This window comes from Gymnoscopelus microlampas, assembly GCF_963454915.1.
Source record: "Gymnoscopelus microlampas genome assembly, chromosome: 2".
Lineage (NCBI taxonomy): Eukaryota > Metazoa > Chordata > Actinopteri > Myctophiformes > Myctophidae > Gymnoscopelus > Gymnoscopelus microlampas.
The window spans coordinates 53,332,255-53,404,343 of NC_139939.1; the positions used below are offsets into that span (position 1 = coordinate 53,332,255).

At 40.5% G+C, this 72,089-nt stretch overlaps 3 protein-coding genes across 7 annotated transcripts; all 3 read right to left on the minus strand.

The window, feature by feature from the left end:
* Positions 1 to 20,198: 20,198 nt before the first annotated feature.
* On the minus strand, positions 20,199 to 41,643 carry aftpha (aftiphilin a). 4 transcript variants are annotated; one of them, XM_084085794.1, is made up of 9 exons: positions 41,488 to 41,643; positions 35,992 to 37,691; positions 34,114 to 34,286; positions 31,311 to 31,437; positions 29,287 to 29,343; positions 28,357 to 28,479; positions 26,628 to 26,688; positions 23,892 to 24,015; positions 20,199 to 21,968 (listed from the first exon to the last, which is right to left on the minus strand). In XM_084085794.1, exons 2-9 carry the CDS (start codon positions 37,651 to 37,653, stop codon positions 21,824 to 21,826), a joined length of 2,472 nt encoding a protein of 823 aa, XP_083941920.1. In that variant the 5' UTR covers positions 37,654 to 37,691; positions 41,488 to 41,643; the 3' UTR covers positions 20,199 to 21,823. The 4 variants fall into 4 exon arrangements, 3 of the variants coding, with proteins under 3 accessions (XP_083941920.1, XP_083941918.1, XP_083941919.1); XM_084085792.1 differs by having other exon boundaries at positions 26,628 to 26,691; XM_084085793.1 differs by lacking the exon at positions 41,488 to 41,643 and adding an exon at positions 39,683 to 39,939 and having other exon boundaries at positions 26,628 to 26,691.
* Positions 41,644 to 43,921: 2,278 nt separating this feature from the next.
* Positions 43,922 to 48,223, minus strand: LOC311057646 (galectin-related protein-like). The gene is made up of 5 exons (XM_084074651.1): positions 48,102 to 48,223; positions 46,502 to 46,606; positions 46,309 to 46,397; positions 45,329 to 45,512; positions 43,922 to 44,400 (listed from the first exon to the last, which is right to left on the minus strand). The coding sequence occupies exons 1-5, from the start codon at positions 48,129 to 48,131 to the stop codon at positions 44,257 to 44,259; spliced, it is 552 nt and encodes a 183-aa protein (XP_083930777.1). The 5' UTR covers positions 48,132 to 48,223; the 3' UTR covers positions 43,922 to 44,256.
* Positions 48,224 to 50,887: 2,664 nt separating this feature from the next.
* On the minus strand, positions 50,888 to 70,698 carry LOC311065477 (UTP--glucose-1-phosphate uridylyltransferase-like). Of its 2 annotated transcripts, none has more exons than XM_084085848.1 (10): positions 70,546 to 70,698; positions 67,742 to 67,857; positions 66,017 to 66,121; positions 58,082 to 58,267; positions 57,471 to 57,604; positions 55,128 to 55,425; positions 54,710 to 54,907; positions 54,015 to 54,257; positions 52,372 to 52,476; positions 50,888 to 52,064 (listed from the first exon to the last, which is right to left on the minus strand). In XM_084085848.1, the coding sequence occupies exons 2-10, from the start codon at positions 67,838 to 67,840 to the stop codon at positions 51,957 to 51,959; spliced, it is 1,476 nt and encodes a 491-aa protein (XP_083941974.1). In that variant the 5' UTR covers positions 67,841 to 67,857; positions 70,546 to 70,698; the 3' UTR covers positions 50,888 to 51,956. The 2 variants fall into 2 exon arrangements, with proteins under 2 accessions (XP_083941974.1, XP_083941973.1); XM_084085847.1 differs by lacking the exon at positions 70,546 to 70,698 and adding an exon at positions 68,914 to 69,268.
* Between the last annotated feature and the right edge of the window lie 1,391 nt (positions 70,699 to 72,089).

A 72,089-nucleotide genomic window follows, 5' to 3' on the forward strand; every position in this document is an offset into this window, starting at 1 on the left:
ACTACATACTTACGCCTAGTAACCCCATTCATACTTTAAAATGTTCATCTTACTGTGGACATGTTTGCCTGAAAAGTCATCTTTGAAATGTTTAATAGTTTTAGAATTGTACTCCTTTAAAAGTTCAGAGATTTAGAATGGAGGCGGATGGAAGGTTTTGGGACCTCAAAAAAACACTTTCACCTAGAAACTCCATTCACAGTTCAAAATTCCCCCTTGCTGTGGACATGCATCCTTGAGATGTTTTACTTTGAAATGATTTGTAGTTTTTGAAATATTTAACTTTAAGCGCCTAATGCATTGTCAATGGCAATGGATATTTAAAGGGAAAAGGGTACAAACTTTGCCAGGCTAAGTTAAAAGAACAAGTCAGAACCTCTGTGGTGCAGTGGTTTAGATATAGGACCTGCAACCAGAAGGTTACTGGTTCAAATCCAACCAGGACAGGTTTCCAACAAATGCCTGACTCTTGCACCTTTATCTGATCTTTCACTGAAGAGCGTGTAAGAGACCATAGAAAGTATGTACCATGGTGGAGCAGTGGTTAAGATTCAGGCCTTACACACTGAAGGTCCTGAGTTAAAATCTCGCAAGGTCATCTTTCTAACTTTTACCTGGGGCTTTTACCTTCATATAATCTTTCAGAAAATTCCACGCAAGTCAACAGAACATGTAAGGACCTCTGTGGTGTAGTGGTTTAGATACAGGACTTGCAACCAGAAGATTCCCGGTTCAAATCCAACTAGCACACTTTTTTTTTCTTTCCCAAGACTCAAGACCCAAAAGAGTCTTGAGTCGAACCAATTACTCCCGCGGAGACATCAAATTTCTCTTTTGGGCCTTGAGTCTTGGGACTCAAGGCCCAAAAGAGAAATTTGATGTCTCCGCGGGAGTAATTGGTTCGACTCAAGACCCAAAAGAAGGTGAACTGACTGTAATGATTCAAAATGTCATATATAGAATAGAAACCCCATTCGAACTTTAAAATGTTCATCTTACTGTGGACATGTTTGCCTGAAAGGGAATCTTTGAAATGTTTAATAGTTTTAGAATTGTACTCCTTTAAAAGTTCAGAGATTTAGAATGGAGGTCGATGGACGAATTTGGGACCTCAAAAAAACACTTTCACCTAGAAACTCCATTCACAGTTCAAAAATTCCACCTTACTGTGGACATGCATGCTTGAGATTTTTTCTTTTGAAATCATTTGTAGTTTTGGAGATATTTAACTTTAAGCGCCCCATTCATTGTCGATGCGGCAATGGACATTTAAAGGCAGGCTTACAACTACATACTTACGCCTAGTAACCTCATTCATACTTTAAAATGTTCATCTTACTCTGGACATGTTTGCCTGAAAAGGAATCTTTGAAATGTTGCATAGTTTTAGAATTGTACTCCTTTAAAAGTTCAGAGATTTAGAATGGAGGCGGATGGAAGGTTTTGGGACCTCAAAAAAACACTTTCACCTAGAAACTCCATTCACAGTTCAAAAATTCCACCTTACTGTGGACATGCATGCTTGAGATTTTTTCTTTTGAAATCATTTGTAGTTTTGGAGATATTTAACTTTAAGCGCCCCATTCATTGTCGATGCGGCAATGGACATTTAAAGGCAGGCTTACAACTACATACTTACGCCTAGTAACCTCATTCATACTTTAAAATGTTCATCTTACTCTGGACATGTTTGCCTGAAAAGGAATCTTTGAAATGTTGCATAGTTTTAGAATTGTACTCATTTAAAAGTTCAGAGATTTAGAATGGAGGCGGATGGAAGGTTAGGGTTAGGGTATAGGGACCTCAAAAAAACACGTTCACCTAGAAACTCCATTCACAGTTCAAAAATTCCACCTTACTGTGGACATGCATGCTTGAGATTTTTTCTTTTGAAATCATTTGTAGTTTTGGAGATATTTAACTTTAAGCGCCCCATTCATTGTCGATGCGGCAATGGACATTTAAAGGCAGGCTTACAACTACATACTTACGCCTAGTAACCCCATTCATACTTTAAAATGTTCATCTTACTGTGGACATGTTTGCCTGAAAAGTCATCTTTGAAATGTTTAATAGTTTTAGAATTGTACTCCTTTAAAAGTTCAGAGATTTAGAATGGAGGCGGATGGAAGGTTTTGGGACCTCAAAAAAACACTTTCACCTAGAAACTCCATTCACAGTTCAAAATTCCCCCTTGCTGTGGACATGCATCCTTGAGATGTTTTACTTTGAAATGATTTGTAGTTTTTGAAATATTTAACTTTAAGCGCCTAATGCATTGTCAATGGCAATGGATATTTAAAGGGAAAAGGGTACAAACTTTGCCAGGCTAAGTTAAAAGAACAAGTCAGAACCTCTGTGGTGCAGTGGTTTAGATATAGGACCTGCAACCAGAAGGTTACTGGTTCAAATCCAACCAGGACAGGTTTCCAACAAATGCCTGACTCTTGCACCTTTATCTGATCTTTCACTGAAGAGCGTGTAAGAGACCATAGAAAGTATGTACCATGGTGGAGCAGTGGTTAAGATTCAGGCCTTACACACTGAAGGTCCTGAGTTCAAATCTCGCAAGGTCATCTTTCTAACTTTTACCTGGGGCTTTTACCTTCATATAATCTTTCAGAAAATTCCACGCAAGTCAACAGAACATGTAAGGACCTCTGTGGTGTAGTGGTTTAGATACAGGACTTGCAACCAGAAGATTCCCGGTTCAAATCCAACTAGCACACTTTTTTTTTCTTTCCCAAGACTCAAGACCCAAAAGAGTCTTGAGTCGAACCAATTACTCCCGCGGAGACATCAAATTTCTCTTTTGGGCCTTGAGTCTTGGGACTCAAGGCCCAAAAGAGAAATTTGATGTCTCCGCGGGAGTAATTGGTTCGACTCAAGACCCAAAAGAAGGTGAACTGACTGTAATGATTCAAAATGTCATATATAGAATAGAAACCCCATTCGAACTTTAAAATGTTCATCTTACTGTGGACATGTTTGCCTGAAAGGGAATCTTTGAAATGTTTAATAGTTTTAGAATTGTACTCCTTTAAAAGTTCAGAGATTTAGAATGGAGGTCGATGGACGAATTTGGGACCTCAAAAAAACACTTTCACCTAGAAACTCCATTCACAGTTCAAAAATTCCACCTTACTGTGGACATGCATGCTTGAGATTTTTTCTTTTGAAATCATTTGTAGTTTTGGAGATATTTAACTTTAAGCGCCCCATTCATTGTCGATGCGGCAATGGACATTTAAAGGCAGGCTTACAACTACATACTTACGCCTAGTAACCTCATTCATACTTTAAAATGTTCATCTTACTCTGGACATGTTTGCCTGAAAAGGAATCTTTGAAATGTTGCATAGTTTTAGAATTGTACTCCTTTAAAAGTTCAGAGATTTAGAATGGAGGCGGATGGAAGGTTTTGGGACCTCAAAAAAACACTTTCACCTAGAAACTCCATTCACAGTTCAAAAATTCCACCTTACTGTGGACATGCATGCTTGAGATTTTTTCTTTTGAAATCATTTGTAGTTTTGGAGATATTTAACTTTAAGCGCCCCATTCATTGTCGATGCGGCAATGGACATTTAAAGGCAGGCTTACAACTACATACTTACGCCTAGTAACCTCATTCATACTTTAAAATGTTCATCTTACTCTGGACATGTTTGCCTGAAAAGGAATCTTTGAAATGTTGCATAGTTTTAGAATTGTACTCATTTAAAAGTTCAGAGATTTAGAATGGAGGCGGATGGAAGGTTAGGGTTAGGGTATAGGGACCTCAAAAAAACACGTTCACCTAGAAACTCCATTCACAGTTCAAAAATTCCACCTTACTGTGGACATGCATGCTTGAGATTTTTTCTTTTGAAATCATTTGTAGTTTTGGAGATATTTAACTTTAAGCGCCCCATTCATTGTCGATGCGGCAATGGACATTTAAAGGCAGGCTTACAACTACATACTTACGCCTAGTAACCCCATTCATACTTTAAAATGTTCATCTTACTGTGGACATGTTTGCCTGAAAAGTCATCTTTGAAATGTTTAATAGTTTTAGAATTGTACTCCTTTAAAAGTTCAGAGATTTAGAATGGAGGCGGATGGAAGGTTTTGGGACCTCAAAAAAACACTTTCACCTAGAAACTCCATTCACAGTTCAAAATTCCCCCTTGCTGTGGACATGCATCCTTGAGATGTTTTACTTTGAAATGATTTGTAGTTTTTGAAATATTTAACTTTAAGCGCCTAATGCATTGTCAATGGCAATGGATATTTAAAGGGAAAAGGGTACAAACTTTGCCAGGCTAAGTTAAAAGAACAAGTCAGAACCTCTGTGGTGCAGTGGTTTAGATATAGGACCTGCAACCAGAAGGTTACTGGTTCAAATCCAACCAGGACAGGTTTCCAACAAATGCCTGACTCTTGCACCTTTATCTGATCTTTCACTGAAGAGCGTGTAAGAGACCATAGAAAGTATGTACCATGGTGGAGCAGTGGTTAAGATTCAGGCCTTACACACTGAAGGTCCTGAGTTAAAATCTCGCAAGGTCATCTTTCTAACTTTTACCTGGGGCTTTTACCTTCATATAATCTTTCAGAAAATTCCACGCAAGTCAACAGAACATGTAAGGACCTCTGTGGTGTAGTGGTTTAGATACAGGACTTGCAACCAGAAGATTCCCGGTTCAAATCCAACTAGCACACTTTTTTTTTCTTTCCCAAGACTCAAGACCCAAAAGAGTCTTGAGTCGAACCAATTACTCCCGCGGAGACATCAAATTTCTCTTTTGGGCCTTGAGTCTTGGGACTCAAGGCCCAAAAGAGAAATTTGATGTCTCCGCGGGAGTAATTGGTTCGACTCAAGACCCAAAAGAAGGTGAACTGACTGTAATGATTCAAAATGTCATATATAGAATAGAAACCCCATTCGAACTTTAAAATGTTCATCTTACTGTGGACATGTTTGCCTGAAAGGGAATCTTTGAAATGTTTAATAGTTTTAGAATTGTACTCCTTTAAAAGTTCAGAGATTTAGAATGGAGGTCGATGGACGAATTTGGGACCTCAAAAAAACACTTTCACCTAGAAACTCCATTCACAGTTCAAAAATTCCACCTTACTGTGGACATGCATGCTTGAGATTTTTTCTTTTGAAATCATTTGTAGTTTTGGAGATATTTAACTTTAAGCGCCCCATTCATTGTCGATGCGGCAATGGACATTTAAAGGCAGGCTTACAACTACATACTTACGCCTAGTAACCTCATTCATACTTTAAAATGTTCATCTTACTCTGGACATGTTTGCCTGAAAAGGAATCTTTGAAATGTTGCATAGTTTTAGAATTGTACTCCTTTAAAAGTTCAGAGATTTAGAATGGAGGCGGATGGAAGGTTTTGGGACCTCAAAAAAACACTTTCACCTAGAAACTCCATTCACAGTTCAAAAATTCCACCTTACTGTGGACATGCATGCTTGAGATTTTTTCTTTTGAAATCATTTGTAGTTTTGGAGATATTTAACTTTAAGCGCCCCATTCATTGTCGATGCGGCAATGGACATTTAAAGGCAGGCTTACAACTACATACTTACGCCTAGTAACCTCATTCATACTTTAAAATGTTCATCTTACTCTGGACATGTTTGCCTGAAAAGGAATCTTTGAAATGTTGCATAGTTTTAGAATTGTACTCATTTAAAAGTTCAGAGATTTAGAATGGAGGCGGATGGAAGGTTAGGGTTAGGGTATAGGGACCTCAAAAAAACACGTTCACCTAGAAACTCCATTCACAGTTCAAAAATTCCACCTTACTGTGGACATGCATGCTTGAGATTTTTTCTTTTGAAATCATTTGTAGTTTTGGAGATATTTAACTTTAAGCGCCCCATTCATTGTCGATGCGGCAATGGACATTTAAAGGCAGGCTTACAACTACATACTTACGCCTAGTAACCCCATTCATACTTTAAAATGTTCATCTTACTGTGGACATGTTTGCCTGAAAAGTCATCTTTGAAATGTTTAATAGTTTTAGAATTGTACTCCTTTAAAAGTTCAGAGATTTAGAATGGAGGCGGATGGAAGGTTTTGGGACCTCAAAAAAACACTTTCACCTAGAAACTCCATTCACAGTTCAAAATTCCCCCTTGCTGTGGACATGCATCCTTGAGATGTTTTACTTTGAAATGATTTGTAGTTTTTGAAATATTTAACTTTAAGCGCCTAATGCATTGTCAATGGCAATGGATATTTAAAGGGAAAAGGGTACAAACTTTGCCAGGCTAAGTTAAAAGAACAAGTCAGAACCTCTGTGGTGCAGTGGTTTAGATATAGGACCTGCAACCAGAAGGTTACTGGTTCAAATCCAACCAGGACAGGTTTCCAACAAATGCCTGACTCTTGCACCTTTATCTGATCTTTCACTGAAGAGCGTGTAAGAGACCATAGAAAGTATGTACCATGGTGGAGCAGTGGTTAAGATTCAGGCCTTACACACTGAAGGTCCTGAGTTAAAATCTCGCAAGGTCATCTTTCTAACTTTTACCTGGGGCTTTTACCTTCATATAATCTTTCAGAAAATTCCACGCAAGTCAACAGAACATGTAAGGACCTCTGTGGTGTAGTGGTTTAGATACAGGACTTGCAACCAGAAGATTCCCGGTTCAAATCCAACTAGCACACTTTTTTTTTCTTTCCCAAGACTCAAGACCCAAAAGAGTCTTGAGTCGAACCAATTACTCCCGCGGAGACATCAAATTTCTCTTTTGGGCCTTGAGTCTTGGGACTCAAGGCCCAAAAGAGAAATTTGATGTCTCCGCGGGAGTAATTGGTTCGACTCAAGACCCAAAAGAAGGTGAACTGACTGTAATGATTCAAAATGTCATATATAGAATAGAAACCCCATTCGAACTTTAAAATGTTCATCTTACTGTGGACATGTTTGCCTGAAAGGGAATCTTTGAAATGTTTAATAGTTTTAGAATTGTACTCCTTTAAAAGTTCAGAGATTTAGAATGGAGGTCGATGGACGAATTTGGGACCTCAAAAAAACACTTTCACCTAGAAACTCCATTCACAGTTCAAAAATTCCACCTTACTGTGGACATGCATGCTTGAGATTTTTTCTTTTGAAATCATTTGTAGTTTTGGAGATATTTAACTTTAAGCGCCCCATTCATTGTCGATGCGGCAATGGACATTTAAAGGCAGGCTTACAACTACATACTTACGCCTAGTAACCTCATTCATACTTTAAAATGTTCATCTTACTCTGGACATGTTTGCCTGAAAAGGAATCTTTGAAATGTTGCATAGTTTTAGAATTGTACTCCTTTAAAAGTTCAGAGATTTAGAATGGAGGCGGATGGAAGGTTTTGGGACCTCAAAAAAACACTTTCACCTAGAAACTCCATTCACAGTTCAAAAATTCCACCTTACTGTGGACATGCATGCTTGAGATTTTTTCTTTTGAAATCATTTGTAGTTTTGGAGATATTTAACTTTAAGCGCCCCATTCATTGTCGATGCGGCAATGGACATTTAAAGGCAGGCTTACAACTACATACTTACGCCTAGTAACCTCATTCATACTTTAAAATGTTCATCTTACTCTGGACATGTTTGCCTGAAAAGGAATCTTTGAAATGTTGCATAGTTTTAGAATTGTACTCATTTAAAAGTTCAGAGATTTAGAATGGAGGCGGATGGAAGGTTAGGGTTAGGGTATAGGGACCTCAAAAAAACACGTTCACCTAGAAACTCCATTCACAGTTCAAAAATTCCACCTTACTGTGGACATGCATGCTTGAGATTTTTTCTTTTGAAATCATTTGTAGTTTTGGAGATATTTAACTTTAAGCGCCCCATTCATTGTCGATGCGGCAATGGACATTTAAAGGCAGGCTTACAACTACATACTTACGCCTAGTAACCCCATTCATACTTTAAAATGTTCATCTTACTGTGGACATGTTTGCCTGAAAAGTCATCTTTGAAATGTTTAATAGTTTTAGAATTGTACTCCTTTAAAAGTTCAGAGATTTAGAATGGAGGCGGATGGAAGGTTTTGGGACCTCAAAAAAACACTTTCACCTAGAAACTCCATTCACAGTTCAAAATTCCCCCTTGCTGTGGACATGCATCCTTGAGATGTTTTACTTTGAAATGATTTGTAGTTTTTGAAATATTTAACTTTAAGCGCCTAATGCATTGTCAATGGCAATGGATATTTAAAGGGAAAAGGGTACAAACTTTGCCAGGCTAAGTTAAAAGAACAAGTCAGAACCTCTGTGGTGCAGTGGTTTAGATATAGGACCTGCAACCAGAACGTTACTGGTTCAAATCCAACCAGGACAGGTTTCCAACAAATGCCTGACTCTTGCACCTTTATCTGATCTTTCACTGAAGAGCGTGTAAGAGACCATAGAAAGTATGTACCATGGTGGAGCAGTGGTTAAGATTCAGGCCTTACACACTGAAGGTCCTGAGTTAAAATCTCGCAAGGTCATCTTTCTAACTTTTACCTGGGGCTTTTACCTTCATATAATCTTTCAGAAAATTCCACGCAAGTCAACAGAACATGTAAGGACCTCTGTGGTGTAGTGGTTTAGATACAGGACTTGCAACCAGAAGATTCCCGGTTCAAATCCAACTAGCACACTTTTTTTTTCTTTCCCAAGACTCAAGACCCAAAAGAGTCTTGAGTCGAACCAATTACTCCCGCGGAGACATCAAATTTCTCTTTTGGGCCTTGAGTCTTGGGACTCAAGGCCCAAAAGAGAAATTTGATGTCTCCGCGGGAGTAATTGGTTCGACTCAAGACCCAAAAGAAGGTGAACTGACTGTAATGATTCAAAATGTCATATATAGAATAGAAACCCCATTCGAACTTTAAAATGTTCATCTTACTGTGGACATGTTTGCCTGAAAGGGAATCTTTGAAATGTTTAATAGTTTTAGAATTGTACTCCTTTAAAAGTTCAGAGATTTAGAATGGAGGTCGATGGACGAATTTGGGACCTCAAAAAAACACTTTCACCTAGAAACTCCATTCACAGTTCAAAAATTCCACCTTACTGTGGACATGCATGCTTGAGATTTTTTCTTTTGAAATCATTTGTAGTTTTGGAGATATTTAACTTTAAGCGCCCCATTCATTGTCGATGCGGCAATGGACATTTAAAGGCAGGCTTACAACTACATACTTACGCCTAGTAACCTCATTCATACTTTAAAATGTTCATCTTACTCTGGACATGTTTGCCTGAAAAGGAATCTTTGAAATGTTGCATAGTTTTAGAATTGTACTCCTTTAAAAGTTCAGAGATTTAGAATGGAGGCGGATGGAAGGTTTTGGGACCTCAAAAAAACACTTTCACCTAGAAACTCCATTCACAGTTCAAAAATTCCACCTTACTGTGGACATGCATGCTTGAGATTTTTTCTTTTGAAATCATTTGTAGTTTTGGAGATATTTAACTTTAAGCGCCCCATTCATTGTCGATGCGGCAATGGACATTTAAAGGCAGGCTTACAACTACATACTTACGCCTAGTAACCTCATTCATACTTTAAAATGTTCATCTTACTCTGGACATGTTTGCCTGAAAAGGAATCTTTGAAATGTTGCATAGTTTTAGAATTGTACTCATTTAAAAGTTCAGAGATTTAGAATGGAGGCGGATGGAAGGTTAGGGTTAGGGTATAGGGACCTCAAAAAAACACGTTCACCTAGAAACTCCATTCACAGTTCAAAAATTCCACCTTACTGTGGACATGCATGCTTGAGATTTTTTCTTTTGAAATCATTTGTAGTTTTGGAGATATTTAACTTTAAGCGCCCCATTCATTGTCGATGCGGCAATGGACATTTAAAGGCAGGCTTACAACTACATACTTACGCCTAGTAACCCCATTCATACTTTAAAATGTTCATCTTACTGTGGACATGTTTGCCTGAAAAGTCATCTTTGAAATGTTTAATAGTTTTAGAATTGTACTCCTTTAAAAGTTCAGAGATTTAGAATGGAGGCGGATGGAAGGTTTTGGGACCTCAAAAAAACACTTTCACCTAGAAACTCCATTCACAGTTCAAAATTCCCCCTTGCTGTGGACATGCATCCTTGAGATGTTTTACTTTGAAATGATTTGTAGTTTTTGAAATATTTAACTTTAAGCGCCTAATGCATTGTCAATGGCAATGGATATTTAAAGGGAAAAGGGTACAAACTTTGCCAGGCTAAGTTAAAAGAACAAGTCAGAACCTCTGTGGTGCAGTGGTTTAGATATAGGACCTGCAACCAGAAGGTTACTGGTTCAAATCCAACCAGGACAGGTTTCCAACAAATGCCTGACTCTTGCACCTTTATCTGATCTTTCACTGAAGAGCGTGTAAGAGACCATAGAAAGTATGTACCATGGTGGAGCAGTGGTTAAGATTCAGGCCTTACACACTGAAGGTCCTGAGTTCAAATCTCGCAAGGTCATCTTTCTAACTTTTACCTGGGGCTTTTACCTTCATATAATCTTTCAGAAAATTCCACGCAAGTCAACAGAACATGTAAGGACCTCTGTGGTGTAGTGGTTTAGATACAGGACTTGCAACCAGAAGATTCCCGGTTCAAATCCAACTAGCACACTTTTTTTTTCTTTCCCAAGACTCAAGACCCAAAAGAGTCTTGAGTCGAACCAATTACTCCCGCGGAGACATCAAATTTCTCTTTTGGGCCTTGAGTCTTGGGACTCAAGGCCCAAAAGAGAAATTTGATGTCTCCGCGGGAGTAATTGGTTCGACTCAAGACCCAAAAGAAGGTGAACTGACTGTAATGATTCAAAATGTCATATATAGAATAGAAACCCCATTCGAACTTTAAAATGTTCATCTTACTGTGGACATGTTTGCCTGAAAGGGAATCTTTGAAATGTTTAATAGTTTTAGAATTGTACTCCTTTAAAAGTTCAGAGATTTAGAATGGAGGTCGATGGACGAATTTGGGACCTCAAAAAAACACTTTCACCTAGAAACTCCATTCACAGTTCAAAAATTCCACCTTACTGTGGACATGCATGCTTGAGATTTTTTCTTTTGAAATCATTTGTAGTTTTGGAGATATTTAACTTTAAGCGCCCCATTCATTGTCGATGCGGCAATGGACATTTAAAGGCAGGCTTACAACTACATACTTACGCCTAGTAACCTCATTCATACTTTAAAATGTTCATCTTACTCTGGACATGTTTGCCTGAAAAGGAATCTTTGAAATGTTGCATAGTTTTAGAATTGTACTCCTTTAAAAGTTCAGAGATTTAGAATGGAGGCGGATGGAAGGTTTTGGGACCTCAAAAAAACACTTTCACCTAGAAACTCCATTCACATTTAAAAAAATCCACCTTACTGTGGACATGCATGCTTGAGATTTTTTCTTTTGAAATCATTTGTAGTTTTGGAGATATTTAACTTTAAGCGCCCCATTCATTGTCGATGCGGCAATGGACATTTAAAGGCAGGCTTACAACTACATACTTACGCCTAGTAACCTCATTCATACTTTAAAATGTTCATCTTACTCTGGACATGTTTGCCTGAAAAGGAATCTTTAAAATGTTGCATAGTTTTAGAATTGTACTCATTTAAAAGTTCAGAGATTTAGAATGGAGGCGGATGGAAGGTTAGGGTTAGGGTATAGGGACCTCAAAAAAACACGTTCACCTAGAAACTCCATTCACAGTTCAAAAATTCCACCTTACTGTAGACATGCATGCTTGAGATTTTTTCTTTTGAAATCATTTGTAGTTTTGGAGATATTTAACTTTAAGCGCCCCATTCATTGTCGATGCGGCAATGGACATTTAAAGGCAGGCTTACAACTACATACTTACGCCTAGTAACCCCATTCATACTTTAAAATGTTCATCTTACTGTGGACATGTTTGCCTGAAAAGTAATCTTTGAAATGTTTAATAGTTTTAGAATTGTACTCCTTTAAAAGTTCAGAGATTTAGAATGGAGGCGGATGGAAGGTTTTGGGACCTCAAAAAAACACTTTCACCTAGAAACTCCATTCACAGTTCAAAATTCCCCCTTGCTGTGGACATGCATCCTTGAGATGTTTTACTTTGAAATGATTTGTAGTTTTTGAAATATTTAACTTTAAGCGCCTAATGCATTGTCAATGGCAATGGATATTTAAAGGGAAAAGGGTACAAACTTTGCCAGGCTAAGTTAAAAGAACAAGTCAGAACCTCTGTGGTGCAGTGGTTTAGATATAGGACCTGCAACCAGAAGGTTACTGGTTCAAATCCAACCAGGACAGGTTTCCAACAAATGCCTGACTCTTGCACCTTTATCTGATCTTTCACTGAACAGCGTGTAAGAGACCATAGAAAGTATGTACCATGGTGGAGCAGTGGTTAAGATTCAGGCCTTACACACTGAAGGTCCTGAGTTCAAATCTCGCAAGGTCATCTTTCTAACTTTTACCTGGGGCTTTTACCTTCATATAATCTTTCAGAAAATTCCACGCAAGTCAACAGAACATGTAAGGACCTCTGTGGTGTAGTGGTTTAGATACAGGACTTGCAACCAGAAGATTCCCGGTTCAAATCCAACTAGCACACTTTTTTTTTCTTTCCCAAGACTCAAGACCCAAAAGAGTCTTGAGTCGAACCAATTACTCCCGCGGAGACATCAAATTTCTCTTTTGGGCCTTGAGTCTTGGGACTCAAGGCCCAAAAGAGAAATTTGATGTCTCCGCGGGAGTAATTGGTTCGACTCAAGACCCAAAAGAAGGTGAACTGACTGTAATGATTCAAAATGTCATATATAGAATAGAAACCCCATTCGAACTTTAAAATGTTCATCTTACTGTGGACATGTTTGCCTGAAAGGGAATCTTTGAAATGTTTAATAGTTTTAGAATTGTACTCCTTTAAAAGTTCAGAGATTTAGAATGGAGGTCGATGGACGAATTTGGGACCTCAAAAAAACACTTTCACCTAGAAACTCCATTCACAGTTCAGAAATTCCACCTTACTGTGGACATGCATGCTTGAGATTTTTTCTTTTGAAATCATTTGTAGTTTTGGAGATATTTAACTTTAAGCGCCCCATTCATTGTCGATGCGGCAATGGACATTTAAAGGCAGGCTTACAACTACATACTTACGCCTAGTAACCTCATTCATACTTTAAAATGTTCATCTTACTCTGGACATGTTTGCCTGAAAAGGAATCTTTGAAATGTTGCATAGTTTTAGAATTGTAGTCCTTTAAAAGTTCAGAGATTTAGAATGGAGGCGGATGGAAGGTTTTGGGACCTCAAAAAAACACTTTCACCTAGAAACTCCATTCACATTTAAAAAATTCCACCTTACTGTGGACATGCATGCTTGAGATTTTTTCTTTTGAAATCATTTGTAGTTTTGGAGATATTTAACTTTAAGCGCCCCATTCATTGTCGATGCGGCAATGGACATTTAAAGGCAGGCTTACAACTACATACTTACGCCTAGTAACCTCATTCATACTTTAAAATGTTCATCTTACTCTGGACATGTTTGCCTGAAAAGGAATCTTTGAAATGTTGCATAGTTTTAGAATTGTACTCATTTAAAAGTTCAGAGATTTAGAATGGAGGCGGATGGAAGGTTAGGGTTAGGGTATAGGGACCTCAAAAAAACACGTTCACCTAGAAACTCCATTCACAGTTCAAAAATTCCACCTTACTGTGGACATGCATGCTTGAGATTTTTTCTTTTGAAATCATTTGTAGTTTTGGAGATATTTAACTTTAAGCGCCCCATTCATTGTCGATGCGGCAATGGACATTTAAAGGCAGGCTTACAACTACATACTTACGCTTAGTAACCCCATTCATACTTTAAAATGTTCATCTTACTGTGGACATGTTTGCCTGAAAAGTAATCTTTGAAATGTTTAATAGTTTTAGAATTGTACTCCTTTAAAAGTTCAGAGATTTAGAATGGAGGCGGATGGAAGGTTTTGGGACCTCAAAAAAACACTTTCACCTAGAAACTCCATTCACAGTTCAAAATTCCCCCTTGCTGTGGACATGCATCCTTGAGATGTTTTACTTTGAAATGATTTGTAGTTTTTGAAATATTTAACTTTAAGCGCCTAATGCATTGTCAATGGCAATGGATATTTAAAGGGAAAAGGGTACAAACTTTGCCAGGCTAAGTTAAAAGAACAAGTCAGAACCTCTGTGGTGCAGTGGTTTAGATATAGGACCTGCAACCAGAAGGTTACTGGTTCAAATCCAACCAGGACAGGTTTCCAACAAATGCCTGACTCTTGCACCTTTATCTGATCTTTCACTGAACAGCGTGTAAGAGACCATAGAAAGTATGTACCATGGTGGAGCAGTGGTTAAGATTCAGGCCTTACACACTGAAGGTCCTGAGTTCAAATCTCGCAAGGTCATCTTTCTAACTTTTACCTGGGGCTTTTACCTTTATATAATCTTTCAGAAAATTCCACGCAAGTCAACAGAACATGTAAGGGCCTCTGTGGTGTAGTGGTTTAGATACAGGACTTGCAACCAGAAGATTCCCGGTTCAAATCCAACTAGCACACTTTTTTTTTCTTTCCCAAGACTCAAGACCCAAAAGAGTCTTGAGTCGAACCAATTACTCCCGCGGAGACATCAAATTTCTCTGTTGGGCCTTGAGTCCCAACTCAAGGCCCAACAGAGAAATTTGATGTCTCCGCGGGAGTAATTGGTTCGACTCAAGACCCAAAAGAAGGTGAACTGACTGTAATGATTCAAAATGTCATATATAGAATAGAAACCCCATTCGAACTTTAAAATGTTCATCTTACTGTGGACATGTTTGCCTGAAAGGGAATCTTTGAAATGTTTAATAGTTTTAGAATTGTACTCCTTTAAAAGTTCAGAGATTTAGAATGGAGGTCGATGGACGAATTTGGGACCTCAAAAAAACACTTTCACCTAGAAACTCCATTCACAGTTCAAAAATTCCACCTTACTGTGGACATGCATGCTTGAGATTTTTTCTTTTGAAATCATTTGTAGTTTTGGAGATATTTAACTTTAAGCGCCCCATTCATTGTCGATGCGGCAATGGACATTTAAAGGCAGGCTTACAACTACATACTTACGCCTAGTAACCTCATTCATACTTTAAAATGTTCATCTTACTCTGGACATGTTTGCCTGAAAAGGAATCTTTGAAATGTTGCATAGTTTTAGAATTGTACTCCTTTAAAAGTTCAGAGATTTAGAATGGAGGCGGATGGAAGGTTAGGGTTAGGGTATAGGGACCTCAAAAAAACACGTTCACCTAGAAACTCCATTCACAGTTCAAAAATTCCACCTTACTGTGGACATGCATGCTTGAGATTTTTTCTTTTGAAATCATTTGTAGTTTTGGAGATATTTAACTTTAAGCGCCCCATTCATTGTCGATGCGGCAATGGACATTTAAAGGCAGGCTTACAACTACATACTTACGCCTAGTAACCTCATTCATACTTTAAAATGTTCATCTTACTCTGGACATGTTTGCCTGAAAAGGAATCTTTGAAATGTTGCATAGTTTTAGAATTGTACTCATTTAAAAGTTCAGAGATTTAGAATGGAGGCGGATGGAAGGTTAGGGTTAGGGTATAGGGACCTCAAAAAAACACGTTCACCTAGAAACTCCATTCACAGTTCAAAAATTCCACCTTACTGTGGACATGCATGCTTGAGATTTTTTCTTTTGAAATCATTTGTAGTTTTGGAGATATTTAACTTTAAGCGCCCCATTCATTGTCGATGCGGCAATGGACATTTAAAGGCAGGCTTACAACTACATACTTACGCCTAGTAACCTCATTCATACTTTAAAATGTTCATCTTACTCTGGACATGTTTGCCTGAAAAGGAATCTTTGAAATGTTGCATAGTTTTAGAATTGTACTCATTTAAAAGTTCAGAGATTTAGAATGGAGGCGGATGGAAGGTTAGGGTTAGGGTATAGGGACCTCAAAAAAACACTTTCACCTAGAAACTCCATTCACAGTTCAAAAATTCCACCTTACTGTGGACATGCATGCTTGAGATTTTTTCTTTTGAAATCATTTGTAGTTTTGGAGATATTTAACTTTAAGCGCCCCATTCATTGTCGATGCGGCAATGGACATTTAAAGGCAGGCTTACAACTACATACTTACGCCTAGTAACCTCATTCATACTTTAAAATGTTCATCTTACTCTGGACATGTTTGCCTGAAAAGGAATCTTTGAAATGTTGCATAGTTTTAGAATTGTACTCATTTAAAAGTTCAGAGATTTAGAATGGAGGCGGATGGAAGGTTAGGGTTAGGGTATAGGGACCTCAAAAAAACACGTTCACCTAGAAACTCCATTCACAGTTCAAAAATTCCACCTTACTGTGGACATGCATGCTTGAGATTTTTTCTTTTGAAATCATTTGTAGTTTTGGAGATATTTAACTTTAAGCGCCCCATTCATTGTCGATGCGGCAATGGACATTTAAAGGCAGGCTTACAACTACATACTTACGCCTAGTAACCTCATTCATACTTTAAAATGTTCATCTTACTGTGGACATGTTTGCCTGAAAAGGAATCTTTGAAATGTTTAATAGTTTTAGAATTGTACTCCTTTAAAAGTTCAGAGATTTATAATGGAGGTCGATGGAGGAATTTGGGACCTCAAAAAAACACTTTCACCTAGAAACTCCATTCACAGTTCAAAAATTTCACCTTACTGTGGACATGCATGCTTGAGATTTTCTTTGAAATCATTTGTAGTTTGGGAGATATTTAACTTTAAGCGCCCAATGCATTGTCAATGCGGCAATGAACATTTAAAGGGAAACGAGTACAGGCCAAACTACTAGAAGACACCTGCTACAAGACAGTGTGAGATGGTGTAATGGGATAGTTATCAGACTCTCTGCAAAGAGGTTCCATATTCAAATCCCAGTTGTCCCATTCTTCAATATTGTAGAACATAAATCTTTTCAAGGCCAAAATACAGAAAAGCAAGTCAAAAACACTAGAAGACACCTGCTAAGGGCCCAAAGGTGCGTTGGCGCAGTGGTGTGGTGCGCTTGATCAGTTGCCTCTGATACAAACAGTTTGCAGGTTCAAGTCCCATGCCATCAACGTACATGGGGGGACAGCATCCCTCCCCTAACTGCTCCTGTTAATTAATAATATATTTAAAATGTTATGAGGTCATATCATTTATAATAATATAATATAATATAATATAATATAATATAATATAATATAATATAATATAATATAATATAATATAATATAATATAATATAATATAATATAATATAATATAATAGTATAGTATAGTATAGTATAGTATAGTAGTGTAGTATAGTATAGTATAGTATAGTAGTATAGTATAGTATAGTATAGTATAGTATAGTATAGTATAAAGTATAAAAAAAACACATCATTAGTTGTAAACGACGTGTCTATTCAACAGATATGTCTTTACCCACTGGGCACCCGCAATACAACGCCCATACGCCGTGCATACGCCGTCCATACGACGTCCAAGTCAGACCTCAGTCAGCAGCAGTTTTGCCAAAAATACTTTGAAACGACGTCGACACACGTCTGACTCGGACGTCGTATGGACGGCGTATTCACGGCGTTTGGGCGTTGTTGTATCGTGTGCCCAGTGGGTAGAGACGTCTGTTGAAAAGACACGTCTTTGTGCAACTTGAATTATGGATTTTTGATTGCATTTTAAGTTTTAGATGCCTTTTCCCAACCCCGTAGCCTAAGTGAACTGTGAACACCAGACCAGTGATATTGTAAGTTTATTAAGTGGAATTCATAATTCATAATTATCAATTATTGTTTCCCCCCTTCCTATAAATGTAAGGCAAGTTTTAGATTCATCACGCACAATCCTTACATTTCCCCACCAACATAGAAAGAATGAATAATTGAATAATGAACAATTATTGCTTGTGACTTCTGCTTGTAAGGCAACTCCTCCAATGTTCCCCAGCTTTAGCTTCGTCAGAAGAGCTCTTGACTTCAGACTACAAGATCAGTGGATCGACTCCCAGCATAGGACCCTTGACATCTGAGCAATTTGCTACCATGGGTCTACTATCTTTTTTCGCCTTTACCATAAAGGTTGCTGGACAATATATAGAGGATGAAATGCATAATTTATTAAATAATAATATAAAGGTAATATCAAATACATTGTAAAAATGAGAGACATGACGCTTTATTAGCACGACAGTCTTTTATTATATTATTCCTCATTTTGCTGGTTTCCCCTGAAACCCCTGTACTGTTACAGAGTAGAACTGCCTTAGAATCACTGTTGATGATGTGGCCATAGCTGAATGGTTAGAGAGCCTGCCTGGAAAGCCATAAAACCCAGGTTCGATCTCAGGCCTCAGCATTATGTCGAAGTACCCCTGAAAAAGACACTTAAAGGATTAGACATATTGGTTGGCGCATATAATAGGCTATAGCATTGTAGATTAGTAGGCGATAATTCCAATATTCACTATCTACTCCTCATGTTTAAGCCTAACTGAATTATATATTTATGGACTTTATAAATTGTATATATTTTTGGACGACTTGTGCATTTAATTTGTCGGCAATACTTTGCCACGCTTTCTCCCTGGATCCATTTATGGCCGTGTTTCCTTTCTTGCTTATTATACATTTTACTTCCTCGTATGATTCGGGGGAGACATCAATTTTCTCTTTTGGGTCTTGGGTCAAGACCCAGGCTCCCAGGGAGACATCAAATTTCTCTTTTTGGTCTTAAAGTCCCAAGACTCAAGACCCAAAAGAGAAATTTGATGTCTCCCCGGGAGCCTGGGTCTTGACTCAAGACTCTTTTGGGTCTTGAGTCTTGGGACTCAAGACCCAAAAGAGAAATGTGATGTCTCCCCGGGAGCCGGGACCCAAGCCTCAAAAAGTTTGTGAACCACTGCCATTTAGAACAGTGGTTTTCAACCTTTTAGAAAATTGATATGCATTTGGCCGCGGATCCCCATCTGAAAATGTTTTGTGCCAGGGACCCCCAGAAGCAAAGATTTGAGTTAAAAATAATGTATATATATTTCAAAGATATGCACACATTTTCAAGATTTTTCCAAAATAGCAGATCTACAAGCTCATAGCACGGCACTCGGTGCCATGCAATGAACTTGTAGATCTGCTATTTTTGAATAGCCAAAGCTAAGTGGTTAAAAATTATTGTGACGCTATCAGTGGCGTACCCACCGTAGAAGCAGGAACTAAAATCTCATCACCTGTACTCACCTGGCATAAAAGGGGCTCTGAGAGCAGCTTGAGCCATTCATTACTGAACTACAACATGAAGAGACCACCGCTGAAGAATTGATTGATTGATTATACTTGCATATTTTTTTATTAACGTTTTTCAGTTTTGTAGTCAGTGTGTGTAGTGTTGTTAACTTGTTTCCTCCGAGATTTTTCCCCGAGTACCCCCCCCCCCCATAAACCAGGCTGTACGGACCAGATTTTGTCAAACCTGGAATTTGACTTAAATCCAGGCTTATTTAATTCTCCTTTCGTGTAATAGGCCCCTGTGAATTTATTTAAGTGGAGAAGCAAACCTTGGATACTGCAAATTCCAAATTGTGGAGCTAATGTATAGTCATTAGCTGGCTGTCAACATGAGTGAATCATTCCACCTTGGATTTTAGGTTATAGAGCAGGGTTTTTTTCTGTTTTTCAGGCCAAGGACCCCGTAGCTGAGGGATAGATGAAGCAGGGACCCCCACTACATACTGTATAAAATTGTGTTGCACATTCAACTTTTTCATATATTTCATAGATAGCTTCATAGTGACATGATTTTGTTTACACAATCATGATGTTTTCTATTAATGTTGGATTCATGTCAATGCGTAGATTACTTAGTAAACGTGACCCTGGTCTGCTATTTTTAACATTTGTGCTCAGTCATAACACAGTCAGCCAGAGATGTTTTAACTTTACCAGGCACAGATAAGCGGAAGAAAACATTTCCAGTTTCTCCTTCAAAGTAGCTCTCACTCTAAGTGCTGTGCTCTAAGACATGCTGTAATTAGCATAACTCATTTATTGTACATGGTATATGACCTGACTTCATACATTTAAAGAATTTGCCATGGGCACAAGAAGGCAGACCACAATATTTCTCTTAAATTATTTTAATTTCTTGTGTACACTAAAAGTAAAATTTACACACTTAAATTCTCAAAAGAACCCGGGCATGCATGTTAACCTTTTTACAGGCTCTTCAAGTGATTCAGTTTTTTCCATAGGAATTTTCCCGTACATTTTACAGTCCATAGTTTTACTGTACACAGTCTAAAGCCACAGTGAACTATGATTACATCCATTTCATCTTTACAATGTGCAAAATCCTCCTGGGAGACAGGGCTGACAGTGGTACAACAAAACAAATAGAAAATGAGAGCCAAAGAACAAAAAAGCACTTCGTATCAGAACAGTGTAACATTATGTAACCAAATGCATCAATGCAGAAATTGGTCCCTTACTTTCCTTTATCGTGATTCAACCTTCAATTCTAATCATCTTTACATGTTTTCAGTGGTTTCAACCAATACATATGAGTCATTCTTAAACCCACTCCCACCCAAAAGAACAGTGAAGAAAAGTATATATTAAACATAAACAACCTATCAGTGTCATGGTACGTCTCAAAAATCAACCAGCCACTTTGAAGATGAGATGAAACTTGATTGATCCCCGGTGGGAAATTAGGTAAGGGTGACATTTTATCAGCATACTGGATTTTTAGATCTGACATCTGAATGATGGATGGCTATACCTGTCAAAGTGGCTGGTAGTAGTGTAGACAAACTTCACAGCCCTCGCCAAAGTTCAGCTGCATTTGGCCAGGGTTAGCCTAGTTTTCTACCCGTCTACAAAGTACAGTTATATTCCATTCTTATGGAAACGGCTGGACTGCACTGAAGGGGGTTAGAGATAAAAAAAAACGAAAGCAAACTTTAATTACGAGACAAGAGTTAACAACAGCGCATTGTAGCCATGGGTTAAGAAATTAAGTTCAGGATAAAAATCTATGTTCTACGTAGATTAAACAAAACAAAAATAACTAAGGCCTTTAACACAATAGGAAAAAACATTCAGCTGGATTTTGCAGGCAGTGTGGTTTCAAGTTAATATATATATATATAAATGTATATTCTTATGCTTATATATATATTTATATATACTATATGTCATATATATCCTGATTCACTTTTATTTGTCCCTCACTAATAGAATTGACCAGTGTTTCATTTCCTTCACAAAGACACGAGTACACACACTCCCACCACAGACAACCATAAAATAATCTTTCAAAAATGATAATAAAAAACAAAACAAAAATCATAATAAACAATTTGTCCCTGATTATATACACGTCGTCGATTCTCCCAAATATAAACGGGACACCTCTTCTAGGAACCTTAAATTAAACAACTCTATAAATATGATCTCTTCCGCTAGCTAATTCTGCTTTAGCAGGTCGTCGGCTAACCTTTTCCCCACAACATACTGTAGATCAAAGACCATTTCCATCTCAGATGGACTATGTTTAAATGCTTCAATTGATTAAAAAAAAAGAAAAGAAAATTAAAATCAGGAGGGGAGGAACACGCCTTAAGCCACAACACGTAAGCAAACACAAACGAACAAACAAACAAAATGAGTTTGAGAAAGTAAGAGAGAGAACAGATGAATTAGATGAGTACACGAGGGGGGGAAGGGGGGTGTGGGGGGGGGGTATCAGTCCGGTGTGGGCTCTGTGCAGCCCAGGGGCGTCAGCGTCGTGGGGAACATCAGAACCTTGGCCTGCATGAAGGACAGGTCCGGAAGACCCGCAATCACTTTGGACGCCTCCTCGCTCAGGTTCTCCTCTTTCCTCGGCTTCCTGGCAGTCAACAAGACGACATGGAGACGATGATTATTGATTTTTTTTTCCCAGCGCACACTCCACACACTTATAAATATAATCTATCAACTGTTTGATATTGTAAATATCCCCAAAAAACAATGCTGCAGAGAAGCCTCGATCTAAATGCAAAAATAAAAAACAAAAAGGGTAGAAGACGGAGTTAAGCCAATATCATTGGTATTTAAGATTGTCAAAGGGACAGTGTCCTCAATCATTAGCCTGGCATTGGCCAGACTGATAACGTAGATTCACTCTCACTTTCCTCCCCGGTATCAGTCTGGACTTCGGCCCATAGGGAGCGAGTATGAGAAATCAGAAAATGATTTTGATGCTTTTCAATGTTGTACGGACAAATTTCTCATACTCGCTCCCTATGGGCCGAAGTCCAGACTGATACCGGGGAGGAACGTGAGAGTGAATCCACGTTATCAGTCCGGCCAATGCCAGGCTACTCAATACCCTCATACCTGTCTAACTACTTCTCCTAAGTGAGTGACACCCACAACACTAGAGGGAACGACCATGATCTGGTATCACCCTGATTTAGAACAAACATGGGACAATTCTCATTCTACTATAGCTGTCACCAAAATGTGGAATGCCCTGACACACCATCCATTGAAAGGATGTGAATCACAGTTTTTTCTTTTTTAATTGGCCTGAAAAAACATCCATCAGGAGACCACAAGGCGAGGTAAATGTAAATTCTCGTCGAAAACCGTTTTTCCTCTGTACAGTGTTTGTATTTGTTGATGTATAAACTTTTTATGCCATGTTGATGAATTGAATACATAGGAGCACAATGGAAACAAGTCCCCTGGACTTTTTGGTGCTATCCTTTTAGCCTTAATGTCTTACTGTACCACGTGCTGTTTACATTTCTGACAAATAAAGCATTCAATCAATCCACGACATGTTGGGACCAGACCCATTGAAAGAGAGTTGTGTGACACTCTTTGATCTCACCGCAACACCATCACGTGGTTCATGTATCATGAATGCTCCATTATGAGGATTCAGTGTTTGGAACTATGCCCAAAATGTGCACAGTCTTGTTAATATTGCTGGAGCAAGGAATTGTGGGGTTACACATCTCCTTTCCCTTCATTACTGATGGTCCAGTTTACCCTTTTTTCTTTTTTTTAACAGTTTAAGGAAATAAGAAAGGAAGCAATGATGAAATACCTTTCCTTAGCATTTAGAGAATTCAACCCAGCTGCTTAGATACATCCAGGTCCTTTAACTTTATTAAGAACCTTCCCAAGTAAAACAAGACTATTCAAATCCACCCTAAGCAATTGACTGCTTCAGTATAGTGGGGTTTGGAAGGCGGCTCCCCCTAGTGTTCAAAATTAATTTTGCTCACCGACTTTCTCAGGTTACAATATCAGCCATAGGGGATCATTCCATTTAGACCAGGGGTCTTCAACAGGGGGTCCTCAGAGTTACTACAGGGGGTCCGCCAAATCTTTGTGTGGTATGATTTTTCTTTTTACCTTAACCACTTGAACCCTAGCATCCCTTTCCTGAGGAGAACTTAAGCCAAAAATAGCAGATCTACAAGCTCACAACGCCTCGCAGTTGTGAGCTTGTAGATCTGCTATTTTTGGCAAAGAGGTTTAGGTGTAGAGGGGAAAAAAAAGTGCAGACCAAGTAAAACATTTTTTTTTAATCTGAAACACAATTTTATACAATATAGAGGGGGTCCCTGCTTCATCTCTCACTCGGCTAGGGGGTCCTTGGCCTGAAAACATTGAAGACCCCTGATTTAGACGCAAAGCATAGTTTGATGTTCGAGGTAGTTATTGGATTCCGTTTCAGTACGGTATGAAAGAAAGACTTGCTTGAATATAGGTAATTGAACACATTATTTAGTTAGCTTTCTGTCTTTCCCCTGACCTGGTGGATGTGCTGGTCTTCTCCATGGTGGACATCAAGCGGGCGAAGGCATCTGCCACTCGACTGGAGGAGCCACTGGGGTCCAGTTTGGCGGTGGTCAACTCATACAGCTCTGGGTCCACACCTTAATTGGGAGAAACGTAAAGGCATGATCCCACAGGAGGGACAGAGTTCTGAGTCCCCGTACCTCTCCACACACACACACATGCCTCTTATAACACAGGCCAGTCTGAGATGTAGCCATTAGTGAAATTGTTTTATGATCAGCCGCCATACGCAATCGCAGTCTTAGCATTGCAAAAACGACATTTTAGATCTGATTGAGGTTTTGCATTCTCAGCACAGGAGTTCATTTTGGTAGGAAATCAGATGACGAGAGGATCTTTTAAATTAGAGGGAAAGTTTGGGGAAAAAAAGACAAGGAACAAGAGCTAGGAGGCGCGGAGGCGAACACAGTGCTGGTGCTGCCGGTCCTCCTGCTGACCTGGTATGGAGGGAGTGCTGGTAGAGCCAGAGTCCTCCACAGGGCCAAAGAAATCCAGGTTTAACAGAGAGGAGCCGCCGCTTGCTGCGCAGCCAACAGGAGTCAGCAGGTTAAGGAGCAGCAGAGAGACAAAGAGAAGAGGAGAGACAGGGAAGAGACCAACCAGAGAGACATGCAGCCCGGTCAGAGAAGAGTTAACTACCTAGAGCGTGTTAATCAAGTACAGAAGCTAAGACTAAAACATCTACAGCTTGATGGAAATATGCTTGAAATATGAGATGGTATCAAACGTTGACATGCAAAAGGAAACAAACTGATTTGACAATAATTTGATGATAATGATTGATAATAGGATGTGATTAAAGGCTGATAATGTAAAAGCAATACTGGGATTAATGGAAAACGGAAGAAGAATGAAGAAACTAAAGGTGTGAAATCTAAACGTTTAACCTCTTTCTCTAAATGTGTAAACATTTAACCATTCAGGACTAAATCCCATCCACTATATTTCAACATGAAGGAAATTACTAACTAATAGAAGTGTGCTGTCTGTAAGTGGCTGTTAAACACACACACACACACACACACACACACACACACACACACACACACACACACACACACACACACACACACACACACACACACACACACACACACACACACACACACACACACACACACACACACACACAATTTAAACAAACTTCAGAATCTACGTCTGGGTCTAATACTAATTAGGCTATAGGCAATTATATTATTGACTTTTGTGAGCTTGTGTTTTGTACTTGCAGATGGATCGCTGCTTCCATTTCTTTTCCAGCTAGACTGTCACAGTCTGCCTACATGGCATATTGTCGGGCAGTGTTTATTTTATTTTACCCTTTCTACAAAAAGTATTCTGTAATAAAAATGTAAAGAATTAAAGCGTTTTCATAAAACATTTCAGTGCAATATGATGTGTTGCGAGCCTGTATATCTGCAATTTTCCCTATTATTGAAATAAGGCTTGGCGATTCATTTTTATGTATTTTTATCATTTTGGGTGCCAGGGAGATTTCTATTTTGGTTCTCGAGCTGAATAGGTTCGGGAACCTCTGTTGTAGGGAGTTTATTACAGATACTCGGCAAGTTATGCGTTACATATGCCAGTGATTCCAGTATGGGGTCCTCTAGGGGTCCTTGAGGGGGTTCCATGTGCCCCTCACCTAATGTTTCGTGTAAGTGTACATTTATTTTAAACCGAGCTTATGATTTAAGGCAAACGTTTTAATAGCAATAGTCACCTACACACACCGTTTCACTCTGTGTGGCACATTACCGCCAGTCAACAGCCAAATGTGGCTGTGGCTGGCAGGTTTGGCAGTAATAACATCCAGAGTCGCTGCCTCGTAAAACACGGAGAAAGTGCAACGGCTGTCGGGTTTGGCAGCAATCAGCATCTAAAACTCAGTGCCTTATAAAACATGGAAAAAAGCGGATGCCAAATTTCTGTAACTGACGTTCTTTGGCAATGGGCCCTGATCAGTGGTGGCACATTTACTTAGTACTGTACTTGAGTACAACTTTTTGGGTATTTGTACTTTACTTGAGTATTTCCAATTTCCAATACTTTTACTCCACTACATCTCAGAGGCAAATATTGTACTTTTACTCCACTACAATTATTTGAAAACGTTAGTTATTAGTTACTTTGTAGATTTGGATTATTATTACAAAACATACGTTAACCACTTCAGCCCTACATACAATTCGTCAATTTGAAAATAGCCAATCTACAAGCTCACAATGTGTCGCATAGCGACACATTGTGAGCTTGTAGATCTGCTATTTACAAAAGATTTGTATACATTTGAAAACTTGAAATGGGTCATTCTGCATAATGAGTACTTTTGGTACTTAAAGTACATTTTGATGCCAATACTTTAGTACTTTTACCGGACTCTAACTTGTAACAAAGTATGTCTATATTGCAGTATTGATACTTTTACTAAAGTAAAACATGTGAGTACTTTTTCCACCACTGGCCCTGATTAACCTCTCCGAGAGACAATAGCAAGTTCAACATGGTGAAAGGCAAAGGGTTGTTGGTGCTTTGGTGAGTGAGGTGGCGTAAAGCATGAAGCAGAAACAACAGAGCCTGAACAGGAAGTGAGAAGGATTGTGTCAGCGGTGTCCAGAGGAAAGCAGACAGAAGTGGTTTACAGAGGTGAGGGTGGGGGGGGGGGGTGGTGGGGGAGGGTGGAACCTACCGTCCAGAGGGTTCGTAAGGCCACTGCTGCTCCAGTCAAACTGGACGGGTGGGAGAGTCTCCTGCTACAGCAGAGCCAGGAACCAACCGCAGACATCCAACCAGCGTACAGGGCGGGTGGGGGAAAGAGGAAGAGCATGTCAACACACCAATTAGTCATACACACTATAATAATAGGTAGAGCCCAGAGTTTTGGGTTCGACGGCAATCCCGATTTTGGATAGCCCTAGAAGGTATATCTGCCAAACCCATGTATTGGTCGGGCTCTAATAATAGGGCAGGGAAATTAAACTGGTCACACTTGGCTGGTGCATAACAGAATTCAACATTAACAACACTCTTAGACTACAGCAGTGGTTCTCAACCTGTGGGTTGGAACACCCAGGGTGGTCCCGACATGATTTTCTTTTGTTTGGGGGGGAGGGGTCCCAAGGTGACAGTGAAGTGACAATTTAAGGACTTTAAAGACCTTTTTAATACCTCAAAAAAGGAAAAAGAAAAGACCATTACAGCATCAAAGGTCATCAACAAGCTATACTATAAAACTGGTCAAACATTGGCCAAATTGCCAAATAATATAAGAAAGAGGCAAACATTGTGAAAATAACCGACCTACAAGCTCACAACGCGAGTTGTGAGCTTATAGATCTGCTACATTGTAGATCTGCTACATTTTTCATCTGTGGAACCGAGTCAAACTAAATGTAATGCCTCAACTCTTAAGGCCCGTTCATAGTCCCTAGATGTGTCTTAAACGTGCGTCATGGGGTGAGGGATTCCGTCCGTTCTTTACGGACACATACATGGTTCACTCACGTTATTTAGGAGAGAGAGATTGCACGTACCCAATGTTGCCATGTCTGCTTATTATAAGCGACTTTGGGCTTATTCTTCTGTATAGTTGCTTGTAAACAAACAAGCAATTTTTTATTGGCGGTTGCGGTTTTATTTGGTCTTGTTTCTAAAGTGTAGTTGCTTATTTGGGCCAATTATTATTTAAACCAGTGATTCTCAAATATATATTGTAGATCTGCTATTTTCATATCATATGTGGCCTAGTCGATTCTTTTGGGCTTGTTTTCATAGACCTGGTTACTTATTTCTCTCACAAAATCTGGCAACCGGTTGTGTCACGCTACAATGCTATGAAACTAGCATTGTAGCCCAGTGGTACTACAGGCAAAACGTAGTGAACGTCCGTCGGGCTGACGGTGAATGTCGACTGAACGGACGGAACAACTGGAGCCGTAAGTGACGGAGGGGGAGTAAAAAACGACAACGCAAGGAGCGCCGGCGCTCGTTACGTATCCTTACGTCCGACTATGAATGATACTTTACATTCCAAGTTCTTATCAGGGTGGGGGGTCCCCAGTTCAAATATGATTATTTTGGGGGTCACTCACGGCCTGAAAAGGTTGAAAACCACTGGACTAGAACACAGACTGCAAATAACGGGGGGTTACCTCTCTCAAAGTGACACAGTGAAATAATTTACCTGCTACGAACAACGTGTGTTGGCCTGCATTATATACTGGCACATAGGTTTTAAAATGACAGGAGTTTTGTATTCACTAAAAGAAACAAGCACTGTCATTTGATAACATAAAACATCAAAGTCAGTGTGGCATTTGAAATATTTTACTCACAATTTATAATGGAAATGAATGGCGGAGACACAGTATGTGCTCCACTGAGTGCATGAACCTCAGCAGTTTGAGTCGGGTACCCACCTGGGCTGTGTCGGGCGGACAGGAGCTTTTGGCTGGAACCACTGGAGGTGTTTGTGCTATGGAGGCGATCACCTCCGCTGCGGAGATGGGCTTCACTGGCTCTTTGGTAGGTTCCAACATGCCCTTCCATAAAATGACAAATACATAATAAGGTACAGTACATAGACCATATACACGCATATGCATGCAACCCGTAGGACAGGTACAAGACAAAATGTTTTTAACCCATTAAGACCTGGAAATGTGTCATTTTTAGATTTGAGCTAAAAAGCATTATTTTACACTTTGGGCTATTCAAAAATAGTAGATCTACAAGCTCATAGCGCGGCACCAAGTGCCGCACTATGAGCTTGTAGATCTGCTATTTTTGAAAAATCGTGAAAATGTGTGCAAATCTTTGAATATATATATTTTTAAAGCGAACATTTTTAACTCAAATCTTTGCTACTGGGGGGTCCCTGGAACAAAATATTTTGATGGGGGTCTGCGGCCAAATACATACAGTATACATTTGGGGGTCCTTGACATGAAAAAGATTGAGCACCACTGATATAGAAACATAGGTTTTTCAGAAAACTGTTGAGATTTAGGAGACATGTAGAATCGGCTTCAGGTCTCAATGGGTTAAAGATCAGCAGAAATGGAAAGTTACGGACTGCACACTGCGATGTAGCACACAGTTCTTTATTTACGTTTTGGTGTACATACCAGATGGCTTATTCTTCATTTTAAATGAATATCTAATATTACTCATTGATATACCAAAGCAGTCAGTACACACAGTAAAATCCTCAGTGTTCATTTATCCAATTGTACCTCTTGGGAGTGTACATATGTAATCAAATGGACCCTTTGTATATTCTCATAGAGTTACATTGACGCTCAGGATTGTTTTACTGTGTAGTGTCTGGGTTTGAGAGCTGAACTCACCAGGCTGGCAGCATACATGGGGACGATCACTGGATGTTTCTTCTGCCCTGTGAACAACTGTGTGTGTGTGTGTGTGTGTGTGTGTGTGTGTGTGTGTGTGTGTGTGTGTGTGTGTGTGTGTGTGTGTGTGTGTGTGTGTGTGTGTGTGTGTGTGTGTAGAGGGAGACGGGGGATAAACAGCAGGTTACAACACTTAGGTCTGTTGCAATTCTCCCTACAGTCTTCAAAAACATAAACATTACATAACTTCATAAACATTTGTATATGTCATTGGCAAAGCCCATATGGTATAATAAAAACAATACACAATTTTAAACAAAAATAGCATCGTGCTCCATCCATAATATGCCTGTCAACCATAGGTAACAATGGTTCAAACGTGAACCCGTTTAAGCTGCCTAGGTTCTGAACACCTGTATGAAGTTTCATTCAAATTGGACCCCAAATGAAGGTGGTAGAGCGTTGAAGAGAAAACGCTGACAGACGGACAGATGCAGGGGCTGTGCATACGTAGTATAACAATACGTCCCCTTGTTTATGGGCATGTAAAAGCAAAACAAAAAAGCAAGAGAGGATGTTTCATCCTCTCTTGCTTTTTTGTTTTGCTTTCACACAAAAATAAAATATATTTTCAAAGTAACTTTGAAGGCAAATTTTGGCAGCTTAATCCTCCTCAGCCTCCTATTGAACCACCTATAAACTGTTTGTGCTGATTGATATATCATCAAATAGTTAATGTCAGCCTAAGTGATGTCAAGCAGGTCTCAGCAGACATATTGTCGCTGGGCACCATTTTTTTATCTCCGGAATAGGTCATACCAATCTTGCATAATTGATGAGATGTGGACAGTTCTTGCTGCATCAATATACACTGTCTGCTCCACAAGGTCACAGGAAGAGCTATCATCATACTTACACTCACTTCTTAACACCACCCTCCAGCCCCTTTTGTACATTGTAATATCCATACTTCTGTATTATTTAACCCCACTTTGTTCTATAGGCATGTATTGTATTACTGCATTCTGTATATGTATTGTTACTATCTGTTAACATTTTCTTTGCTGCTTCTAAGATGAGGATATTCTTTACTGCTTCTAACTGCTATAAAGACAAAAATGAACCCAAATGCTGTGCTGGACTCAAATGTGTCCCTCCAGTTAACACATTGCCTGCCAGAGTTTTTTCAGATTTTTAGCTGTTGCCTGCCAGGGTTTTGCCATGTTTTTGGTACCTGTTCGCGTAGCCACAGATTTTTTTCCTCCAGTATGATTGATCCCCAGATGGTTTCTAATCACAGATGAGATTCAGGTGTGGTTTCACAAATGTCAACGAGGTCATTTTGACCTCGTTGACATGTTTGGTTGATGTTTCAATATAGCTCAAAAGCAGTAGTTTTAAACCAAAAAACAAAGTGAATTGTTTGTCCGTTTGAATTTTAACATTGAAGTGAATGGAGCAGCAAATCTTCGAACATTTTTAGCTCCTAATCTGTTCATAATTCGACAAGGGTTGAAATTATAAAAAAATGCAAAAAAAAAAAAAAAAATTTTTTTTTGAATTTTTTTTTTTTTTTTTCCCTTTTTTCCAAAGACGTATATATACGTCATTGGCAGGCAACAGCTGATTTCTAAATGACGTATATATACGTCTTAGGCAGGCAATGTGTTAAGGACATCATGGTGACTCAACAGATAGCTCGCAGTCTTGTAATGACCACTCAGACTAGTATGGAATCTAAATGGTTGGTGATAAGATTATTCGTGTTTGGACTATCCTGTCAAAGACCTCCATCTATTCTGGTCTATTGCACTGATGCACTGTTCAATTGTATTCATATTCTATCGCGACGTCAGTTGTCTGACGCCATACCAACGTGGTGCCGGATTCAGATGGTTTCATGTTAGGTATCGTCTCCTTGGTAGCACAATAGTGATAACTATAATGAATACTGTATTATTATTTATTATATTAAATAATGAAGGGTAGGATGGAGGTACACAGAAGAAAACAAAATAACTCACAATGTTCCGGATGTCGATGCCCAGGGAGCAGAGTAATGTCTTGTTGCTATGGGAACCGCCCCACTGATGCCTGAGCCCGAACGCCCCGTGGATGTCCAGAAGTTGCCTCCATACATCCTGCAATGCCCTGGAATTACATGACAAACAGCTTATTAGACTGTGAACAAAGTTCTCTTACAGTACACTTACTCCATACTGTACTTCCCCCTGCAATGCCCTGGATTACACGTCAAACAGCTCATTAGACGGTAAACAAAGTTATCTTACATGTTTCACTATAACGCACACAACCCACCAAATAAAGCGCCCGCACACGTGCTTTATTATTGCGTACGCAGGCCAATACCGGCCAAGCGGGGACGTCTGGTCACCCGTATATACAATGTATTTAATTTTATATGGGAATAGAAATAAACACATCTTAACGAGCACATGGAGCAGAAGAAAAAGCAGCGTCCATGCGCGTATGTTTGTGCTTCCTGTGGGTTTGGTGCTAAGAGAACACCAATAGGGTGGGATAGAGCAGTGGTTTCCAACCTTTACTGGATCAGGGCCCACTTGAAAATCTTGAAAGCGTTCACATGCATTTTCAGAGCATGTTTAACCCAGTTAGACCTGAGGCCGATTCTAAAAACGCATTCTAAATCCTGACCTAAGTTTTCGGAAAAACTTCAAATATTTATTCAAAAATTACAAAAAATGTATGTTGCTATATACTGTACGTAGCAACAGGAACCCCAAAAGGGGGTCCCGTCCTGAAAGGTATAGTTACAAATAGGGGTTCCCGCCCAAAATGTATTAATTTAAAAATCAATCAATCGATTGTGTTCGGGCTTGTATCAATGGAACTGGAATGGAAGGTAGTATAATATAAAGTTCCTGTTTATCACAATGAAAACACATTTGTCAGGGTTTTAAAGAACTGAAGCAAGCATGAAAATAGTATTTTGTGAACACAAATCCTGCACACTGCTCTTGCTCAGCATGATCAGCCTTTATTCAAATTGACAGACGTTTTGGTCCCTCTGTACCTTCATCTTTTTGTTCATGAAATACTTGTTTCATGATTGCTTCAGTTGTCACGCACCCGCATCTGAACAAAGTGGATGTGCGAATATTTCCGTTGCAGAGTTTTAAAGAAAAAATACCATACGACTTTTTTTTTACAGTAATGTTTTTTTATATTAATGTTATGTTATCAATAAGTCTTAATGCTTTGCCAATTATTTGGAGGCCCCAACTTGCAATATCCTAACAGCCTACGGGTTGGGAAAGGCTGGGATGGAGCGGCCAGCTGACAGCCAAATGCTGGTAATGCAGGATGGCTGAACGGTGGCCTGTTTCCTGCCCAAATGGTTGTTAGTCGAGAATACAAACATAAAAGTCACCGGTAAAATATAGCCTTGTTTGGCAGCTGGTAATTTCCCCATCCTCGTCCAAAGAAGTGGGCTTGATTAATGTTTAATTGGACAGGATTCTTGTTTTTACCTGTGTTTGACCACACACAGCTAGACCACTGCTTGTCTGCTCAGTCAATCCGTCTGTCTGAAATGTTCCAAGCGCCAACTGAGAGCGGGTCGCTGTTTATCGTGAATTATGTGCTTGTTTGTTTGTTTTCTGGGCAGTTTTTTGGGGCTTTAGTTAGATCAGATAGCAGAGAGACAGGAAACTGAGGACAGAGACGGGGGGGGGGGGGATGACATGCAACACAGCTAGCTCTCCGGCTGGATAATGCTATTATGTAGACCAGTGGTTCTCAACCTTTTCAGGCCGCGAACCCCAAAATAATCATAATTTGAACCGGGTACCCCCCCACCCTGACAAGCACTTGGAATTGTAGGCATTACATTTAGTAATGACTCGGTTCCACAGATAATTATTGTGAAAATAGCCGATCTAGAAGCTCACAACACAACGCCTCGTTTTTTTAATGCAAATCCTCAGTTTTTATTCAACTCTGAGTGTATTTTACACACTGTTGAATTAGCACTGAGCATCTCTCTGCATAATCTCTCCTTTCCTTCATTTCTCCTAGAACAGTGAAGAACATGGAATAAAGCAAAATAAAATCTCATGACAGAACCATTTTGTTAGGCAGAGTCCCAATCTGCGATTTTAGAAAAAGGAGCACACACACAAGCACTGTCTGTGTGTCCTAAACCATTGGTTCTCTTGAGGGAGTTCCAGGGGGTCCCCAGCTAAATGATGGATAGTTAGGATTAGGAACCAAATGGACCCTTACGGGTCTGTAACTCTGAGAGTGTACAAATGGAACCAAATGGACCCGTCAGGGTCATGTGTACACTCTCAAAGTTAAATTAACATTGATTTTACAATATAAATTGGGGTCCCAGAGATAGAAATGCCATTAAATGGGGGTCCGTAGCCTAAATGGATGTCAAACTGGGGGTCCTAGACATTAAAATGGTTGAGAATCACTGCTAGAGCCGTAAAAATCTTCTCTTATGGGGGTCCCTAGCTGGCATAACTTTTCAAATGGGGGTCCGCTGGCTAATAAGTGTCAATTTGGGGGTCCTTGACATGAAAAAGTAGTTGTGAGAACCACTGTCCTAAACAATTAACAGTTTGTAAAATGTTTAGGCATTAACCATTCTAAACACACGTCGCAGCGCAACGTGTTGTGAGCTTATTAGATCTGCTATTTTTTGGTGCGCAACAAGCTTCCATAGATGAACATGCTGGCTTCTATGGAATCCAAATGACTGAAATCAAGTCGTGGCCACTGACAACTTGAATCAATGGTAGCTAAATGAGGAGGTGAAAAAGACCACGGTTGACTCACCCACTGCTCGAGGAGCATCGCTCCTCCTCCTCCTCCTGCTGCCCTGGGTGTGAGCTGCCCTCTGAGGGCTCCAGCAGGGCCTGGAGGGGAGTCACGTCCTCCCCCACGTGGACAACCGGAGTTTCTGGAAAGCTGCTCTGAAACAACCTCTCCAGACGGCCTGACAGCAACGCCTAGTAACACACAGAACACTTCATTTATGTCTAGGAACATTGGCCATGAGGTGTTATGTCATAAAGTTGGTATTTAGCGTGTATGAGTTGGACCCGTTAAGACATCTAAAGCAGATCAGGATGTTTTGCATTGTCATTTCCTTTTCCCTCCCAAACGGAATCTATAGGTCGCCTGTCCTACAAGTATTAACCCTAAGTATCCACAAGCATTACTGAGAAGTCTGCTTGTCTGTTGGCTGTATAATGCTGTTGAAAAAAGGTTTAGCCCTTTACTTTATTCTATCGATTAGTCACCCCATGGAGACTTGAATTCATGGATATTTTTCAGTTTTTGTCGCATTCCTAAGTCAATAATTTGATAACCAGCGGACCGGTAGGCAGCGGTTCCGGTAGGAGACATAAAGGAGACTCTTTGTGTCTCCTACTGGAACCGCTGCCGGTCATCAAGTTGTTGGCTTAGGAATGCAACAAAAACAAAAAAATATCCATGAATTCAAGTCTCCATGGGGTGACTAATCAATAGAAAAAAAGTATATATAAAGATAGATAGATATAAAAACATCTCTTTAACACGACAGACTGCATTTACAAGCTCCAATCATTAAAAACTAGCCAAAAGTTCTAATTTTGAATTTATATATTTATAATTTGGCTTGTATTTTACTATGGTCTAATGAAATCCGTCAGACAAACGTATTTTTACGATAATCTTGACAATCGGATGCAACTGCTCCCTCACACCTATGTGTTGTCACAATGCGTTTCAAAACAGTAACCCTGTAGTCATCTGATCACTTCTCCAGTCTTCATTTTACAATACTGCAGTGCTTCCCTCATTTCTTCTAGGCAACGCCTGCATTGACTGGCAGGCAGGCAGCTAACCGAGGAACGTAGGAATGAGGAACCTTGTCTTGACTAAGCAATCAATAAACTAATAAATGTAATAACTCATGTACGGTCTCCATTGAGTTGTAGTTAACTTGTTGTACTTCAGAGGCTACACAGTATAATCCTCAGTGTTAGTTTAATGCTGACATTCGTCAAGTGTTAAATGAACATAGGAATGTACTGTGTATTAGGGATCTATGTTACGAGTAGAATGCCTCTCTCCAGGTCACATTCCTGAGGGGAGGGCAGGTTATGCGAGTTCTCTGTGCTTAAGATTAATCATCACTTGTGTGGGTCAGAAGAATAAGGCTACCTCTATGTACATTCATAGTGCAACAATATAACGGCCAAAATGGCTTTTTGTCTATCGATTACTCACCCCATGGAGACTTGAATTCATGGATATGTTTTTGTTGCATTCCTAAGCCAATAATTTGATGACCAGCAGTGGTTCCGGTAGGAGATACAAAGGAGACTCTTTGTGTCTCCCACCGGAACCGCTGCTGTCAAATTATTGGCTTAATAAATAAAAAGATATCCATGAATTCAAGTCTCCATGGGGTGAGTAATCGAATTTTTTTGGGGGTGAACTATCCCTTTAATCTCATTTTCAATGGGGTTTTCTTTCCTGCTTAAATGAAGGCTAAATTAAATAAATTCAAATGTCAATGTTCCCTTCTGAACACAATTACCTTTCTCATTACAACAGATTAATACCACATGACCACATGATGTTGAATACATCCACATAGCTCCCTAGACTCAAGGAAAAGACTGTGGTTATGACATAATGCATTACATACAGTAAAATACTTACTGAATGACTATCTCTCCTGCTGGTTTGTTTGTTGAAGGCAGGAGTGGCCGTCACACTCTCTTGCCACTCCTCCTCTTTGTTTTCCAGGGGTGCAGCGGCGCTCGGCTGCTCCTCGCTGAACGCCGCCCAGGAGTCCTGCTCTCCTCCCTCGCTCGGCTCGGGTTCATCGAAGGCGCTCCACCCTGCGTCCGCCCCGGAGTCTTCTACGCCGTCGGGAGCCGTGGTAAAATTCCCAAAACTCTCGCTGCACGGGAAGTCCGCAAACGCGCTCCCGTCCTCCCCGGCCTCCTCGGAATGAAATTTGGGGGTGTCGAAATCACCAAAGTCATCGTCCGCCCCTTCGTCTGCCATTACTTCCACAGGTTCAGGGGTACTTATCCTGTCGTTCTTTTCCTCCTGCGTGTCCAGCTGGTCAAAGTCTGCAAAACCCTGGCTGCCGAAGGAGGCCGCATCTCCGAAGTCACCGAAGTCTTCGTCGTCGTCCTCTCCCAGCTGGCTGTGGTCGGCCGGCGTGGCGGTGTCCTCCGGTAGGGGAGGAGACGGCACGGAGCCGGTGGTGCTCATGTCCCCATACTCCTCCAGGGCGTCCGTCGACAGCGGCCTGCCAAATGATGTGATCTCCGTCTCGGTTTCCGTCTCGTTACCGGACCCCTTCCCGTCCAGCTGCCCCCCCTCGCTGTCCTCGGCGGTCCCGGGCGAGAGGCCGTTTTCACCGCCGCATGTTGCTTCTTCCTGGAAATCGTCCCCGTCCACCCCATTGAGAGCGACCGGTTCCGTAGTGCAAACTGCCTCCGAAGTGGCGTGCTCGTGTGCAAAGGCTATGTCCCTTTGTTTAGAGTCAGCATCTGTATGAGAGCCCCTGTCCCCGTTACTCGGGTCATCTGGGGCCTCAGCAGAGAAAGATATGGAATCGGAGCCGGACGCGTTGGATCCGGTTCTGTTTATGTCCCTGCCATCGTCCTCTAAAGTCATTCCCTGTTCTATATTCCAGTGCTCCTCCTGGCAGACATCCTCCTCTAGCCTGGGATTGTTCAAGTTCCCGCTTGTGTCTGCTGCCTGAACGTGGTGTCCTTCTGCGCCGGGGAAAGCGGCAAAGTCTGCAAAATTGTCCTCCGGGCTGCTGGGAGGGAGGGCACCCACATCCTCTGTGGAGTTTCCTTTTTTATGAGAGTGGACAAACTTCGGCAAGGGAGGGCTTCCCTGAACTTCAAGCGCTGCAAATCCATTCGTTAGAACCTCAGTGCCGCCCGTGCCATTGCAGTCGACAATCTCGACGTTCGTTTGGCCGCTCCCGCTTAGATCCGTGGCGTTGGAAAGGACTTTTTTTGTCTCGACAGTTCTCTCCGACGGACTGTCGGTCAGACAGACTCCTCCTGGCACTACGCCGTTGACCTTCGAGAGCTCGCGCGTCCCGTTAGCAGAGGCGAGGCTGGAACGTCCCACCACACCTCCGTTGTTGAGGAGTTCGGGTGGAGAGGTGGCGGCCAGGGCTTGGGACTGGTTGAAGGAGGTGGGGGTGTCGAACTCGGTGAAGCTGATGCTGTTCGGCACGCCCCCGGAGGAGAAGCCGCCAAAGTCTCCAAACTCGTCTTCCTCTTCCTCGGCGCCATCCTCCATGGGCGGCGGAGAAGACGAGTACATGCGGATCACATCTGGCTCCATGGTTCACAGGCACACACAACGAGTCCTTCAGCTTACACCTGGGAAGAGACGACATTGTTTAATATTTCATATTTACACATGTGTTTGTCGTGTACCGGTGAAAGAAAACCAACCGGTGAAAAACAAAGTGAATTATAATTCTTGCTCACTAATCAGAAGGGAAGTTCTCAATAGTGCTCCGGGGCCTATTAGCTTGGTCTGATGTGTTGCCACGACCTTGCCACAAATTAAGTTACCAACGCACTCTCGAGTAAAACAGGACAAATTGTTGTGAAATTTACAGTAATTAAGTGGTACGGGCATTCGAAGAGGAACTGTGATGTAGAAAAATATGGCTAGACAGGAATGTTCCCTCTTAATGAAACACTACAAAAGGAACACAGACAACTTTGAATACATTTCTAAGGGTGAATAGCTTCAACACATGAAGTTTGAGTTAATGTGAACAAACACAGCGCAACAAGTCTTGAGCTCTGCCGTGTCTATTGATGGGTGGCACGCATGACCCACTGTGTTGATACTAGCCATTTGTAGGTGATAGATGTATAGTCATGCATGCTGTATATTCACTGGTGATAAGAGTGTACATTACACTTATATTTACTGATAGGCTGCCCTACATGATGTTAACTCAGTCAGGCTGAGTGCAGATGGGGTCAGACCACACAACTATATCAGTGGTTCACAACCTTCATCCTTAGAAAAGCTGAGACCCCCCCCACACGTGCACGTACACATGCACACAAATACTTCTCATATGAGAAATCTACAAGCTCAAATCTACAAGCTGACAATGCGTTGTAGATAGGCTATTTACACTGCTTTAAGAATGAACAGAATTAACATTTTGAATTTATTTCATTTTATTTTTGAAAATATAATGACGTGCCCAAAATAGGGAGTTTAAACTACCATGTTGGACTACCTCCAAATAGACACGACCTCGCACCCCCTCCGTGATCTTTGGCGACCCTTTGTAATCGCTCTACTTTTACCTGTACGTATCCGGGGTTACATGCTGCTACAACACATGAATTTCCCCATGGGGATAACTAAAGGTCTATATAACATCTTGCTTCTCTCAGTTGTCAGACAATCTGTTGGCATTTGTTCTCCCTCAATCACATTACTGACCAGCTTTTTTGTGAGTAGAGGACAGACAACCTTTTTTTTGCCAACATTGACAGAAAAACATTAAAAACAAGCGTTCGGACTTCTAAATGAACTAAATATCATGCTGTTTTACACTAGTGTAGTGTTCTTGTGTTTGTTCCTAACGGTTGCATACAGCTCACAGCGGTTTACCCTCCTACCTCTCCACAAAACCAACATCACTGATGACCTCAACCTTTAAGCCCCACTAGAAGAAGCCAGGGGAATATCTATTTACATTCTTCTCACCTAGCAGCAAGTGGAACAGTGGGTGTCAACAAAAGACTTCATTGAATAATGTTTATTTCATTTAAAAAAGAAAGAAAGAAAAAGAACATAAGTGATACATTTGGGCTACATAGAGGCAACAAGAGAATGTGAACTTGAACTTGAAGGAGTGCTCCAGAAAATGTGGCGCTATGTGTACGTGTGTCTCTCTCTCAAAGGGGGTTGACAGCTAGTGCCATGTTGTATTTAATGACTTTAAATTCACGAGTTTATGCTGGCATGACGGGATTGTTCCAAAAAACAATAAACAACTGACGTGGTCATCAAGCCACCAATACCTCAGCTGAGCTGTCAAGCAGGTTCTCGTTATAACTTAGTCAAAAATAAAAGTTCTACTGCAGCCACGTTATAGTTTACTTTTAAGCCAACTATCAAGTTTAATAGTCAACTTTCCCCCATGGTTTCTCTCTTCTTGCCTGAACGTTACTGAATGAACCATTAATAAGCTGGAAAAGCTAACAACCCAGGCAGCATATCAGCAGCATTACGTGTCACTCAGTAGGAACGTAGATAACAGGCACAGCCATCAACAATCAGATAACATCAGCCTGACGTGTAAACAATAAGGCTATAGACGCCATCATCTCACCAGAATAGGAGAAAGAACACTGTTGCTCTGGCTTGCTGCTTGGCAGAGACAGGAGTGGCAACGTTAGCTTCATTAGCCTATAGCTTGTGTGCTAGCTATGTAGCTGCATGACTTCTTCTTGTTGTCATAAATCCTTATGCGTGTATAGCCTAGTGTCACTTAGTAAAGTTAATGGCAGGGAACGCCGACAGCCACGCACGGTCATCTCAAAGACACGAGTCTCCACTGAGAAGACGAGAGATGAGCAGAAAGTGACATGAGAAAGCTGTCCTTATGTTTGCTATCTGCGCAGCTAGCTACTACAGCTAACACTGACAACAAGCAGTGTTGCCAGATTTTGCGAGAGAAACGAGCAACCGGGGTCTAGGAAAACAAGCCCAAGGCCACATGAGCACTTTAACCCATAACCCTAGTATATATGTGCATGCATGCACATATATATGTATACTATACTATACATATATACCATTGCAGTGGCTATTTGAAAATAGCCGATCTACAAGCTCCTCACGGGGCGCTGTGAGCTTGTAGATCTGCTAGCTCTGGTTCAGAGCGTTAGTGAGTTCCATCTAACGCTCTGGAAGACCCCTCGCTCTGCGCATGTACAAGGAATTCCACTGTCCTGCCAGCGTTCAACTATAGTGAAAATAAACAAAACCATTTCGCTACTCACCGAAGCAAAGGCTGTTTTGTGTTGTTGAAAGTCTATTCTCGGAATGCGCAAGCCTCTCAGCACCCCACCTACTCTGTAAAATACACTTTTTGGGCAGAAAATAAAATATGTCAGCGAAACTGAAATTATTCGTATTTACTCCACAGTGCCCTCTACATTTTGGTTAATGGTAAGTTCAAATCCCCCAGATCGGTAGAGGCACTGTGGAGTAAATACAAATAATGTCCGTCTCGCTGACATATTTTATTTTCTGCCCAAAAAGTGTATTTTACAGAGTAGGTGGGGTGCTGAGAGGCTTGCGCATTCCGAGAATAGACTTTCAACAACACAAAACAGCCTTTGCTTCGGTGATTAGCGAAATGGTTTTGTTTATTTTCACTATAGTTGAACGCTGGCAGGACAGTGGAATTCCTTGTACATGCGCAGAGCGAGGGGTCTTCCAGAGCGTTAGAGGGAACTCACTAACGCTCTGAACCAGAGCTATAGATCTGCTTCTTTTTTTTTTAAACTTGAAATAAAATGTGGAATATTTGGACAATTTTTTTTAAATATTCTTTAACACAAATCTGGTACAGGGGCTCCCTGGCACAAAACATTTTCATATGGGGGTTAGGGACAAATACGTATTAATTTGGGGGTCCATGACATGAAAATATTTGAGGAATAAAAACACATTTGGAAGTAAGCCCAAATAAACAACTACACTTTACAAACAACTACACTTTAAGAACAAGTCCTAATAAACAAACAACTACACTTTAAGAACAAGTCCTAATAAACAACTACACTTTAAAACAAGTCCCAAATAAGCAACTACACTTTAGAAACAAGTCCCAAATAAACAACTACACTTTAGAATCAAAGTCCCAAATAAACAACTACACTTTAGAAACAAGTCCCAAATAAACAACTACACTTTAGAAACAAGTCCAAATAAGAAACAACCAACAACCACCAATATTTACAAGCAACTTTAACTAGCCCAAGGTCGCTTATAATAAAAGGACATGGCAACACTGGTGGATACCATGGAGCTAGAAGGTAGCTGCTAGGCTAGGCTAGCTTATCCAACACATCCGGGTTGGTTGACAGTATAAACCATGTACAAACAAACAGTTTGGGGCTGTAATACCGTGGGGTCCTGGCCGCTGGGTTCCATGGCTCTCAGATGAACGGAGAACCTTCCATGTTGTGTAGAATAGAAGGACAACAATATGGACAACAGGCTCTATAAGACAAACAGCCGGTTGATGATCTTCTTACTTTGGCCCCTGCCTTCTCCCTTCGACTGCCTGGCTGCCAGCGTTGCCAGATTGTGTGAGAGAAATAAGCAGCCAGGTCTAGGAAAACAAGCCCAAAAGAAGCAACTTGTGAACTTGTAGATCTGCTATATTATGGAAAATTATGGAATATTTTTAAATCCACAAAAATCTTGAATGGGTGTATCGGTTTGGGGGTCCTTTACATGAAAATGTTTGAGAACCTCTGATTTAACAACATTATAGGAAACAAGCCCAAATAATCAACTACACCTTAGAAACAAGCCCAAAAAAGCTGCAACATTGTACCAAATATTCACAAGCAACTTCACAGAAAAACAAGCCCAAATGTCGCTTATATTAAGCCGACATGGCAACCGTGATGCCTTCTAGAAATGCTACCCAGCATGCACTGCAGAGAGGGAGCACTGGGGTGGCTGCTCTGCACTGCAACTATGCCTTCAGAAATTACAATTTATTCATAATGAATATATCCTACAACGTTGGGTCCAGATATAATGGGACATAGACAATTGCAAACAAAACAAGGACCAGTGGTTCTCAACCTGTGGGTCGGGACCCTCAGGGGGTCCCCAGACCCCATAGGATTGGGGGGGAGGGGTCCCCAGATTATGGCATCAAAAGTAATCAACACACTATACTATAAAAACTGGTCAAACCTTGACCAAATTGTCAAGTAATATAAGAAAGAGACAAACATGTTGGAAATAGTTCAAATATCCCCAGTTCAAATATGATTATTTGTGGGGGTCACAGGCTGAAAAGGTTGCGAACCACTGACCTAGACAAGAGGTGTGCATAGTTTGGGCTGTGTTGCTCATAACCAGTTGACCCCAGTGTCCTAACAAATAAATAGATAAGCTGTGAAATGCAACCAGTGTCCTCATGAATAGTTCAGAATGTATTCAGTGTTGGAAGAAGTACTCACATTTTTTACTTATAATACCAAAATTATTAATACCACAAGGTAGAAAAAACGTTTCGAGTAAAAGTCTGGTAATCAAAATTTACTTGAGTAAAAGACAAAAGTGTTGCCATCAAAATATACTTAAAGTAGAAGTCGGCTACTCATTAGGCAGAATGTCCCATTTCACGTTTTCAAAATGTATAGAAATCTTTTGAAAATATCAGATCTACAAGCTTACAACGCATCGCTTGTAGGTTGGCTATTTTCAAATTGCTGAAGTATATAAAGTGTTGAAGTGGTTAATGTATGTTTTGTAATCAAAATCTGCAAAGTAACTAGTAACTTAAGTTTTCAAATAATTATAGTGGAGTGAAAGTTCAATTTGCCTCTGAGATGTAGTGGAGTAGAAGTAAAAGTATTGAAAATTGTAAATACTCCAGTGAATACCTCAAAAGTTTACTTAAGTACAGTACTTGAGTAAATGTAGTAGTGTTACTTTACACCACTGAATGTATTCATGCATAGTTAAACTTATTGAACTGTGACCTCTAATTGCACCTTACCTTGCACCTTCAGAAATTGAGTTAGAGAAGAGATTTGTTATATAAAGTTACATTACCTTCTGTTGTGATTTGAGTTAAAGCTAAAAGAACTAGATGTTTCAATCCCTATGGTAAATTGGCGCTCTTGAAGGTTGTTGTGATTTGATAATCATATTGTATTGAGTCTTTGTGGACAGCAGCAATCATAAATACACAGAGAGTACAATATTTCCCCAATTGCTATGTATAGTTCAACCATTGAAATACAAATCTTAAATCTTGCTTAATATTTGATATCATTAAATGCAATTAATTTCCCTCACCACCTGGATCAGAAAATATAAGCTAAGTGGGCTAATATATAACTTTATTATTACACTTTTATTATGTTAATTCACCTGCCATGGCAGCTTGATTAAATTATTCTTGTGCACTTAAATGTAAAACATTAAAGAATATTTAAATAGGCTGGATAAAATAATAAAATGAAATAAAAAACACTTCTACACACTGTTATTGAAAAGGCTTTTTTTTTTGGAGCAGGTGAAATAAACAATATAGCACATTAAGAACAAAGAAATATATTCTGCACACTGTCTTGAGCTTGTGTAACTTCAACCTTCTTATTCAAATAACACAGGAGTAAAAGTACAATATTTTCCCCTGAGATGTAGTGGAGTAGAAGTAAAAGTACTGAAAACTGGAATTACAGTACTCTAGTACAGTAAAAAATACCTCAAAATTGTACGTAGGTACAGTACTTGAGTAAATGTACTTCATTACTTTACACCACTGACAAAAGGTACAACGCAAATTGCATAACCAGAGGAGCACGCGTTCCCAAAAGGCATTGTTCCCAACGGGCATCTGCCTAACGTATCAAAATGACGATGACACAAATACAAGTAATTCATGAGTAATTATATAATTATACAGTTGCTTGACATTCCGTACACTCATCATGATCTTGCAGGTTGTTTTGCAACCTTCACATGTAATTCAAAATCTTGTCACACACGCTTCAACTCAAGTCTTTTCCCTTGTGCACAAGCACATTATCAGACACGAGTGTGGTCTGTGCACACAACCGTTTTGTGGAAGTCTTGTGCTGAATACTGAATGAATCGGCATCTTCTCAGAAGATTTGCTGAATCTGTTTGGAGTCCTTTATTTTAACCCAGTTTTGTAATCCTCATACTGCCATTAATCCATAGTGTATCGATGTCGTTGAGCAACGGCACTCTGTGGTGAAAGTGGAAGAGCTGCTCTCCATCTACAAAAACTCTGAGGCGGCTTTGTTCACATTGAATCTCGATCTGGCAAAGAGACAAGAAATAACATTTTGGTCATAAAAAGGTGGCGAGTTGAATCATCATCAATCTGTCAATAAGAACAATGACCAACATATTCTTAACAACTTTAACATCCTACTATGTTTTTACATTCAAAATGACTGGGTTTTCAACAATATGGTGATCCATACAGTACTTTAACTGTTATTATTAGCACAAATCTGCGATACTTAAAACAAATAGCTTAGTAGTGCTGTAACTATCGATTATTTTCTTAGGAATTATTCTATTGATAATGTTTTTTGATTAATCAAATAATCTTGATGCAGGGTTTTTTATGTAACTTTTTATAAACATTTTTATATGAATGAATCGACGCAAAAACAAATTACATTTATTGTTTTGACTAAATCTATCTTTTACTTTGTCGTGCTGTGGCATCGTGCAAAAAGTTGATTTATACGTTCACATCATGCCACGATGCAATTTATTTTTATTTTTATTAAAATATTTTTTATCTGGTAAAATGGTAAATGGTAAATGGTGCATTTATATAGCGCTTTTATCCAAAGCGCTTTACATTGATCGTGCCATTAACCCATTCACACACACATTCATACACCGATGGCGGAGGAAACCATGCAAGGCACCAACCTGCTCATCGGGAGCAATTAGGGGTTCAGCGTCTTGCTCATGGACACTTCGACACTGACTCTAGGGGAGCGCCCCAGCCCGGGATCGAACAGGGAACCTTAAGTTGTGGTTTTCCAGTTCACTCTACCCGGCCACTCGTTATCATTAAATCATTTAGTTTGATTAACTGTTGCACCCCTATAGCTTATCATGTGTTGTGTTAAGGTGTGATTATGATACTTTTCTTCGTAAAATGCAGTTGAAAACCACAGAACTATCCTACAGAGAAAACGTTTCATAACTGATATTATTTTTTTACCCTGAAAGGCTGATCTCTGATGAAGGGGAAAAAGGGAATGTCTCTCTCTTTGTCACCCCAGGTTCCAGAGACACGGGCCCTACGGAGGACCTGGCGGTCCTTGAATCTGACACAGAGCTCCAGGGCGACATCTGTGGGAGGTTCCTTTGAGGTTCCACGTCCACATGTGAGGCCAACGTAGAACCTAGGGAGGTGCAGGGGAGCAAAGGCCTGGTTAGCTTGTAACAATACGTCTATTCAATTTGGTTTCCAGCTCATGGAAACCAAATTGAATAGAATGAACAGTTTTCTACTGTATCATGTTAATCTAATTCATAACGCCTAACCTGGCTGCCATAGAATTTCGATAATAAGGAAATGACCAGTGTTTCATTTGGAAGATTGAATGATCTGCCACTCTTTTGCACTGTGAAACCAAATCATGTTTTACCATGGGAACAATAACATAGCTTTCTATGTGTGCACTGTGCTAATGTGTTTGCTCATAACAATGTCTTTCTTTGGCATTTCCCCAATGTATACAGCGCTTTTCAAACAAAAGAACAAACAAAAAAACTAAAAACACTTTACTAAGAGAATAACTAGATATAACATGGAAGTACTAGTCAGCTGATCATTCAATTAATTATATGAATCCAATTGTATGGGGATTGTAGTTCTACTCATCTGAATCCATAGTGCAATTGTTAATGTGAGACACAGACATATGTACACCAATATAATATAGTCAATCTCATTATTCAACCGTTTTGAATATTAACCTCAGTATTACATCAGACACGTTCAAGTTCAACGGCCGAGCACATGCACAAAAGACAGGATAGAGGATAGGCTATAGGTTTAGAACATTTAGTCACTCAACTTATTTAAATTCTCAGAGATATTTCACAATTTATAATAGGCCACATACAATGTGAATGTGAGAAGGATGAACTATTCCAACACATTATTCGGCTGAGACAACTGGAGGTTCATTTTACCTGTCAGGCCGAGAGTCCACCATCCCCATCACCATGATCCTCTTCCCTGGGCACATCCCTCCAGGAATGTGGCCTTTGAAAGGAACCGCCTAAACACAGAGTCACAGACAATTATTAGGCCTATAGGCTATACAAAATAAAATGAATATACAGTAGGCTCAACAATAGATATTATACTACTGTATGGTTTTACCAGTGCTGCTGTCTCTGGTGCCTGATCATCAGGAAAGGATGGACGGTGTTTATTGTCCACTGTTCTGGATGGAACACCCGCTGCCCTCTGTGGAAAGTCCTGTGTCTGAATGGATAAAGGCAAACATCAAAATGAGATGAGAATGGATATTCTCTACTAGAATGTCTAGTCTCTACATTACATTACATTACAGTCATTTAGCAGACGCTTTTATCCAAAGCGACTTACAAATTGTATAAGTGCATTCAACATAGGTAGGGAACGAAACTACTAATCACCAGAAGTGTTAAGTGCATTTCCTGCAAAAACAAGCAACCAAGAGTATACTGTACCTAGCGCTAAGGTAAAAGTGCAATATATCAGCTACCTATTTCCTTAAACAGATGAGACAAAATCGCAAAATCAAATGAGCACGAGCTAAAACAAATAAGTGTATCGACTAAACAAGATCCAATAAAACAATACAACAATAAAACAAGAGTTTGTACAACTAGTTAACAACAAGTAGGCCAGGCAAAGAGGAAGGGTAGTGTTTCCTGAAGAGGTGGGTTTTCAGCCTGCGGCGAAAGATGGGCAGTGACTCTGCTGTCCTGACATCAGTGGGAAGTTCATTCCACCACTGTGGGGCCAGAACAGAAAAAAGTTGTGACCGTGTTGATCGACCAGAAGGACCCTTGAGTGACGAGGCAATCAGTTACCCCGAGGTGGCTCTACTATAGAATATGGCACAAAGGCTGCACAGACAAATCCATTCTGCCAAATTGCATGAAAGTTATGTGGAGGACCTTTAAACTCAGGTCGAATGTGATTTAAACACAGCATTTGGACCAACCAGTTGTGGAAAGTAACTAAGTACATGTATTCAAGTACTGCACTTGAGTAAAATGTTGAGGTGCTTTTACTTTACTGGAGTATTTCCATTTTTCTATACTTTTACTTCTACTCCACACTACAGTATATCAGAGGCAAGTATTGTATTTTTACTCCACAACAATTATGTGACAACTTTAGTTAGAGTTACTTTGCAGATTTTTATTATAATTACAAAACCTACATTAACCACTTTAGCCCTATTAGGAGGAGAGGTTCTGATTGGAACTAGCCCTATTCAAGCTTTGGCTTGATAAAAAACAAAAGCCATGACCAGTTGTGAGCTTGTAGATCTGCTATTTTATGAGAGTTTTATGCATTTCAAACACGATAACTTGTGAAATGGGACATTCTGCATAATGAGTACTTTACTTTTTGGTACTTCAAGTACATTTTGATACCAATACTTATGTACTTTTACTCAAGTCATTTTTTAATTCCGAACTTTTACTTATAATAGAGTATTTCTACATTGCAGTATTGATACTTTTACTTAAGTAAAAAATGTGAAAACTTTTTCCACCACTGCGGTTTTACAGTGTGACGTCCAGTGAGTGACCGTCACGTGACGCGATCACCGAGTTATTTATTACTTTGGTAAAGGTGTTATTTGTCATATTTATAAATAAGCATTGCCTGATCAGCGTAAAGTGTTGAGACTAGATTATAATAGCTGTCAGTCAATCAGTCAGTCAGTTGTTAATGACTGGCAGCTTAATCTGAGTCTTACCTTTTTTCTTCTAACTGTATTTTCCGCCATCTTGACCTGTTGGCAGAAAAGAACAGAGTTGGGTCTAATCCCCAAAAGAACGCAGATGTTGTCCCTCACGGTGCACAGGCTGCAGGTGGGCGGTGGTGTAGAGTTGATAGTGACCTGTTTGTCTGGCTTGGTTTCTTGTCTTGATCAGTGCTGATGACGTAGCCTGACCAAAACTAGCTCCCTTGTTAAGGTAACCTTGCTTTCCTTTCAGTTTGGCTCTAATCTCCCAGAGAGAACTCAAGAAGCACTAACAGAGAGCCGTTTAATTCTTTGGCCATTTGGCCTGTCAAACTACTTCAAAAACGTCAAAGACAGTCCACAATCACACCACTAGAGGGAGCTCACTTACAGGTGGCTGCAATTCAGAACTGGCCCCTGTAAAAAAAAAAGTCCAAGTCAGAAATTCCCCCCAGAACTGTTTACTGTACATATTTTTCTATTTTATTACTACTCGTTTATATGATGTTTTTGCATAGTATTGTAGGCTATATTTGTCTGTCACTAAATGTTTTGATGAATTGAGTACAGGACCCCAATGGAAACAAGCCATAGTGCTTTCTTGGGTTTAATCATTTTAGAATCCCTTTGTATAGAACTGTACTTTGAGTTTCTTTTGCAAACTGCTAAATAAAGTAGGCTATTCAATCAATCAATCAGTCATTATTTATATGCATAGCCAGATCATATGTAGATTATTATACACATTTCATTCAGTGAAGCAAATACATTTTTAATACAAATATATTCAAGCCTAAACTTTAATGCCTGTCTCATCAAATATATGTTTAAACATGAAATATTATGGTTGATAGGCTAATGTAGAGTGTAGAGTTATATTTCCCCAGAAAAACTGGAATTTACCACAATATTGGACTGAATGAAAGGGGGACAGTCAAGGTTTTGTGAATGCATATTTCCTTAACATATTAGTACTCTGTCTGGACTTTAGACTGAGAAAAATCAATTATCAGTGAATTAGGTCATTGTAGACTTCCATTTGCAGAAGTTGTCAAATCTATGGTCTATTCACAGGGTTAGGATATGCAATTTTGATAATAAAACATACTGTCCCTGTACAGAGGGTGGTGCTAGAGGATAGGTCTTTCTTTGGAAAAGTGCAGCACATGTTTGTGGAGTGCATGGAGGAAATGTGCTGTGGACTGTGGAAGAAGATGCAGCCCACAGCCTTCTTACACCATATCGGTATAACTGTAGTAGGTAGAAAGCACACAAAAAGACATAACAAGCACCCATGTAAAGATAGGAAAAGGTTAGCTATTGGGACCAGCAGTGAAAAATAATTCAGAAAGAATCAATGCAAGCTCAAAGACTTACCAAGTCTGCAGTTCTACTACAGGATGTGGTAAGATAGCTTGCTATTCCCAGTCATTCCCACTAAGAGTATCAGCTAAAAACCTAAAATGTAAACATAAAACAATTTCAACTATGTTATGGTTTTAACTTTTAACATTACTGCACTGAACCAACATGTCCTTTTACTACTCCAGAAGGAGGCTTAAACAAAGGGAGGAAGCTGCCAGAGCACAGGTCAGAGGAAAAGGCTGGGCAAAGTGCACAGTAAAATCACCAAATGGACCATCCATTTGGTTCCAATTTGTACACTCTCTGAGTTAAATGATTTTTACTATGCAGAAACAATGCATCTCTGCCAGGAAACAAGACAACAACAGAACAGTACTTCAGAATCAGACATGTTAAAGGTTAGACTGTTAACCATGCTATAAGGCGCTGTTCATTATATGGTCAAAACAAAAATAATGAAGATAGGCGCTCTACCAGTTTAAATTATTGTGAGCTTGTATAGATGTATAGCTGTTTTTGATATTCGGCATACCACCAAGTATACAGTATACTGCAGGGCTTAAGTGGTTAATGTAACTTTGGTATGTAAAACAGAGACACGCACACAGGGGCCACATACAGTACAGTACCTGAATCGGTATTGTTAGGCAACAGTTTCTGTTGTATCTGTCGTCTCCTGGATTTACATTAAATGTGGAATCATTTAGTCATTGATGGTGGTGAATTGTCAGTGCATCCAGATTTCTAGAGTATTCTGACCCTTATTGTCCTGCTACCGAATACAAGAACGCTCGCCCCGAAACACGCTCGCCCCGGGTCAAATCCGGTGACCTCAGAGCGGTCGCCACCAGGTATTCCTAAACGTAACCTCAGTAAAACTATGCCTAAACCTAACCTTATTCCTAAACGTAACCTCAGTAAAACTATGCCTAAACCTAACCTTATTCCTAAACGTAACCTCAGTAAAACAAATACAAGCACCGCTGGGGGCAAGTAGTCCACGAAAATAAATGGGGGTGTGTGTGTGTTTTGGGGAGAGTCTTCCGGTTACCCTGCTACCAGGCATAGTGGTTTCTGGAGTGACTGTATACATGTTTTCTTTTTTGCCCCCAGGTCTGTGGAGTTATGCTGACCTCTGCTGGGACATGGGGAAAACATATGAACGGGAACAGGAACATCAGACCTGGTTGAAACATCATGAATACATTCTCTACTGGGTGCAGACTTCCCTTTCTTTCCAGAAAACATATCAACAGCCATACAAGTCAATGGTCAAGATAGATTAGACAGACAGACAGACAGACAGACAGACAGACACTATGTATATATCAGGCTTTACAAAAGGCTTTGACACAACTAATATAAATATAACATGAAAGTACTCAAGTGATTCTGTATTAGCAGATAGAAAAAGAATAATAAAACAAAAAGCATAGGGATAAACCCATATTGCACTTTTATTGACAATACTGTAGTACAGTAGGAGATCCTAGGTTGGCTCAGAGCTTGCAAGGACGGTTCATGTAACAGCAATGGGGCTTCTCAAGCGTGATTGAATATTGTCACTGTCGGACAAAAACCTTGCATTTCCATAGTTCATCTTCTTTTATTATATAAATTAATGCCCTATTTTATACTTTGTAGTATGACAGGGTTTCCACCCGACAGCAACGATTATGCTTAAAGGGATGGTTCACCCCGAAAATGACTTTATTTCTATCGATTAGTCACCCCATGGAGACTTGATATTGTTTTGTTTTTGTCGCATTCCTAAGCCAATAATTTGATGAACGGCCGCTGCCTACCGGTCAGCTGGTCATCGAATTATTGGCTTAGGAATGCGACAAAAACAAAAAAATATCCATGAATTCAAGTCTCCATGGGTGACTAATCGATAGAAAAAAAGTAAATTTTTGGGTGAACTGGGTAAACCAGTGCATAGTTTCTTAGGGAACATTCATCAATGATATTTAAGATTGTGTCTGTGGTGAATAGAAATTCTTACATTTAGGTGGATTATTGAGAAGGAAGATGGATGATGAGTAAGATAAAAAACGATTCATACCATATATACCATTGGTTCTCAAAGTGGGGTCCAGTCACCCCCAGGGGTCCTTGGGGGGGGGGGGGGACCACTTCATCCATGTATATGTTGGCTATTCAAAAATAGCAGATCTACAAGCTCACAGCTCGTCACTTCGTGCTGCGCTGCAAGCTTGTACATCTGATAGTTTTTAAAATATTTGAAAAGTATCGGACATTTTGAATGATTTTGATTTCTTTCTCTTCTGGGGGGTCACTGGCACAAAACATTTTCAGATGGGGTGTCCACGACTCCACGGCAAAATACATTTGGGGGTCCTTGGCATGAAAAAATGTGAGAACTACTGATTAATACTGTATGTGTTATTTTCCCTGTAACAGTCCTGACATTCATTAGTGTAAAGACACACACATGGCCTTTGATCGTGAGTCTCTTGAAGGTTCTGTCCACAGAAGGCCTCAGTGATCCAGGATGCGCAGGTTTCCTGAAACAATCTTGTTTTCCAGCAATGCTCCGGGAGGAATATCAATCCTATCACCGTGATTGGCTATGATAATGACTGTTCCCTGATAAAAAAAAATAGTGAGACAGACCAATGTAAATATTCTGCAGAAAATCATAATGAACCTAGTCTGTTTAAAACATTTTACTTTGAAAACTGAAATGTCCGAAAATAGTAGAAGGCAATAGATGGTGAGGTGGGTTTACACCCTCCTTTTACATCAACAATCCAAATAAATCTACATCAAGGTCATTGTTTGGGTAAGAGATGAAATGAAATGTAAACTGAACTTTTAAGCATTCGCTATGATTAATACAATTAATACATTACTGGTTTGATAAAGGTTGGATTGTTCGGGACAGAAAGCGTACCTTTAAGGAGACATTCTTTCCAAAGGTGACATCCCCAGATACAGTGAGGTGATCCAACTCCAACATGTCTGGTATGCTCTCAAACCTTGTCAGGAAGTCATGAACCTAAAGGAAAAATATGATATTATCATTAACATCTTAGTGATTTGCCAATTATTTGGCATTATTATGATGCAATATCATCATATATGGGCACAGAACTGGCAACAGGAGCTGTATCAACCATTACAAATAAAAGAATGCCTGTCATGATCTGATCAAATATCTATATATTATATATCTAATATATGATGTTATTTTGCCAGAAGTGAGTGCGTGCATCACACACACACACACACACACACACACACACACACACACACACACACACACACACACACACACACACACACACACACACACACACACACACACACACACACACACACACACACACACCTTAAGATGCAAGTGTGCCAGACTTCATTCCTCAACCTGTTTCTTTGTTTAGATTTTCACACTGATGAAAGCATACAGTACCTCCCTCTCTTTAAAATCATCAACACATGCAAGTGTATGGAGACACGCAAGTTCCACAGACCTATTACATGTGTATATATTTATTGTAACCAGGGCAGGAATTTCAGGGAGGCCACGAAGGCCATGGCCACTGTTGCCCCTCAGTTTGGCCTTGTGCCCCTCAGAAAATGCGCACACACACACACACCACACACACACCACACACACACACACACACACACACACACACACACACACACACACACACACACACACACACACACACACAAACTTTCTTGTGTGTTGTCCTAACACTTTTTCAGGTTTGCAATGAGCAAATGTGAGAGAGCTCTCCGCCTCTCCCCAGGGACGTGCACAGATAGACTCTAGGTGGTGTTAGAGCACCTGCCCTTTGCCCTCTTGACCAGAAGTGCCCTTTTGAAAAAAAGAAAAAAAAAAGTTTTCTTTTCCCAGTTTACAGCAGGGGTCTTCAACAGGGAGTCCGGGACCCCTAGGGGTCCTCAGAGTTACTACAGGGGGTCCGCCAAATCTTTATGTGATATGATTTTTCTTTTTACCATAACCACTCGAAACCTAGCATCCCTTTTCTGAGGAGAACTTTAGCCAAAAATAGCAGATCTACAAGCCCACAACGCCTCGCGCTGCGAGGCGTTGTGGGCTTGTAGATCGGCTATTTTTGGCAAAGAGGTATAGGTGTAGAGGGAAAAAAGAGCAGACCAAGTAAACAAAAAAAAGTATAATTTACTTGAGCACCTGCCCCTCAAAATGTCTGTCTTATCGAAGTGCTCCGCCACCGATTCAACCTTTGAATTAGGTGGTTGACCCACACACATGCTTCACTAGCACTGAAGCTGAAAGCACAGTACACACTGCACATTATGGATTTTCGGTCACAGACACTCATTAACGCTCCAACGACACAGCTTGGTGTGTCACGGCCTTAACATGTACATACTGTACATCTTTTGGTCTGGGAGGAAGGAGGAGTATCCGGTGGAAACCTGCAGTGCATGAACACGGGATGAACATGCAAACTCCACGCAGGGTATGAACCCAGGACTTTCCATCGTGGCAGCCAGGCACCCCTAATACATCTGTGGAATGGCCTGATGGGATCTCTCTACCTTGGTGAAGGAGCTGCCCAGTTTGACGTGAGGCGTGGTTTTGAATTCTCTCAGGTTGCTCATAGTGAGTGAACCAGCATCCAGGCTGTACAGGTTGGACATGACCAGCAGCAGGTCGGACGAGGTTTTGACGGGCAGGAAGCGGCTTCGTGGAACGTTGACTCCTAGGGCATTCGAGAAGCTCTTGATGGCAGCGCCGACGGCCGTCTCCAGCTGAATGACGTTCAGCCCCCCATCTAGAGTCTGGAGGGAGGGTTGGAAAATGTTTCAAAAATATATTTGCGCACAGCTTTTAGTTCCTGTGAGGATCCGAAACAATGACCTTTGGGTCACAATCCCACTTTACTAGGAAATACACATTTTGACAACTACTATATCATATGTAAAGTCCCTCCTCTCTAGCAATTGCATTGGTTGGTCGACCAAAGGGTTACATTAACATGCAGTGCGGCTGGAGTTAAAGGGATAGTTCACCCAAAAAAAAGCTTTTTTTTCTATTGATTAGTCACCCCATCGAGACTTTAATTCATGGATATTTTTTGTTTTTTGTCCTAAGCCAATAATTTGATGATCAGCGGACCGGTAGGCAGCGGTTCCGGTAGAAGACTCTTTGTGTCTCCTCCAAACAACAAGCGTTCAAATAAGCGACCTGTGTCACATGACCATGGCCTTGACCTTAGCATTGGTCCTGTCACCTTTGGGTTGACGATGATCTCAAGGTCCATGGCGTTCTGCTCCTGCAGTCTCTTAATGGCCGGTAGGGAGATCCACAAGTTATTGGTGTTAAAGATCTTAAACTTGGTGACTGACTTAAACTCATCCACATGGGCCTTGGGCACCTGGGCAATCTCCAGCAGCCTCAGGTGGTCATCGTAGTTGATGAGAGTGCCACCCTGTGGAGGGAGGACACATGCACATTACAAAAAACATCTGAAATATCTTGAAATGTGTGCAAATCTTGTATGTTTTAAATGTTTTGTAGCCAAAGAAATCTAAAATGACACAGATGTGTTCCCGATCTTTATGCAGGGTTAAAATAAATGCATAGAAGATAAGGGAAAGACCATCCTCGGTTCCTGTGTATATGAAGTTAATTCAGTGCGACGAACACACCTTAACGTCAGCCCTGGTCTTGTCTGTGACCTCCATGATGAATTCACAGCGCTTGTCCGGCGGTTGGCTCATCAGGTGGTTGAGGATGAACAGGTCCACGGTGGCGCCCAGGTTGTCAATGTTGGACACGAAGATGTACTCCTTGCCCTCGGCCAGCAGCTTGTCCAGCAGGCCGGAGTTAGAGAAGCTGGCGTAAATGTCTCCGTGGCCCGGAGGGTACCAGGCCTCGGCGTTCTCCCCGCTCGTCCCCATGTCTTTGGCTATGGGCAGCAAGGACTCCTTGTTGATCCTCGGGTACCTGGAGGGTGGGGGGAGGAGGGGTAGAGATAGAGGGAGGGGGGGGGGGTCAAGATGGTGGAGGTTAAACTGGAAACAGACTTCTTACATAGGACCACAATGGAAACAAGTCCCCAGGACTTTTTTTTGTGTTATCCTTTTAGCTTTAACCCATTCAATCTGGGAACGTCATTTTATATTTGTTTTATATTTGTATTTGTATGTTATACTTTGGCCATGAAAAAATAGCAGATATAAGCTCATAGCGCATTTTTTTTTAAACTTTATGTTGCTATAATCAGTGGTTCTCAACTCTTTTCATGTCAAGGACCCCCAAAATGATATGTATTTGACCACGGACCCCATCTCAAAATATGTTGTTCCAGGGGCGTCACTTGTGAACAAAAACAGAAAGCTGTACAGGCATTCAGGAAAGAAATGCAACTACTACTATACTACTACTACTGCTAATGTTGCAGAATATGGGGAAAGGGTGTGGTTATCTGCTCTGGTTAGCCCATTAAGACCTGGAACTGTGTCATTTTTAGATTTGAGCTAAAAAGCATTATTTTACACTTTGGCTATTCAAAAATAGCAGATCTACAAGCTCCGCGCTACGAGCTTGTAGATCTGCTATTTTTGAAAAATCGTGAAAATGTGTGCAAACCTTTGAATATATATATATTTAAAGCGAACCGTTTTTAACTCAAATCTTTGCTTCTGGGGGGTCCCTGGAACAACATATTTTGATGGGGGTCCGCGGCCAAATACATATAATTTTGGGGGTCCTTGACATGAAAAAGATTGAGCACCACTGATATAGAAACATATACGTTTTTCAGAAAACTGTTGAGATTTAGGAGAATCGGCTTCAGGTCTCAATGGGTTAAAGGTACATATGGATGGGTTTGTTACCCGTTTTAGTTAAAAGGTACATAAGAATAGGTTGGTTACCCGTTTTAGTTAAAGGTACATAAGGATGTGACGGGATCAGGGGTGTCCATACATGGACAAACATGTCCGTGGCAAGACTTGTCTAAGTCCATGGCCCTAATTATTATTATTCTTTTTTAAATATTCATAATCTAATCTCAAAACAATGTGTGTGAATAATTTTGGTGACTCATAAAGTGCCGGAATGACATGCTCATTAATACGTTGCAGGATATTTGTGGTATTGTACGTGATACCTGTAGTCAAGTCAACAGTATGACCACAGTGGAAAAAGAGCAAAAACATGGCATGTCATCTGTTGAGAAGGAGCAAGGAGCAGGACTGGACAAAGTAAAGCACATTTTCGTCAGTTGAGAGAAAGTGTGTCCAATAAGTGTCCAATAATAACAATAACAACTAAATTATAATAACACTCAACAAGCATAATCCATGGAAACCCTTGATTAGATCCACAGCCTCACCATCAGGTCTCCTCCTCACCTCTGATCAAAGTTAGGCACCTTTGCATCAAACTATTGTGACACTGCATTCCTTTAAATCCTGCCATGCCCTTCATTAATCACTGTGACAGTGTTTATCAACCTCATAGTGACTATGATCATGTACATATAATTATCTGTTTTGACTTTCAAGTTTTTTTTTCCTTTGTTCCATCGGCATGCTTTCTCATCAACATAGATTAGGCCTACTGTACCTGTTCACCTTAATGGAAACCACAACTATTGAAGCTACGTTGACCAACAAAAAACTAGTTTAGCTGGAACTTCCTGTCTCCTCCTGTCCTCAAGTATCACTGTACTCTGAAAAGCCATCTGTCGATATACTGTAATAAAACATTTGGAGGTAGGCCTATGTGTTTCTGGTAATATCATTGATCACTTATTTTGCATGTCCGTGGCAAAAATAAATTATTGATGGAAATGTCCGTCACAAGCTGGCATGGTGATGACCCCTGGTTGGCATTACCTGCTCTGGTTAAAGGAACATTTGATGTTTTATGTAAATGTTTGTATGTATGTGTTTGTTTGTTTGTTGTATAATGAAACTTTTTGTACTGCTGCTACCCTGGACCCTGCTTTCGTTAAAGGTACATATGAAATGGGTTGGGGTTACCTGCTTTGGTTAAAGGTGTGGATCTTGACACGGTGGTGGGTGTATTTCTGTAGGATCTTCTTGGTGTCTTCGTCTGTGTTGAAGGAGTTCATCAAAACCAGAGGCACGTCCGTATTGAAAGTCTTGTTGAGGTGCTGAGAGTCACAGAGAAAGAAGTGGAGAATTCATTTTTTATGTCTTTGGCCTACATTACAAAGACTTCACGCCACCAACCCATTTTGAGGATGTATCCTCGGAATGTTTTTTGTTTGTCAAATAAGCTACCAAATGTACATAAATCATAGGACATGTCACATTGCAGACGGTATGCGCCATTGTGCTACAATTAGCATCTCTAATCCGCCTCTAATTAGCACTTCAAACTGTGACAAACAATGTTTGTCTGTAAGGGTCCATTTGGTAGCATTTGTACACAGGATTTTCACCGTGGTAATTAATCCAGATTGGAACATTGAGAGGTGGATTTCTAACTAAAGAACTCAAAAGACCCCAAACACCACACTGTAGAATAATTTAACTCTGACAGGTTTAACACTCAGGATGTTACTGTGCACTGGTGCATCAAATCAAAACATCAGACATGTGCTCTATCCATTCCTGTGGTCTCCTACCTCGATCTGATGGACGGTGAGGTCCAGGAAGGTGTTCTCATTGCGCACACCGATGACACTCTTGGGCCCCTTACAGCCCATGCTGGTTCCCAGGCCTCCGTTGAGTTTGACCACGACCAGTTTGTTGAGGCTTTCAGTGATGCTGTCTGGAAGACCTTTGAGTTTGATCTTCTCATAAGGCTGGATCTATTGGGAACACAGGAGAGGGGGGACGGATAGTTAGCATTGGTGTTAAAGTTTTACTGTCAATATTTTACTCATGACTGTTGTGCTTTCACTTAGGAGTCACGTCAAAAGACCATTTACTGTTCCGGGGAGAATGTTTTGCTCCAATATTATGAATTATGTTCTGTGGAGATTTGAACAGTGAATAGAGTTATACAAATCTTTTATAACTATAAATATTTTTATAACGCTACAATGTAGCCTGACAGTCCGTTGCGGGTGCGAGTCCCGATCTTGACGGCCTTTGCTGCGTGTCACTCCCCATCTTCCCCATTCCCTGTCAGCCTAGTTGTCCTATCAATAATAAAAGCATAGAATCCCCCCCAAGAAAAATCATTTAAATTTCATTGGAAAGGGTGTCCTGCTTGTGCTGTTTAATTATAGATGTTGGCTGTCAGTAGAGTACTGGTGCAGTTTTTATGGTGGACCTGGGGCAGGATGTACTGGCAGTAGCACGATGCCTAATTTATGGTCTGTAGTACAATATGTCACTCGCCAATAAGATCTGATCTTGAGCTGATCTTGTCGGCAAGAGGTATAAATTCAGCTTTTGCATTTGCTCCTCACCCTGCTGTTACACCACCAGGCTGTGAAACCAAAAAGAAAGTCACGAGATGGAAGTCACCATAGAGGAAATGGGTAAAGACTCTTTTTTGCTATTAAAATTTGTAAAATAGTGCATGAGAAAAATAAAGCAAACACAGGGGCTTTCAAAATAATCAAAAGAAGAAGAAATTTGGACAAATGGAATGGGGGAAAAAATAAACATATTATGAAATCATAGGAAATATGGTGTTCTGTTCACTAATAGTAAGGTCGATCTGAAGAAAAAGTGACACTGTGGTTCAGCAAACCATTAAGGAGAGACGGATCGGGTCAAAAGGCAGGCAGTCAGCTTCAAGTAAACACAAGTCAGTTTGTTTACGGAGGTGAAAGTAGTATTACATAAGCCCTGAGCCTTTACTCCAACTCCCTGCCATTAGACTGGGTTCATGTTAAGGTGGTCCAACATTAAATCAGTTTCTACCAAGAACAAAATGTGCTTCTGTAGCGTATTAGTGCCCTCCCAGGTGGTTTGAAAGGAGATGCTATTAAAGAATTAAGTCTCTTGGCCTGGGCCGCAGCATGGCGGTCCAGGAACTCTAGGCTGCAGTGCAAGCCTGACAGCGTGTTGTGGGTTCGACTCCCAATCCTGTCAACCTTTGCTGCGTATCACCCCCCCCATCTATCTCCCCATTTTCTGTCAGCCTACTGTAATCTATCAATAAAGGCAAAAAGCCCCCAAAAAAAGAACAATTAACAAATATATAATATTTCAATTATAAATAAAATGACAATAAAAGGACGCTCGGGTGGGGCAGTGGTAAAATCCCTGCCCACCACCGCAGAGGTTGTGGGTTCGAATCCACTGTGGTGCATCCGGCTTCGTCGAGCGGCTATACAAACACAATTTGCCTGTCAGCACAGCAGGGAGTGTTGTTTTTGAGAATGGCTCTTACGTTGTCCAGCCTTCTAAATTAAACTCATATTAACGGATATACTTATTTGTAACTTATGTATGAGTGAGTAGACACACCCTATTACATGGGAACATTTCCTAATAATGATAACTAAGGCAATCCGGTACACTTCCCCTTCTCCTCCCTGGAGGAGAAGGGGAAGTGTCTTGACCTCCCACTTCCCAGTAACTGCTGTCAACTACATTGACGCGTCATCTTAGGTCACCAGGTCATTGAGTGAACTGTTTCTCATGACATTATTACGGGTGGTCCATGTCTGTCTCTTCTTGGCTATAGTGGAGTCTCATGTCATTTTCTGGCTCGAACCTTGCCCTGTACATATTCTTCAGGTACGTCAGGCATGAACATAGTAGTACTTACAAAAGGTAAAATACATTTAGCTTTTACTGTAAGCTCTGGGAATTCTGCCTGACAACTCACCCAGAACTTCACAAGGGACTGTGAAGTTCTTCACTTTCCTACATTACTGAATGCATGATCAGGGACCACCACATGCAATACCTCCACGGACCACCAGTTGAAAACCCCTGATGTAAATGGACATAAATTGGAGACAGACAGATACAGACATTTCGTACATTGCCCTTTAAAAGAAAGGAGGCAAAACCCGGGCCAATCCATCAAGCCGATGGGTAGGTTTGGCCAATCAGGGAAGCCGATGCCTACACCCCAACAGACACTCCACTAGTGGAGGGTCAAGGAAAATGTATTTCAAGGGTCACAGCTTCTTTTTTCAGCACACTATAAAATCTTCTAGTGACCCCTCATCCTAAATATCGAGCGGTCCCTTAGAGACCTTCAGTGGGGTGTTTGGAGTGCAGGACCCAAACAGTACTGACCCTTTGATCTTTGCTGCCTCCACATCAGCTGATTCTTATTTTGAAATCTAAGTAAAGGACAAGACCCTCGAGACGCAGGATCTCGTTTTCGCGTGATTAACGGCGTGACACATGTGTGACACACAGGACAAAAAAGACAGCAGCCATTTATGTTCTATGTATGTATGCATAGTATGCATGAGTATGCGTTTGCTTGTGCATGTGTACAAGCATATGTTTGTGTGTGTGTGTGTGTGTGTGTGTGTGTGTGTGTGTGTGTGTGTGTGCGCCATCGACACTTGAGGATGACGCACTTGACACTTGTGCCACGGTAATCATGTGTGGATAATGGTTATTTTTAAATGCTTTATGCGTGGGAGGGATTACTGTAGTGTACTGTTTATGTGTCTATATGAATATAACTTACACACACAGATTAAAATATGTATTTCTGTGCAGTAGCACATAGGGGAAAACTTGGTCAGGTCCTATGACCGAAACGTTTGCTACTTTTTTGCATCTATCACTTTGAGCACACAGCACTTTATGAGCACGTTAAAATCAAAATTAAAACTATTTTCCTAGTCTCTGTCGAAGGAGTCTTCCTTAATAGTTTATGCAGAGAGCGAGTCTTTTTCTGCCAGTTTTCCTTTGTGTTTTTGAGAACACAGTCAACCCTGAACAAATAAGGACGCAACAGTTTACCCTGTACTATACTGTAATATATGTAACACATTACATATATTATTGTATTGTATAGTATTATTGGATTACTGGAGTTTGTACAGTAGTGTTTATATTTGTATCTTTTGTGTTTTATGCTGTTCAGTAAATACACACAGATACTACCATCATTACCAACCATACTATGTTCTGTAGTATGCTGTACAAATGTCAACATGCTTAGAAGCCAAAACCCTGTACAAATATGTAAATATGGTTACATTGGCACATTAGGTTTATGAACCCAGTGTTCAGTGTTATCTTTGGAGTTACATAATATTACAAATAACCAACAGGACAACCACACAGGCCACTGATAACCCAGACCAAACATTTTAGTCTAAAAATAAATCATCTACCATTTTGTAAAGAGCGACATCTACTCATAAAATAAATTAATATTTAAAAATGTAAAGTATTAAATAAGGGTTTAAAGTCATTAGTTATTATGTGGACATGTGCATATTACATCATCATGGCCTTTTAAATCCAGTGTGATGACAAGTTGATGCCAAGTAACACTATACTGTATTTCCAATGAATGAACACAAAAAGAAAACACATTCCTGGAGCAAAACCCTTTATCTTTTGTTTAGTCCTACTGTGTGTACTGCATGCCTGTGGCTGTCCCTGAACCCACCACAGTAGGCTGTGGGTCATGGAGACGTTCTACAGATAAGGTTTCAACATTCTCTGAGCAACCTTTAGCAGTGGTTCTCAAACGTTTTCATGTCAAGGACCCCCAAAATGATATGCATTTGCCCGCGGACCCCCACCTCAAAATATTTTGTTCCAGGGAGGGACCCCCTGAAGCAAAGATTTGAGTTACAAATGTTCGCTTTAATTTTTGAATATCCAAACAATAAAATATGGTTAAAGTGGTTAAAATGATTGTCACACTATATCAACTAATTTTGCTGGGGACCCCCTGGTATCCCTCCAAGGACCCCTGGCCTTTAAGACAGGGGTCTTCAACCTTTTCAGGTCAAGGACCCCCTAGCTTAGAGAGAGATGAAGCAGGGACCCCCTCTATATTGTTATAAAATGGTGTTTCAGAATTCAACTTTTTTTTTGGTTTACTTGGTCTGCTCTTTTTTCCCTCTACACCTATACCTCTTTGTCAAAAATAGCCGATCTACGAGGCGTTGTGAGCTTGTAGATCTGCTATTTTTGGCTAAAGTGCTCCTCAGAAAAAGGGATGCTAGAGTTCAAGTGGTTATGGTAAAAAAAAAGAAATCATAGCACACATAGATTTGGCGGACCCCCTGTAGTAACTCTGAGGACCCCCTAGGGGTCCCGGACCCCCTGTTGAAGACCCCTGCTTTAAGACTATACGCACATCAGTGGTCCAGCCTGTGCGGTGAAAGACAAAGCAGCCCCGACGGACGGACGGTGGGGATTCCTGGGGAGGGGACGGGGCGGAAATAACTGGGTGTCTGTCCAAATGTGTCTGTTGTTCCTTCCAGCGCTCTAGACGAGCAGTGGTTCTTAGCTCAAAAGACCCAAAAGAGAAATAGAGAGACTTTGCTCGGGACCCGAACGAGTGAAAATAGTAGATGTACAAGGGCTTGTAGATCTGCTATTTTCACTACTTCTTGAACGTTCTATTTATTTATAGAAATTATTTGATTTTTACATTTTATCAATGAAATGCTTTTGAAAAATGTTGTAATTGTTTTTAATTGATGAAAAGCTTTTTGTTTTAACTTTTTTTAATCTTTTGAAATAATATATATATATTTTTTTAAATGTAGGAAATGAAAAAAAGGGGGATATCTACTCGCGACCCACAAAAATGTGTCCGCGACCCAAACACAGGTCTCGACCCACTGTTTGGGAAACAGTGGTCTCTAGAGGAGACAAATGTCACCCTCCTCGTCCAGCCTCACGCCTCCACCAAGGCGGAACTTTCGAATGCTGGAGCGGTCAAGCTATTCTTAGGCCTAACCTTCAGTCAGCCTGATGTGTATTTTGGGAGGTTTGTGGGCTGTGGGTAACACGGTGGAGTGGGGTCTGGGAGATAGTGAAATGTCACCACCATGGTGTTCTCAGATCTGATTACCTAAGTTTGTTTTCTGAATGGCACGATACCCGTTTCCTTTCCGTAGTAACATGAACCAAAGAGCTTTGTCTACAGTACATTCAAGACGATCACAGAGAAGTGACATCGACACCACACAGAGGTACCTCTGCACGATATATACCATGAAAGATATGTACTGTAGCTAGAGGTTTTTGAATTAATCCATTAAGACCGGGAACGCATCTGTGTCATTTTTAGATTTGAGCTAAAAAGCATTTTTTTACACTTTGGCTATTCAAAAATAGCAGATATACAAGCTCATAGCACGGCACCGAGTGCCACGCTATGAACTTGTAGATCTACTATTTTTGAAAAATCTTGACAATCTGAGAAAATCTATACACAGTACAGTATGTTTAAAAGCAAACATTTTTTAACTCAAACTTTGCTTCTGGGGGTCCCTGGAACAAAATATTTTGAGATGAGAGTCCGTGGCTAAATACATATAATTTTGGGGATCCTTGACAATTATGAAAAGGTTTGAGAACCACTAATATAGAAACAGGCGTTTTTTTTTTGTTGAACTGCTGGGATTTAGAAGACATTTGTGGAATCGGCCTCAGGACTTAATGAATTAAGAGATCTGTAGCCTCTATAAACCCAAATAAACGTCAGCAGCTTCGACACAAATTCAATGAAGTTAGCCTCTTATCAGTATTCCAGCAGTACAGGGAGCGTCTGCTCAAAAAGCCATAATAGAGTCAGAGAGAAGCTGAACAGTCAATGGAGGCCACCATTGAGGTGTAGAAAGGCACTCAGGCAGATTTCGTCCCCCTGGAACAGATCTCAAGCCTTCCTTCTGACTCTGTGCATCTTCCTGCGTTCTTTGGCTTCAATAACTTTCACTAGCTGCTTCTAATCCTAATAATAATGTTTGAGTCAGCTGGGGTGGGGGGGGGGGGGGTAGTGAATGTGTGCATTGGCTGCATGAAGAAGAAATTCAACACTGGCCTTTCTGTCCAGCCTGGTCCCCAACATAACATTGCCCTAATCACGCACAGATTGGCACGTGACTATACTCAAGGACAAACTAATCTCGCTGATAGGTCAAAGAGACCACCATGTCATTCACCAGGGCCTGGATTTTCGATAAAGACCGTGTTTATAGTCACAAATTCTTTACACCAGGCCAAAAGCCATTCTTGTTGGCTGTCCAGTAAGTTTATAGCAGCCCGTGGCTGCTGGCCAAATGTGCATAAGCCTCCACTATTCCCCAGACCATGGCTGTACAGTAGATAAGAATGCATTTCAGGCATGTCAAGTAAGGATAATGGAAAGTTAGGAAATGTGGTGTGATGTGGTAGACGGTTAGGCTAAGTGGTTGGAAATGTGTATTAACCACTATCAACCTGGCATCCGTTCTATATATAAATCTCAGAAATTGCAAAATAGCAGATCTACACGCTCGCAATGTGACGCATTGCGAGGTTGTAGATCAGCTGTTTTCGAAGCACGACACCAGCATACGACTAAGTATAAAATAGGGCTTAACTAAAATTACTTATATTGCTCATTTCTAAGCACTCAAAGGCGCTTTACAGAAAACAAATATAATGACTTTATTAAAGCACAGAACAAGTAAAAAATAGGGGCTAAAAATAACCCAAAAAAAGATCGAATTAGAATGCTAAAAGTAGGGGAATTAGATTAGGTGGGGAGGGCATGTCTGAAGAACTGGGTTTTGAGGGCGGTTTTAAAATAGGAGAGGGTGAGGGCAGCTTTGATGTGGGTTTATGACTCATCAGCAGAGGTGGGGACTTGGACTTGAGACTCGAGACTCAACCTGGACTCGAGTCCCAATTTTGATGACTTTAGACTTGCTTGATCAAATCAAAAAGACTTGACTTGGACTTGACTGCCAAAGACTTGAGACTTGACTTGAGAAGTCACGTCTTTTCAAGTCACTTAATACTTTACAGCAAGCCCAAATATTAAAATGTTTAAAAAGTGTCCCATCAACTATAATGTTATTAGTCAAAGATCCCGGCCCTCAGTGACACCACCTAGTATCATATTGTAGTAGCGCCCATGTGCTTCACGTGTCGTAGTACGTTACCAAACAGACAACACAAACATGTGCGTTCACTCCTGCCGGCCCGTCGCTCCTGGAAGCCAGGTGGAAGAAAATGCCAAACCCATCAACTATATTGTTTGTTTTTAAAAATAACAAGGTGGAATGCAACCATACATGAATCGCAGTATGCAGGGCATGCAGCGCTAGAATCACCAATGGAATTGGAAAGAAGCTAAACAAAAACCGGTAAGTCGACCTAAAAAAAAAAAACTACTCTTCTATGGCCATGCATTCAGTAATCTGCCAATGTTACAAACCAGCAATCATAATATCTGTTAGTGTTAACTCGCTAGTCGCCAGGGGCTTGGCACCAAATTCTGGGCCCTCGGGACTCACTGTGGGCCCTCCTATGATTATATATATATTTTTAGGCCCCCCTTACCTGGGGCCCTAGTAACTCAGTCCCACTTATCCCCTCCCCCTACAACACCCCTGCTAGTTGCTATCATTGATGGGTGGCCACAGTCATCAGCGTAAACAGCCTGCACTTACCGAGTCCTCTGGAGGCCTGTGGATCTTGGCCCATTCTATTCCTTCCTTGACTTGAAGGAATCTGTGGAAGAGTTTCTTGAAACCGTCAAAGTCCTTTCTGGAGATCTGAAACCAATCAAATGTCAACAGTCACTTTCTGCTTTGAGAGACGAAAGAAACACTAAACCAAAATACAGATTTTTTTACACCAGTATAAACAAATGTACGCTATATTATTTGACTTCAATTTGTATGTTCTGGAGAAAAACTTGAATGAGATAATGGCAGTGAGACAAATAACTAATGCTATGTTACAGAAATAGTGGAATACTGTGATAAAGTTTCACAGTTGTCTAGCCTATTATCATTTAACTTTTCACCTTAATGAGACTCTACTAGCTTTTAAACTAGATCTGGGCAAAACCGATATTTTGAACCAATAACCGACTTATTATCGAATAATTGAGACTTTTTAAATAATTTCTTTTTTCTTATACTGTACATCAACATCGAAAATTTGAATCCATTTTTTTAAATAATCGACTAAATTGATTAGTCTGATTAACCACTTAACCCTGTATTATACTGTGTTGTATACAATGGCGGCATGCAAAAATTGTGAAAACGATATATACATTTTTTTTTATTATCGTTAATTAATCATAATCGAGGCAAAAGTTTTTTTTTAAATCATGATATTGCCCATATTGTCCTATTTTAAACTAGCAGTGTAATCAGTCAAAAACATTGTCAACTAATGTGTGTTTGTTTTCAACCTGCCAGGTGCTAGAATGCTTGGGTGTGGCCATAGAGGCCATCCAGTCATGACGTCTCTTTGTATGCTAAACTAACCTCGCGTCACCAGACTTTCCACCTCGGAGGAAAGCCTGGTACCCTGTGGTTCCGGGTGTGGCGCCGAGAAACCGGAACCACCACATATTGGGTAGGCCCTAAAATTATAATGCCCTTGATCGCGGGGAATTATTTTGGGTGATACCGGCACCCTTGGTTCCGGCCACCTGATGACACGACTGATGACGCGCTCCCAACCGGATCAGAACCACGAAAATGGTATTGATCCCAGGCTAATGCTAAAATTCAAAAATTTTACCTCTTCTTATATTACTTAACAATTTGGGCAATGTTTGACCAGTTTTTATAGTATAGTTTGTTGAGTACTTTTGATGCAGTAATGGTCTTTTTCTTTGCTTTCTTTCTTTTTTCAGGTATTAAAAATGTCTTAAAAGTCCTTAAATTGTCACTTCACTGTCATCCGGAGCCCCCCCAAAAAAGAATCATGTGGGGACCCCCCTTGGGGTCAAGACCCACAGGTTGAGAACCACTGCTGTAGTTAAAGGGATAGTTCACCCCCAAAATAATTGTTTTTTTTCAATCGATAAGTCACCCCATGGAGACTTGAATTCATGGATATTTGTTTTTGTCGCATTCCTAAGCCAATAATTTGATGACCGGCAGCGGTTCCGGTAGGAGTCTCCTTTGTGTCTCCTACCGGAACCGCTGCCTACCGGTCCGCTGATCATCCAATTATTGGCTTAGGAATGTGACAAAAACTAAAAACTATCCATGAATTCAAGTCTCTAATCGATAGGGAAAAAAAAAAGTAATTATTTGGGTGAACTAGTCTCACTGATTCACAGGACCAGTTGCAAGCATTTCCTGTTATACAGTTAGGACAGTAAAGGACACTGTTCCAATTTCCCCGGCAGCAGGACTTCCTAATCCTACCTCAGCCTCTGCTCCCTTGGCCGTGGCCAGCAGCAACTCCAGCTCATTCTGCATGGAGACCTCATGCTGCTGACGGAGCTTCTCCTTAAACTCTGTCATCCCTCCTTTAGTCAAGTCTGAGCAGTAGAGAGAGAGAGAAAGAGAAAGGGAGACAGAGACGGAGACGGAGACAGACAGACAGACAGACAGACAGACAGACAGACAGACAGACAGACAGACAGACAGACAGACAGACAGACAGACAGACAGAGGTAGAAACAGACAAAGAACAGAAGAGAAAGAGACAGAGAGAGAGAGAGACAGAGAGTCATAGAGTGAGATACAGAGGTAAAGTGAGACAGAGGCAAAGAGAGAGAGAGAGAGAGATATCGTATTATTACAAATATGAAATCAATTCTAAATCTAAAGTCAACAAGTTAAAAAATGAAAAAGCGCAAAAAATATTCCTATGACCAAAGTATACACAAACGTGAGCATATGCCTTGAAATTTTGTTTTAATAACTACATTCAAATCCCTGATGTTGCCACTTGCCAGTATACTATACGTTTCTCAGTCAGGAGGTTCAGAATTCTAGAGATTGGGACTGCAAAAACCCAATTTCATCTGGTCTTTTGTCCATAAATATGATTAATCTACCATTATCATGCTACCTCTGCTCCTAACATGCATGACATTCGCATCCATTACAATCTGCAGTGTTCACTCAACTCAGTGTAAAAATGTTACCCATTAGAGTCCACTTACTTTTCAAGACAGCATTTGCAGGACTACACAGATTTAAATCAAAACAAAATGTGTAGTCCTAAAATAGATATAGAGTAGGATATACTTTCTTTGATGGCTATTCTTAGTTCATTGTTATTACACTGGAGCTGTTTAAATAAATACAAATATGCGACTACACTAGGACGTAGTAAAACCATTAAAAGTTGTCTCAGGGTACATCTTAGCATAATTATTTCTGTCAAAACAGACTATATAATAACATTCAAAACTAGAAATGTGTTTGGTATATTGTGGGTAAACTGTATACAAAAAGAAAATACAAGAAAAACATGCAATCCTTTTCCAGTCTTTTGACATGTAGCCTACACACTAAACCCCTGTCAATTTGTCCATTTGTAACTCTCAGAGTTAAATTAACTAATCTGGACGTGGTGAGACACTTACCCTCCATAGTTAGTGACATTGTACAACGCTATGACAAAAATATATATATTTAAAAAAGAAGAAGTCAAAACGTGTCCGTTTAAGTCAAGAGGTAGTATGCTGGTAGTATAACGTCAGGGTCCAGTCCCCTGGATTTCACTTGGCAGTGAGCAGAGATCAAAGGCGGTCACTGTCCTCCCCGAAACAATGTAGCAGTTAGTCCTCTCCTCTTACAGGACGGAATGTAATGTAAAGACACAGCTCTGGACCAACGCGCCTATTTATGATGACAGCTCACAGATGGCTAAACGGCAAAAGGTTTGTCACTTTGTCACCACGGATCGGATGGATCTGTTGTTGATCTGTTCTACTGAGTAGTAGACAACAGTACGGGGGGAAAAGAGGCAGAATAAGGACTTTATTCATGACGGGACAGCACGTCACGCCCCCCTGGATCATGGATGGAGGTAAACGTCACTAAACTCGTGGACGAGTTTAGTGAGTTTCTCTACTTTTTTTTACCATTTCACCACTAACTACAGTCTACAGCCAGTGTGACACGCGTGCGTGCACAAATACACACACACACACACACACACACACACACACACACACACACACACACACACACACACACACACACGCATGAAAAGAGAGTCCTTGTTTGTTGTTTGAATGACTGTGATCACCAGCCACCAGATAGCGTCTATGTAGCCTTGGATCAAGACTATCATAGATGTATTTTATCGATTTTTTACATTTGCACATCTATCATAGATACGAAAGTAAAAGTAAAAGATAAAATACATCTATAATAGTCTTGATCCAAGGCTATCCTCCTCCATGCTGCTTGTCTGTCAGACAGGACAGCCAATATGCCACCGTGCATGTGCCAGCCTACCCCTGAAACATGACTGTCATATCATGACAGTCATGGCGTTACTTGTTCCTGGTTTTTGACATTTCTACATTTCCAACCCGTACATCTACATACACGTTCTGATTTCAAATATAAAGTGCTGACCCCACGGCCACGGATGTAACACGTTAAAACGCCCGGGTGTAAGTACCCGTATCTTCCGTATTGTTCAATAAAAAGCATCAGTGGCCATTTTTTAATATAGTTATAATGTATCAGAGTGCAGTACACCTCTCAACCGATAGGGTCGCGTAGTTGAAAGCTTATGGAGAAAATTCTGAGAAAATGGCCACCAATCAGATTAAAATGCTTTTTATTGCACAACACAGAAGATACAGGTACTTAGACCTAGGCGTTTTAACTTGTTACATCCATGGCCGTGGGGTAAGCACTTTATATTTGAGATCTGAACGTTTATGTAGATGTACCGGTTGTAAATGTAAAACATTCTCAAACAAGGAACAAGTGGTTCCATGACGTTTGTGACAGACGAGCGTCATGGGAACCATGGTATGGCTACATGCCAGTGGCAGTGCCACCATGCATTGCCACCATGCATGACTGCCAGCCATGCCACCATGCATGCCAGCAGAAAACCACGGACAGTGCTTTATCACACTCAGACTTGTGTTTTTATAAAAGCCACACATTTTTTGCAAACTTCACATCACAACGGCCACAGTGACACAGCTAGGACAGGACTGTTTCTAACATGTAGCTATAATGCTACCCACCTTATCGCCTCCCGGGGGATCAATAAACAGGCCAATGAACCGTTTAAGCCTGCAAGACGTCGACAAATTCAAATAGTTAAAAGTTGTGTCATCGTTTGTTCAGACAGAGTCCTTGGAACACAACGGTCCATCTGCCTGTCTGTCCGCATGCAGCCAGCTGCTGCCTGAGAGCCAGGCCCCTCCCAGTCCCTCAGGACACAGGAAGTGTCAGCGAGGAACGACGAAAAGTATTGGTCAATGGCATCAGCCAATTAGGTCACGAGAAAAGCTGTCCTCCTGCCCTGTCTGGTCCGAACTGAGTTTATTCTGTATTCATTCATCATAACGGGTAAAGATCAAACTGGTCAGGCTACTGCTTGCTGGTGTCACACCTACAACTCATCTATCTAACCCCTCAACATTTTCATTTTAAAACCGTTTATATCAGTGGTTCTCAACCAGTGGTCCGGGGACCACCAGTGGTCCTTGAGGGGGTTCCAGGGGGTCCCCAGCCAAATTAATAGTTAGGAACCAAATTGACCCTTATATGTGTCTGTAACTCTGAGAGTGTAACGGGTCCATTTGGTTCCATTTGTACACTCTCAGAGTTAAATGAACACTAATGATGATGATACAGTGTAGATTAAGACCCCCAATAAATCAAAATGGTTGAGTCCCTGGACTCCCTGGCATATCTTTTCAAATGGGGGTCCGTGGGCTAATATGTGTCAATTTGGGGGTCCTTGATGCGGAAAAGGTTGAAAACCACTGGTTTATATGATGTTCTGCATAATAGTGTATATCTGTCTTTCATTCAATGTCACTATGAATTGAGTACAAAAAGACCAACAAGCCATTCGCTTTTGGGGATTTTTAAATCCTATTTAGTTGACCTTGTATTAGAACTGTACTTTGATGTGCTTTTTTCTGCAAACTTCTAAATAAAGTATTCAATCAATCAATCAATCCAGCTGATCAGGCTACTGCTTGCTGGCCTCAGGCTCACACCTACAACTCATCTAACCCCTGCTCATTATGCAAGGATGGGATGGCTCAGGGTAGAGGACGTTGTACAATGGGCCTGGACGATACACGACTACACCACAAACACACCCATGTACCTGTCAAACTACTTCAAAAATGTCAATGACGTCCACAATCATAAAACCAGAGGGAGTTCCACAAATCACGTTCAACCCAGATTTGGCTCAAAGAACAAGGCAATAAATTCGTTTTACTGTCATGCCACAAAAATGTGGAATGCCCTGCCAACAGTTATAAAATCATGTGAATCCTTACTCTCCTTCAAAACCACTCTGAAAGAGCACTTACAGGTGGCTGCAATTCGGAACTGGCCCCTGTAAAAAGTCAAAGCCTAAACTCACGCCAACTGTTTACTGTACATATTTTTATGTGATGTCTTTGCATAATATTATATATATTAAATGTTTTTCGATGAATTGAGTACAAAGGACCCCAATGGAAACAAGCCATATAAGCGCTTTCTTGGGTTTAATCCTTTTAGCAGACCTTGTATTGAACTGTACTTTCCTGAGCTTTTTTTT

Coding starts and splice junctions, on each gene's coding strand:
- aftpha (XM_084085792.1), bottom strand. CDS start 37,653: ATGGAGCCAGATGTGATCCGCATGTACTCGTCTTCTCCGCCGCCCATG. Junction 31,438..34,113: donor CGATGCTCCTCGAGCAGTGG/GTGAGTCAACCG, acceptor ATGTAATTCCAG/GGCATTGCAGGATGTATGGA. Junction 21,969..23,891: donor AAGACCAGCACATCCACCAG/GTCAGGGGAAAG, acceptor GTTGACTGCCAG/GAAGCCGAGGAAAGAGGAGA.
- LOC311057646 (XM_084074651.1), bottom strand. CDS start 48,131: ATGGCGGAAAATACAGTTAGAAGAAAAAAG. Junction 46,607..48,101: donor ATACAGTTAGAAGAAAAAAG/GTAAGACTCAGA, acceptor TTATCCATTCAG/ACACAGGACTTTCCACAGAG. Junction 45,513..46,308: donor GTGGACTCTCGGCCTGACAG/GTAAAATGAACC, acceptor GCACCTCCCTAG/GTTCTACGTTGGCCTCACAT.
- LOC311065477 (XM_084085847.1), bottom strand. Junction 55,426..57,470: donor CACACCTTTAACCAAAGCAG/GTAACCCCAACC, acceptor CCCACCCTCCAG/GTACCCGAGGATCAACAAGG. Junction 54,908..55,127: donor AGACCAGGGCTGACGTTAAG/GTGTGTTCGTCG, acceptor CTCCCTCCACAG/GGTGGCACTCTCATCAACTA.